The sequence below is a fragment of the Heptranchias perlo genome, chromosome 11, assembly GCF_035084215.1.
Source record: "Heptranchias perlo isolate sHepPer1 chromosome 11, sHepPer1.hap1, whole genome shotgun sequence".
Classification (NCBI taxonomy): Eukaryota; Metazoa; Chordata; class Chondrichthyes; order Hexanchiformes; family Hexanchidae; genus Heptranchias; species Heptranchias perlo.
Genome location: NC_090335.1, coordinates 7,727,229 through 7,798,357, shown reverse-complemented (window position 1 = coordinate 7,798,357; position 71,129 = coordinate 7,727,229). Strand labels below are relative to the sequence as shown.

Here is a 71,129-nt window from a genome sequence, read left to right as displayed (position 1 = left end):
CTCCAAGTTCTTCAGCCACGAGGAGATGTCCTTAACCCTAGCAGGCAACTCAGACTATGGGGCTCCCGGCCGTGGCTGCAGAGAACAGTATCTATTCCCTTGACTATAGTGTCTCCTAACACTACCACATTCCTTTTTTCTCCCCCCACTTGAATGGCCCCATGTATCATGGTGCCGTGGTCAATTTGCCCATCCTCCCTACAGTCGTAGTTCTCATCCATAGTAGCAGGTACTCGTACCTGTTGGACAAGGGCAAAGGCTGAGGCTCCTCCACCACTGCATCTGGGGTCCCCCTACCTGCCTGACTCGCAGTCACATCCTCCTGTTCCTGACCACTAACCAAATCTAAACTACTACTTAACCTAAGGGTGTAAGTGCCTCCTGGCTCAAAGTATCCAGGTAACTCTCCCCTCCCTGATGTATCGCAATATTTGCACCTCAGACTCCAGCTCAACAACTCAGCTGAAGTTCCTCGAGTTGCAGACACACACTGCAGATGTGGTTGCCTGGGATCATGCTGCTCTCCATAAACTCCCACATGCTGCAGTTATGACACACCACCTGCACTGCTATCTCTATCTAACCTTATTTATTTATTTACTTAATTAAATTTTTTATGTAATTAACTCACTTGGTTTATTTTTAGTTATTTTTTTAAACTAATTAATTTATCTAGCTTAAGTTATTACTTTCATAAAGTATCAGCAAGTTATAAGTTCCTAGTTTAAACCACTCCTCTTGTTTAGAGAGCAAAAAAAATATCACTCACCAACCAGTCACCAACCTGCTGTCCTCTGATGTCACCCTTTCAAATTTCTACCTGTGTTTGAGTTGGTCTCAGTTTTGTGTGCTCTGCTTTTGGTCACTGCTCCCACTCCTTCTAAGAACATAAGAACATAAGAAATAGGAGCAGGAGTAGGCCAATCGGCCCCTCGAGCCTGCTCCGCCATTCAATAAGATCATGGCTGATCTGATCCTAACCTCAAATCTAAATTCATGTCCAATTTCCTGCCCGCTCCCCGCAACCCCTAATTCCCTTTACTTCGAGGAAACTGTCGATTTCCGTTTTAAATTTATTTAATGATGTAGCTTCCACAGCTTCCTGGGGCAGCAAATTCCACAGACCTACTACCCTCTGAGTGAAGAAGTTTCTCCTCATCTCAGTTTTGAAAGAGCAGCCCCTTATTCTAAGATTATGCCCCCTAGTTCTAGTTTCACCCATCCTTGGGAACATCCTTACCGCATCCACCCGATCAAGACCCTTCACAATCTTATATGTTTCAATAAGATCGCCTCTCATTCTTCTGAACTCCAATGAGTAGAGTCCCAATCTACTCAACCTCTCCTCATGTGTCCACCCCCTCATCCCCGGGATTAACCGAGTGAACCTTCTTTGTACTGCCTCAAGAGCAAGTATGTCTTTTCTTAAGTATGGAGACCAAAACAGTATTCCAGGTGCGGTCTCACCAATACCTTATATAACTGCAGCAATACCTCCCTGTTTTTATATTCTATCCCCCGAGCAATAAAAGCCAACATTCCATTGGCCTTCTTGATCACCTGCTGCACCTGCATACTAACTTTTTGATCTTCTTGCACTAGGACCCCCAGATCCCTTTGTACTGCAGTACTTTCCAGTTTCTCGCCTTTAAGATAATAACTTGCTCTCTGATTTTTCCTGCCAAAGTGCATAACCTCACATTTTCCAATATTGCATTGCATCTGCCAAATCTCCGCCCACTCACCCAGCCTGTCTATATCCCCCTGTAGGTTTTTTATGTCCTCCTCACTCTCCACTTTCCCTCCCATCTTTGTATCATCTGCAAACTTTGATATGTTACACTTGGTCCCCTCCTCCAAATCGTTAATATAGATTGTAAAGAGTTGGGGACCCAGCACCGACCCCTGCGGAACACCACTGGCTACTGGTTGCCAGTCCGAGAATGAACCGTTTATCCCAACTCTCTGCTTCCTGTTAGATAACCAATCCTCCACCCATGCCAGAATATTACCCCCAATCCAGTGATTCTTTATCTTGAGCAATAATCTTTTATGTGGCACCTTGTCGAATGCCTTCTGGAAGTCTAAATACATTACGTCCACTGGTTCCCCTTTATCCACCCTGCACGTTATGTCCTCAAAGAACTCAAGCAAATTTGTCAGACATGACTTCCCCTTCGTAAAGCCATGCTGACTTTGTCCTATTAAATTATGTTTATCCAAATGTTCCGCTACTGTCTCCTTGATAATAGATTCCAAAATTTTACCCACCACAGATGTTAGGCTAACTGGTCTATAATTTCCAGCCTTCTGCCTACTACCCTTTTTAAATAAGGGTGTTACATTAGCAGTTTTCCAATCTGCCGGGACCTTTGCCGAGTCCAGAGAATTTTGGAAAATTATTACCAAAGCATCCACAATCCCTACTGCCACTTCCGTCAAGACCCTAGGATGTAAGCCATCAGGTCCAGGGGATTTATCCGCTTTGAGTCCCATTATTTTACTGAGTACCAATTCCTTAGTGATTTTAATCGTATTTAGCTCCTCCCCCCCTTGAGCCCCCTGTTTGTCCAGTGTTGGGATATTCTTAGTGTCCTCTACCGTAAAGACTGAAACAAAATATTTGTTCAGCATTTTTGCCATTTCCATGTTTCCCACCATTAATTTCCCGGTCTCATCCTCTAAGGGACCTGCTCTTGGGCCTCCACTCCCACTCCTTTTATCCACAATAATCACTAAAAACACTAACCAATGAACTAAATACTTACTGACTTCACCTCGGCGCTCCTCCTTGTCTTACGACGTCACTTTTTGACTTGTTCTTGATTTTTGATTCCTCGCGCAGCTCCCTTTATGCTCCACTCAGTCTTAGTCTATAGCTCTTTGGTTTAAGTCACTTAGCACATCCTTCCACCTCTGCACCTAATTCCCAATTGAAAGTCCTCACTTTGTTAGCAATTCACTGCATTAGAGGTTCCCTCTAATAGATAAAGTGCCATGTAATTGACTTCTCTTAGCAAAATTATAAAGCCCGTGCGATTAAAGGGACAGTGGCAACGTGGATACAAAATTGGCTCAGGGACAAAAACCAGAGTGTGGTGGTGAACGGTTGTATTTCAGACTGGAGGGAAGTATACAGGAGGGAGATTAAAAAAAATGGGAGTCGGAGGCCCGAGTCAGAGATAAAAAGAGCAGGAGTCAGAGGCCCGAGTCGGAGAGAGAAAGAACGAGAGTTGGAGGCCCGAGTCGGAGAGAGAAAGAACGGGAGTCGGAGGCCCGAGTCGGAGATAGAAAGAATGGGAGTCGGAGGTCCCAGTCGGAGATAAAAAGAACGGGAGTTGGAGGTTCCAGTCGGAGATAGAAAGAGCGGGAGTCGGAGGCCTGAGTCGGAGTTAAAAAGAGCGGGAGTTGGAGGTCCCAGTCAGAGATAAAAAGAGCGGGAGTTGGAGGTCCCAGTCAGAGATAAAAAGAACGGGAGTCAGAGGTCCCAGTCGGAGATAAAAAGAGCGGGAGTCGGAGGTCCCAGTCAGAGATAAGAGTGGGAGTCGGAGGCACGAGTCGGAGATATGAAGAGCGGGAGTCGGAGGCCCGAGTCGGAGATATAAAGAGCGGGAGTTGGAGGTCCCAGTCAGAGAGAGAAAGAGCGGGAGTCAGAGGTCCTAGACCGAGATAGAAAGAGAGGAAGTCGGAGGTCCTAGTCCAAAATAGAAGGAGCGGGAGTCGGAGGTCCCAGTTCAAGATAGAAAGAGCGGGAGTCGGAGATCCTAGTCGGAGATAGAAAGAGCGGGAGTCAGACGTCCTAGTCGGAGATAGAAAGAGCGGGAGTCAGAGGTCCTAGTCCGAGATAGAAAGAGTGGGAGTCAGAGGTTCTAGTCCAAAATAGAAAGAGCGGGAGTCGGAGGTCCTAGTCCGAGATTGAAAGAGCGGGAGTCGGAGATCCGAGTCTGAGATAGAAAGAGCGGGAGTTGGAGGTCCTCGTCCGAGATAGAAAGAGCGGGAGTCGGAGGTCCTCGTCCGAGATAGAAAGAGCGGGAGTCAGAGGTCCTAGTCCGAGATAGAAAGAGTGGGAGTCAGAGGTTCTAGTCCAAAATAGAAAGAGCGGGAGTCGGAGGTCCTAGTCCGAGATTGAAAGAGCGGGAGTCGGAGATCCGAGTCTGAGATAGAAAGAGCGGGAGTTGGAGGTCCTCGTCCGAGATAGAAAGAGCGGGAGTCGGAGGTCCTCGTCCGAGATAGAAAGAGCGGGAGTTGGAGGTCCTCGTCCGAGATAGAAAGAGCGGGAGTCGGAGGTCCCAGTTTGAGATAGAAAGAGCGGGAGTTGGAGGTCCTTGTCCAAAATAGAAAGAGCTGGAGTCGGAGGTCCTAGTCTGAGATAGAGAGAGCGGGAGTCGGAGGTCCTCGTCCGAGATAGAAAGAGCGGGAGTCGGAGGTCCTTGTCCAAAATAGAAAGAGCTGGAGTCGGAGGTCCTAGTCTGAGATAGAAAGAGCGGGAGTTGGAGGTCCTTGTCCAAAATAGAAAGAGCTGGAGTCGGAGGTCCTAGTCTGAGATAGAGAGAGCGGGAGTCGGAGGTCCTCGTCCGAGATAGAAAGAGCGGGAGTTGGAGGTCCTTGTCCAAAATAGAAAGAGCTGGAGTCGGAGGTCCTAGTCTGAGATAGAAAGAGCGGGAGTTGGAGGTCCTCGTCCGAGATAGAAAGAGCGGGAGTTGGAGGTCCTCGTCCGAGATAGAAAGAGCGGGAGTCGGAGGTCCTCGTCCGAGATAGAAAGAGCGGGAGTCGGAGGTCCTAGTCTGAGATAGAAAGAGCGGGAGTTGGAGGTCCTTGTCCAAAATAGAAAGAGCTGGAGTCGGAGGTCCTAGTCTGAGATAGAGAGAGCGGGAGTCGGAGGTCCTCGTCCGAGATAGAAAGAGCGGGAGTCGGAGGTCCTTGTCCAAAATAGAAAGAGCTGGAGTCGGAGGTCCTAGTCTGAGATAGAAAGAGCGGGAGTTGGAGGTCCTCGTCCGAGATAGAAAGAGCGGGAGTTGGAGGTCCTCGTCCGAGATAGAAAGAGCGGGAGTCGGAGGTCCTAGTCTGAGATAGAAAGAGCGGGAGTCGGAGGTCCTCGTCCGAGATAGAAAGAGCGGGAGTCGGAGGTCCTAGTCTGAGATAGAAAGAGCGGGAGTCGGAGGTCCTAGTCTGAGATAGAAAGAGCGGGAGTCGGAGGTCCTCGTCCGAGATAGAAAGAGCGGGAGTTGGAGGTCCTCGTCCGAGATAGAAAGAGCGGGAGTCAGAGGTCCTTGTCCGAGATAGAAAGAGCGGGAGTCGGAGGTCCAAGTCCGAGATAGAAAGAGCGGGAGTCGGAGGTCCTAGTCTGAGATAGAAAGAGCGGGAGTTGGAGGTCCTAGTCTGAGATAGAAAGAGCGGGAGTCGGAGGTCCTAGTCTGAGATAGAAAGAACGGGAGTCGGAGGTCCTAGTCTGAGATAGAAAGAGCGGGAGTCGGAGGTCCTAGTCCGAGATAGAAAGAGCGGGAGTCGGAGGTCCTAGTCAAAAATATAAAGAGCGGGAGTCGGAGGTCCAAGTTCGAGATAGAAAGAGCGGGAGTCGGAGGTCCCAGTCCAAAATAGAAAGAGCGGGAGTCGGAGGTCCTAGTCCGAGATAGAGAGAGCGGGAGTCGGAGGTCCTAGTCCAAAATAGAAAGAGCGGGAGTCGGAGGTCCAAGTCCGAGATAGAAAGAGCGGGAGTCGGAGGTCCTAGTCCGAGATAGAGAGAGCGGGAGTCGGAGGTCCTAGTCCAAAATAGAAAGAGCGGGAGTCGGAGGTCGTATTCGGAGATAGAGAGAGCGGGAGTCGGAGGTCCTCGTCAGAGATAGAAAGAGCGGGAGTTGGAGGTCCTAGTCCGAGATTGAAAGAGCTGGAGTCGGAGGTCCTAGTCCGAGATAGAGAGAGCGGGAGTCGGAGGTCCTCGTCGGAGATAGAAAGAGCGGAAGTCGGAGGTCCTAGTCCGAGATAGAAAGAGTGGGAGTCGGAGGTCCTAGTCCGAGATTGAAAGAGCGGGAGTCGGAGGTCCTAGTCGGAGATAGAAAGAGCGGGAGTCGGAGGTCCTCGTCAGAGATAGAAAGAGCGGGAGTCGCAGGTCGTATTCGGAGATAGAGAGAGCGGGAGTCGGAGGTGCTATTCGGAGATAGAGAGAGCGGGAGTACTCGGTGTAATCCAAAACAAAAAAGAATCAATGAGTGACATCACAGGACAGCAGATAGGTGATTACCTTTTTTCTCTCTAAGTTGGGGCAGTGGTTGAACTAAGAGCTGGGAAACTATAACTTGCTATTACTTTATTTAATGAATAACTTAAACTAGATAAATTAATTAGTTTATAAAACTAATAATAATCAAGTGAATAAAAACTTTTAACTAATTAAATATATAAAACAAGATTTGAAAGGGATGGCAGGGTAGGTGGTGTGTCGTAACTGCAGCATGTGGGAGTTGGTGGAGCCCAACAAGATCCTGATCAACCACATCTGCAGTAAGTGTCTGCAACTCGAGGAACTTCAGCTCAGAGTTGTTTGACTGGAGTCCGAGCTGCAGAAATTGCGATGCATCAGGGAGGGGGAGAGTTATCAGGAGGCTGTCACCCCCCACCCTTAGGTTAAGTTGTAGTTTAGAGTTGGTCAGTAATCAGGGACAGGAGGAGGTGACTGCGAGTCAGGCAGGTATGGGGACCCAGAATCCAGTGAAGGAGGGGCCTCAGCCCTTGACCTTGTCCAACAGGTACGAGGTACCTGCCACCTGTGTGGATGAGAACAAAGACTGCAGGAAGCATGGGCAAACTGACCGTGGTACAAGAGGCCATTCACGCGAGGGGAGTGAAAAGGAATGTGGTAGTGGTAGGGGATAGTATAGTCAGGGGGATAGACACTTTTCTCTGCAGCCACGACCAGGAGTCTCGAAGGCTGTGTTGCCTGCCCGGTGACAGGGTTAAGGATATCTCCTCGCGGCTGGAGAAGAACTTGGAGCACGAGGGGGAGGATCCAGTTGTCGTGATCCACGTAGGAACCAACGACATAAATAGAACCAGGAATGAGGTTCTGCTGAGGATGTTTGAGGAGCTAAATTAATAAGCAGAACCTCAAAGGTAATAATCTCTGGATTACTACCTGAGCCATGCGCAAATTGGCATAGGGACAAACAGATCAGACAATTAAATGTGAGGCTCAAAGAGTGGTGTGTGAGACAATGGTTTTGATTCATGGGGCAATGGCACCAGTACTGGGGAAAGAGGGAGCTGTTCCGTTGGAAAGGGCTGCACTTAAACCGGTCTGGGACCAGTGTCCTGGCGAATCAAATAACTAGGGCATTTGAGACAGTTTCCAAGAACAATACACTGTGGAACCAAGCAGGGAACAGGCTACTTTAGATTATGTCTTGTGTAATGAGACAAGGTTATTTAGTAATCTCATAATAAGGGATCCTCTGGGGAAGAGTGATCATAATATGATAGAATTTCACATTAACTTTGAGAGTGATGTACTTAAGTCCAAAACTAGAGTCTTAAACTTAAATAGAGCCAATTACATAGGTATGCGGGGCAAGTTGGCTAAGGTAGATTTGGAAATTAGATTAAAAGGTATGACGGTAGATCAGTTTTGATAAATATTTCATAATTTTAATGAATATACATTCCATTGAGAAATAAAAACTCCACGGGAAAAGTCATCCATCTGTGGCTAACTAAAGAAGTTCAGGATAGTATTAGATTAAAAGAAGAGGCTTATAATGTTGCCAAGAAGAATAGTAAGCCTCAAAATTGGGAAAGTTTTAGAAGCCAGCAAAGGATAACTAAAAATTTGATAAAGAGGGAGAAAATAGAATATGAGAGTAAACTAACAAGAAATATAAAAACAGATTGTAAGAGCTTCTACAAGTATGTAAAAAGGAAGAGATTAGCAAAAGTAAACATGGGTCCCTTAGAGGCTGAGACTGGAGAAATTATAATGGGGAATAAGGAAATGGCAGAGACCTAAACAAATATTTTATATCTGTCTTCACAGTAAAAGACACAAAAAACATCCCAGAAATAGTGGGGAACCAAGTTTCTAATGAGAATGAGGAACTTAAAGTAATTAATATTAATAAAGAAAAAGTGCTGGAGAAATTAATGGGATTAAAAGCTGACAAATCCCCTGGACCTGATGGCTTACATTCTTGGGTTCCAAAAGAGGTGGCTGTAGAGATAGTGGATGCATTGGTTGTGATCTCTCAAAATTCCCTAGATTCTAGAATGGTCCCAGTGAATTGGAAGGTAGCAAATGTAGCCCGCTATTCAAGAAAGGAAGAAGAGAGAAAACAGGGAACTACAGGCCAGTTAGCCTGACATCAGTGATCGGGAAAATGCTGGAATCCATTATTAAGGAAGTAGTAACAGGGCACTTAGAAAATCATAATATGATTAGGCAGAGTCAACATGGTTTTATGAAAGAGAAATCATGTTTGACAAAACTATTAGAGTTTTTTGAGGATGTAACTAGCAGGGTAGATAAAGGGGAACCAGTGGATGTAGTATATTTGGATTTTTAAAAGGCACTTGATAAAGTGCCACATGTAAGGTCATTACACAAGATAAGGGCTCATGGGGTTGGGGGTAATATATTAGTATGAATAGAGGATTGGTTAAAAGACAGAAAACAGAGACTAGGAATAAACGGGTCATTTTCAGGTTGGCAGGCTGTAACTAGTGGGATGCCACAAGAATCAGTGCTGGGACCTCAGCTATTTACAATCTATATTAATGACTTAGATGAAGGGACCAAGTGTAATGTATCCAAGTTTGCTGATGATACAAAGCTAGGTGAGAAAGTAAGCTGTGAGGAGGACACAAAGAGTCTGCAAAGCGATATAGACAGGTTAAGTGAGTAGGCGAGAAGGTGGCAGATGGAGTATAATGTGGGGAAATGTGAGGTTATTCGCTTTGGTAGGAAGAATAGAAAAACAGGATATTTTTAAAATGTTGACAAACTATTAAATATTGGTGTTCAGAGAGTGTTGGGCGCCCTTGTACATGAAACACAGAAAATTAACATGCAGGTACAGGAAGCAATTAGGGAGGCAAATGGTATGTTAGCCTTTATTACAAGAGTAAGGATGTCTTGCTGCAACTGTACAGGGCTTTAGTGAGACCACACCTGGAGTACTGTGTACAGTTTTGGTCTCCTTACCTAAGGAAGGATATACTTGCTTTAGAGGCGCTGCAACAAAGGTTCACAAGATTGATTCCTGGGATGAGAGGTTAGTCATATGAGGAGAGATTGAGTAGAATGGGCCTATACTCTCTGGAGTTTAGAAGAATAAGAGGTGATCACATAGAAACATATAAGATTCTGAGGGGGCTTGACAGGGTAGATGCTGAGAGGGTGTTTCCACTGGCTGGAGAGTCTAGAACTAGGGGGCATCGTCTCAGGATAAGAGGTCGGCCATTTAAGACTGAGATGAGGAGGAGTTTCTTCACTCAGGGTTGTGAATCTTTGGAATTCTCTATCCCAGAGGGCTGTGGATGTTCAGTCATTGAGTATATTCAAGGCTGAGATTGATAGATTTTTGGACTCTAGGGGAAACAAGGGATATGGGGATCGGGCGGGAAAGTGGAGTTGAGGTTGAAGATTAGCCAAGATCTGATTGAATGGCAGAGCAGGCTCGAGGGACCATATGACCTACGCCTGCTCCTATTTCTTATGTTCTTATGAAGCATGTTTGGGTGTTTTCACATAGTCAGCACAGTGGGATGGTTTACAACCAGGAGATAAGGACAGAGATTCTGATGTGCAGAAAAATACAGCTGAATAGTATAAAGATAGGGTTTGCTACTTCGCAAAAGTTCGAGCTCTCGAGAGGACATTTGGAAGCCCATTGCCCAGGGAACCCACAGATGTCGGACTTGATCAATTTGAGTCTGGGAAAGTAAACCCAGGTTATATTGATTGCTTGTCATTCAGTGTAATCTGAAGACAGTTGTATTACAACTATAATACTGTGTGAGTCAATCTATTAAAGTTTGTTATTTTATAACCACTCGGGCTTGTATCACACGGCAGTTATTGTTCAACAAATAACAACCCATTGAAGTGACAGTAATGGGAAATTCTGCTAACAAATGGGGCCCCTGGGTGGGCCGGTGTTTCAAAGGTTTCAGGTAGCTAATGATAAGAGATTGACTGAGTAATTCGGACAAGGCGGGTAGGAGGAATAAATAGTTGGAAGCTGAGGAAAGGTAGCCAACCCCTCAAGCCTGTGAGATGAAACGGGAAGGAGGAATAGGTGGTTGTGACCGAGTGACCTAAAGGTAGCCACCCCTCAAGCCTGTAAGAGAATAAACCATGGTGAGTGCACCGGATGGTTTATATTCAACAATCCACATATACGTGGAAAAGTCATTCAGGTCATGCATACCATTGAGAGAAGAGGAAAGAAATTGTGCGGGAGGACGAGGAGTTAAAATGAGTCCTTTCACAGCAGAGAGAGGCTGTAAAGGAATTATGTAAAAATCTGATGCAAAGTATATCCTGGAGAGCATAAGAACTTGTACTGTATTAGTTAAAATCTGTCAGACTTTGTGTGAGGCGGAGACTAAGATGAAGAAACTGGTAAAGGTGAAGAAAATTAAAGAGAAGAATTGGAAATCGGGAGTCTTGTTGTTGAGTTAGTGAGGTTGAGAGAGGAAGGTGAAATTCGGAAGGGTAGGTTGAAAGATCAGGAAGAAAGAAGAAGAAAAAGAAAGATGGAGGGACTTTCACCACACCAGGCTTGAGGACACAGACTGTGAGCTTGAGACTTTCAGTCGGTACAGAATGGAGTTAAGTCACAAACATCAGAAATTAAAATATGATTGAAGTATAAAAAGGGTAATCTATGATGGAATCAAAAAGGAGAAAGGGAGAATGTCACAAGGTACAGAATGTGTTCTTTTGTCTTTAGTGTACTGTCTCTTTAATAAGCCTGTCCTCACTGTGAGTGCTTTCTTTTCACTGTTGCGGTCTACGGCCCCTTTTTAATACTTGTTTTGTGTTTTCCTCTTTTGTGTAATGTTACAAAGATTTTGATTAGCTGTGAAAGCAGTTATTTCCAGTATTTTTACAGTTTTTGGAAAGGCGTGCCTGAAGAACGAACGAAGTGAAAGATGATGTAATTTACTGGGTTTTAGTAAGCATGTGCTTTATTGATAATTTTATTTGTTCTGTCTTGTGATATTGTTGAATTAAAATTGGAGTTATTGAAGTTAACTAAACTATTAAATTGTGGAAACTAGACTTTTATTGTGGCCACAGTGAAATTCTAGTTCTTTTAAATTTAAATGTGAGTGTCTGAAATTCCAGACTTGAGATAATCACGAAGGAAATTGTTATTTTGAATTTGTTAAATGCTCAATGTGTTGAGTATTGGTGAGTGTGAATTGATCCGATTGAAGTTGTGTTGAGTATTGGTGAGTGTGTATTGATGTTTAAGGAGTTAATGTTGTGTGCCATTCTAATTAAAGAATGATATCTTGTTGTCTAGTACAGGACATCAATTTTGAAAATTTTTATATAATCATCTTGGTTGTACTGGAATGTATTAGCTGTTATCAAACTGACAGCATCCCTTTAATCTTGTGATTGGCTGTGGTCAGAAAAAAGCGACTGAGAAAAGAAAAAAATTACCCTTTGGATCTCGTATCTCTATGAGAAGATTTGGGAAATGTCGTGTCATTGGATTATCCAAGAGTTAATAAATTTTGGACACCTCTTAAATAAATGCTAAATGGTTTAACAACAATTGGAATTTAATCTGCAATGATTGTGGATAAAAAGGCCAGGCACAAGTATTCGTCGTTAAAAAAAAAACTGACCTGAACGAACTGAAATGCTATCTCCCGACACAAAAGGTTTTTATTAAATTTACATGAAAGCTACGTTGATGTACACTGCCTGAGTCTGATGGTATCTGGCCTCATTGTTTTTTCTCTGCGAAGAAGTTAAGTCCTTCCAAATACACCGACATCTGTTTTTAATTCACCAAGCAACAACCTTTGCATTTATTTAAAATAATTGGCATAATTTAATTGGCTATTTCCCCACGGTGACACAATGAAGTCAAGCATTGACAAATTAACACCTTGAGCTCTCAAGAAGAGCCACAATGGATTTTCTGTGTTTCATTTTAAACAGAGAATATGGTTTTCGTGATGGCATGCGTGTTGATGGTGCAGGATTACCAAGAGTAGTCCTTTGACATAAATGTGGTTTCACAAAGTCACAGAGCAACCATTACTGGAAAAGTGTTGGTGCAGGAAGTGATCCAGTGGTGTTAAGAATTTAAGATCTTATCCACAGACATCGGCAGATATCAAATCTCACAGCATGGTGATGTTTTGGATGAAGGCTTATGACTTGGATTTTGAAAATTCAGAATTACATAGAGAAGGAAAAGCAATCATCAGCCTTGATCAAATATCTTCTATACTTAACGAAGAATATACCAAGTTGCTTTTCCCTTTTTGAAAACGTCTTGATTTGTTTTGCTTTAACCCATTTATTTTCTGAGGCAGAGTGCGTATAGGGTGGGGGGTGGGGTGAGGGGGAGGGGGCTGGGGGAGATATATCCAAAAGTAATTGCAAACACTTCTGTGTCTACTGTAAAATCACAAAGCCTGGACATAATTGGTATCTGAAATTGGAATTGATAAGATAAATTGATCGATGTTGTGGACTCGAGAAGGTAAAATTTACCTGTAGTTTAAGGGGATAATCAAATTCTATTTTAAAATAAAAGGAGTCCAGTCTAAATGGTTCCTGTCCAATGCTGTGAATCGAGGAAGAAAGTATTTTGAGGGGGGAAATAAAATTGTACGTTGACAAGTCCTGTCAGTCCAACAATAATGTGTCTGGATTTGGGATAATTCTGAAATGATGGAATGGGCTCAGGCACAATGTAGTGGATCGTTGGGTAAAAGGAAGACATGTGTTAAAGGGGCAGTATTTGCCTGGAAAGTGGAGGTGACATTGTTCCCTGAGTATTGGGATGGCGCACAGCTTGGTAGAAGCATCACATTGGTTTGTGCTACTGGAAAGCAAGTGATGGAGCGAGAAGGGTGCTGGACAGGAACTGCCTAGATTATTTGATAAGTTAAGAGTAAAGCTATTTGACTGTCACGGAATGTGGCAGCGTTTACGGAAGATGCTTTGGCATTTGTTTCATAGCTAAAAGTGACCTCACTGCAGAATGGACTTGAACCCACAATCACTGGCTTAGGAGGCCAATGCCTTATCCATTAGGCTACTTCGAGCTCTATATGATAAGAGCTTGGTGCTTGCAACTTGCCCCTTTGTCTCTATCTATTCACTGCCAAATTTGATGCCTTTTTATGGGCCATCCCTTTCTTTTCATACACAATCACTTGTATCAATTTGAAAGATCCCAGCAATGACGAGACAGGATCTGACTTGCTTTTGCACGTTAGCAATTGGTACAGTTGAATGCTGGGCAAACAGCTAATTGCATGTGAAAAGCAAGTTGCTTTGCAGATGTTTCCTTCAGCATGCTGCCCTTCAATTTGACAAGCACCGCTATGTTGATTAGGCTTCTATTGCTGGATATATGCTCTGACTTACAATGGACCTTGATATTTGGTAACAACTGTTAGCAGGCTGAGGACACCTTCAGAGATTCACGAGTGCTCGTAAGGGTTCAAAAATACAAGGCAATGATGTCAAATCATCGTCAAATACATTATTATGTTACTTCCACATCATGAAGGTGAATCCGGGTCTCAAGAAATCTGTGTAACTGAAGCTTGATTATTTTCGATTTGCTTACTGTACCTGTTCACTACCTCCCCTGGCTGAGATGAGCTAACCTCAGCTCACAGCAAGTTTTGAGCCTGGCAACCATCTGCTCTGTGCAGCTTAATACCTCAGCATACTTTGCATTTGCTGCAGAGTATTATTGTAATGTGGTTGCCCAGGTAACATTTGAAACTATCATTTTCCAGCTTGGAGGAAGAGTGTGCTCTGTATTTGGCCATTGAATCTGATAACATGTGTTGTGGGAAAATCACCACTCGGAGTCAGACTTAAAGATTCAACATGCAGTTTATTGGACAAAGTACTTTGGGAGAAGAACTGGACACTCCGCAGTGTACGCAGCCACCTTCTCAACTTCAAAATCGTTGTCACGCTTTTTTATACCTTTCAAATACAGACTTTCAGCAGCTATTACATTATTAGTCTTGATTAGTTGCACATTAGCCAATTAGGCCCCCACAGCAACAATTGACCTCCAATCACATTAAAACAACTGTTACCAATTTAAGACAGTATGGTCTTTGTCTATCCAGTCTGGTTCTGTAGTTTTTATCAGCTCATTGTGAAATGTCTTTGTAACTCCAGACTGTAAGTCAGTTTTCTAAACTCACAAGCTCAGCATTTTTTAATGTCTTCTCACACAGTCCATCTTGAGCAGAATCCATTTTGTTTAGTAGAGTCCATTTTGTTTAGTAGTCATATGTTATGTTTAAGCTTTTAATTATGGTTAGTCTGGTCCGCGCAAAGCGCATTTCAGTGTGGTCTTGGGGCAGTGACCGCAGCCACGCACACACTATTCGCCTAAGGTCATCTTTGCCTTTAACCCAACAGCTTAAATTTTACTTTAACAGTCCCCCCTTTTGGTCGTGATTATGGCTTAATAATCATTTAGACCAATACCGATAGAGTCCATGCAACATTGGTCCGGCATTTAATACACAGCCTTTTCGGGTATTTATCTTCCGTGATGTTCCGTGCGTATGCCTAACCCGTAACTCTCAGGTTACATGTTACAGATAGTCCTTTCTCTCATTGTCACCGTCTTCCCTGGTGTCTTCGGGTGCCCCCATTAGATGTTCTTCGTCAGTGACCACGCTGGCCCCTGGCATAATCCGAGCCATCATGACTTTACAGCAGACATTAAAACATCCGACAACCAAGCAACAAGCAATTATTATTACGACGAGAATAATTAGTCCGTGCATTAAATAAGACCCCCAGGATCCTCCCAATAACCATTCGAGCCAACCAATCCCCTTCCTTGGGCCTTGTCTAAATTCTTTGAGCTGTTCTTTTATGTCGTCAACGGCTTGGGTGATATTGTAGGATTCATCTGTAACATGTTATACAGATATCTCCTATTATGGTGCATGCTCCTCCCTGCTGGGCTAATATGTAATCTACGGCATAGCGGGTTTGCTGCGAGTACAAACTTAATTCAGCCAGTTCTCGATTAACGGCACTCAGTCCTTTCGCTGTGCTGTTTCCCAAAATGGTTAGTCCACAGATCAAATAGTTTCTATTCTTTGCGCTAATCACTCCTGTTGATCCCCCCCAGAGACAGGGCTCCCAGAAACCCGTAGCCGATCGATGGTCCCAGTGTGACCGGGTACCTCCAGTCGGCACAGAACTCCTGGCTGGGACCGTGAGTGGTCCTATTGCACCTACTGCAAAGAGGATCGGGAGGGTTGGCGTTGCCGTCGTGAAGGTGCCGTCAAGGAGGAACACAAATCCCTTCTTGGCTCGGTAACATTTAACATCCTGGTTACCGATCTGAACGAACTGTATATACCGCCAGTTGCTCGATTCACTTGACTTACCGCCCGCTCCTACCAATTGGTAAGTATCAAACGGGTATGTCCATGTGGCTGAGCTGACATGAGTCCCATTACACTGACCACAAATGAATTGCCTCCCCGCGGTTACGTTCAGGCATCTTTGCTCGTTACAGGTGCAAGCAAACTGATCTCCGTCTACTTGACAGTGCTGACGGGCACATTGCGTCTGCACACAGGAAGCATTCTCGGGGGCCAAGGCATATGCACACCCCCATCTGTGTCCCGAGAAGCAGAGCGGGTAGCTTGTGTCATCCGAGCATACCCTCCCTTTTACTCCCTGGACCCCCCTGCACGCAGGATCTGTGGAGTTTATTAGTTCCACGCATCTCCCCTGTATACTCCTCCTATATTGGCCTGTGCGTCCCTCACAGGGTGCGTCTGAAGTATCTACCGTATATAAGTCATAGGGGGTCCACCCAGGGGTGGCCACAAACAGGGCCTCTACGGATTGGGCTAACGGGTAACACACGGTTCGATTTCCGTGTAGATGTACAAGGATCTTGAAAAATAAGTTATCTTTCAATCCTGTTAATTTTACGACCGCGACCACATAGAGTGACATAATTATACACATATAGTTAGACATGTTAATTATGTTTTGCTTATTACTCTATATTAACAACTTCCCAAAGGCTATATCACCAACCCGAACGCTTTAGTTAGTCTTGCTTGTAGTTATCACCTGTTGTAAAATAAAAAGTACATTTATTCAATGTTTATTCATTGGTTTCTTTGTATAATTTTAATTGTGTCCAATGTTTCCATACACCTTTCCCTCTTATGTCCAGACAGGCACAGGTGTCTCCACTGATTATGACCTCATATGGGCCATTCCATTTTGGTGCAAACCCCGGTTTTCCAGGTAATCTTTTTACCATGACGCGACGTCCCGCCGTTGGGACGTTAGGGAGCGTTTCAAGCTCTCTCTGTGCGTCTCTTTCTTCCTGATTGTCTCTTACTAATTTACGCATCCCTTTTAGCTGGGCGCTTAGTTCCAAAACATACTGTTTAATTTTGTCTTTTAGTGGGCCTACATCGGCCCCACCTGTTATGATGTTTTCCGGTAATTGCATTGCCCTTCCTGTCATTAGCTCATAAGGGGTCAATCCGGTTGTCCGGTTTGTCGTGGCTCTTAACTTCATTAATACAATAGGTAATACTTCTGTCCACGTTTTCCCTGATGTTTGCATGGCCTTGGCCAGGGTATTCTTAAGGGTTCGGTTCATACGTTCTACCATTCCGGAACTTTGCGGATGGTAAGGGATGTGGAATTTTTGTTTTATTCCCATCAGCTGGCATACTGTTTTTACCTCTTTTCCGGTGAAGTGTGTCCCTTGATCCGAATTAATTTGTATGGGTATTCCCCATCTAGGGATTACCTCTTCCGCTAATATTCTAGCCGCTGTGGTAGCAGTACAATTTCTGGTAGGGAACACTTCTACCCACCTGGTAAACTGGTCTATGATAACCAAACAATAGATTTTACCGTGGGATTGTGGTAGTGGCCCTGTGAAATCTATTTGTAGATGTTCCCAGGGTCCCTTTGGTCGGGGTTGGTGTCCCATCTTAATCTTTATGGGTCGACCAGGGTTGTGTTGCGCGCATGTCACACAGCGGTGACAATGTCGGGCTATGTCCCTCCCCATTCCTTTCCACCACCATTCCTTTCCAATACTAGTTGCCATAGTCCCCCTTCCCGCATGTAAGAGTCCATGGTGTAATTCCAAGAGGGTGTTTTGTATACATTCCGGCGCCATTACCTTGTCATTACGTCTCCAAACGTTATCAGTCCCTCTGCTTGCTCCCTGTGTTTCCCACCTACCCTTTTCCTCTTCCGAGGTATCCTCATGTAGGTCCTGAATATTTATTTTGTCTTCTGTCTGGCCTGTTACTGCCATTGGCAGCTCGCCAACTGCCTCCTGCTCTAACGCTAGCTGCGCTGCTCTGTCTGCGGTCGGGGCTCTCCCTGGTTCTTTCTGATGTGCCTTGACTTTTATTACTGCCGCTTCTCGGGGTTTTTCACTGGCTTTTAGCAATGCCTTAATTCTTTGTTGGTGTTTAATAGGGGTTCCCCCCGTGGTCAAAAACCCCCTCCTACCCCATGCCGTCATATAATCATGTACTACTCCGAACGCGTACCTACTATCGGTATACATATTTACCGCCTTTTCTTCAGACAATTCCAGTGCCTCTGTGAGTGCCACTAGTTCCGCCACCTGCGCGGACAAGCCCCCGTCAATTCTTCCCGCCCTTACCGTTTCCAATCTATCATTTACTACCGCCCATCCTGTCCGGGGTGATCTTTCCACGTATTTACGTGAGCCATCTACAAAAAAGGTTTCTTCAGCCGTTGCTAAAGGTACATCCTTTATCTCACCCTCTTCTGTATTCATATCTACATCTCCACAGCTATGTGGTTCGCCTGTTTCCAAAATTCCTTCTGCTGGGTTATCTCCTGTATCTCTTACTATTATGACTGATTTGCTGGGAGGTAGGAGGACGGCTTCCCATTTGGCCCTTCTCATGTTCGAGACGGACCTTAATTTCCCTGTATTTAGCATTTCCACCAAGGTATGTTTGGTGTGGAGGATTATATTTCCTGTCATTACTATCGGTTCGCTAACCTTTACTGCCCATGCGGCGCAATCTAAGGCAGCTATACACCTTGGCAGTCCGGTTACTACCGGCCCTTCTGCTGTCGAATAGTAACCTATGGGTCTCCGTTTATCGCCGTGATCTTGCGTTACTACTGCAGAGTAGAACCCCCCTTCATTGTTACTGTGTATGTGGAAATCTTTATTGGAATCTGGTAGTCCCAGTCCGGGGGCTGTTACCAGTTCTGCTTTCAACTTATCATAGGCCTCGTCTTGTTCAGGTCCCCATTCTATGGAGTTTAGAGCTGGCTTTCCCCCTTTAACTAGCCTCTGTATAGGCTCTGCCAATTTTGCGAATTCCGGGATAAAGCTTCGGCTATAATTAAACAGTCCCAGTACCTTCCTGACTCCTCTTACGGTGACTGGCCACGGCATTTGTTGCACTGCCTTCTTTCGGTCTGTGGGCATTTCTTTAAGACCTTGTGAGATTAAGTGTCCCAGGTACAGGACTTGTGCTTTCCCGATTTGCGCCTTTTTGGGGCTCACCTTTAACCCTGCGGCTTTTAGTTAATTCAACACTAGATATAGTGCTCCCTGATGTCCCGGTTTGGATTCTGAGGCTATTAATATATCATCCACGTATTGTAGAATCGTGCTACCCTTTTCAGAATGTCACTCATTACTCGATGGAAGATGGCGGGGCTATTATGGAATCCCTGTGGTAGGCGAGTCCAAGTATATTGTTTGTCTCCCACTGTGAATGCGAATTTTTCCTGGAACTTGGGATCCAAGGGTAGGGACCAGAATCCATTGGCTATATCTAATATGGTGAAGATTTTATGCTTCGGCGACAATCCATTCAGGATTGTCGAGGGGCTTGCTACAATGGGGTGCAACTTGGGCGTGACTTTATTAAGGGCAGTATAGTCTATTGTGAGTCTATAACTTCCGTCGGGTTTGCTCACTGGCCAGGTGGGGGAGTTAGTGGTACTCGTAGTTTCCCTCAGGATTCCTTTCTCCACTAACCCTTTTACTATTTCTACTACCGCTGCCTTTGCTTCCGGTTTTATCGGGTACTGTCGGTGGGGCTTATGCTCCGGTCCGGGCACCTTTATCGGGTCAGTTTTGGTTAGGCCGGTGTCTAATTTTGTTTCGGCCCATACTCCGGGGACGGAGGCACAGATGGCTCCAAACCCTTTGTTTCTAGTCGCTAATCCCTGGAGGTGGCCGTGGCCACCTTAATGGTCTCGAGGTGGCTCGTGAGTCTCCCCATTCCAGTTTTCCGGCCATCCTGCTTTGGCCAGATTAGCTCTCCCTTCCCGCAGTCGATCAAAATTTCGTACTCTTTCATTAAATCATTCCCCATTATTATACCTTCGTTATTTTTACATACATAGAATCTCATAGGTATATACAAATTATTTATTTCTACTAACGTTGTCTCGCTCAGGTAGGCGGGTGTTTTGTTCCCTCCTATCCCTGTTAGATAAATCATCCTACTTGTAGTGGGTAAGGGAAGGTCGGTGACAGATATGGATGCTCCTGTGTCCACCAGCATCTCACATTGCCTGCCCCCTACCAGTGCAGACACATAGATCCTTCCCTCTTTCTTACCCTTATTGATGGGGGCTGCCGGCCGTCAGTCTTGCTGACCTCGGAGGTTCCTTGGTCCCTCCGGTTCTGTTGTGAATATGGGTCGGGGCGGGAGTCTCCCATGTTTGTTCCAACATATTGCTTCCATGTGTCCATCTTTGTTACAATAATTACAATGTTTCCTGTTTCCAAATCTGTTTCCCTTCATCGGGACCCGGCACTCCCTTACAACGTGCCCTGGTTGGCCACAATTGTAACAGATCGGGTTGGGCTTGGTTCCGCTCCCGCTACCGTAGGCGGCTACTCTCTCCTGCTTTATCTTTGTCTGAGATTTCTCCTCTCCCCTTCCTTGTATGCCGCTAACCCATTCTACCAGTTCATCATAATCCTGGGACAGGATCACTCCCATTTTTAAGATGGCTTGGTGAGTGCTAGAGAGCCCATCCTTGAAAGCCTGGATGAAGGCTCGATCCCCACGGCCCGGGTTTTCTTGCCCTGAACATTCCTGATATATTTGGAACAATCGTTCCCCATATTCAGAGGCCCCTTCTGCCCTCCGTTGTTTGGTTGTTGTGATTTTACTCTAATTGGTAGGGGCGTTCCCCAAAACCCTCTGTACTTCTGTTTTAAACAAGATGAAGGTTGCCTGTTGGGCGTCCAATTCTGCCGTTAGGGCTACCGCATGTGTCCAATGCCCCCCATTATAGTCTACTGCGGCGAGGGCGGCGGGCCCTCCGGCTACCTGCCTCCATTTGTCTGCTGGACATGCGGCCCTGACTAGTTGGTGTATATCCCTTAAGTGCAGCTGGTGTACTACCCAGGCCGTATCTCGTTCTGCCCAAAATTTTGTATTCGTGCTCCTGGGTTGTAGTTTACCCAGGGAGGCCATTATCTGTTGCCTTTCTCCCGGGGTGAATGGTTTGTACTGTGCTGTTGGCCGCGCGTTTGTTCCCCCTCGTGTTATTGGCGCTAAGTTATGTTCTGGCGTTCTCTCTTCTTCTGGAGGGGCTGTCGCTTCCTCATAAGGGGGCAGAGGGACATTTTCCCCTTCCCATTGAGTCCCTTCTAATAATTGATTCCTTTTTTCTAATCCCCTTATCCTAGTTTCTAATTCCCTAATTTTTTCCTTATCTTCGCTCCACTTTCTAGTGGAGGTGCCTACTTGTCCTATTAGTCCAGCTAGTTGGTGGACTAGCAATACCCCTGCCTTTTTTGTTCTGTCTTTCTTCTCCCCATCTACCCACTTTCTCTGTTGTTCTAAGGTCTGAGAAACATCCCAGCCATCCTTTTGCATCTGCTTAATCAACGAGTGTCTGTCTGTCATATATTTATCAATAAGGGAACCCGCAGGTCCCCATCTAGTTTCCCCACTTGTCATCTTTACTTGCTCTCTCTTCTCACCGGATTTTACTTTTAAGTCCCAGCCCAAACTCCGGATTTTACTTTTAACTTTTACTTTTAAGTCCCGGCCCAAACTCTGGATTTTACTTTTAACTCCCAGTCTCTCTCACCAGATTTTACTTTTAAGTCCCGGCCCAAACTCCGGATTTTACTTTTAACTCCCGGTCTCTTCTCACTGGATTTTACTTTTAAGTCCCGGCCCAAACTCCGGATTTTACTTTTAACTCCCGGTCTCTTCTCACCGGATTTTACTTTTAACTTTTACTTTTACTCACAGCCACGATTACCGTTTTGGTAATGTGTTTCCTCCACCGGAGCCCGGCTCTAGGTCAGGGTGATCAGGTCCTTAACGCATTCTTAAAACTTCAGACAGTACACATCGTGAATTAACTTATGCTCTAATTATCTCTGCGTTTGTTCGCCACTACAGAGTTTGATACCGGATGCCCCTGACTACTTGTGCTTCACAATCCCAAGCGCCCTTGGTCTCTACGCCCACTTCATGGTCCTGACCTTCGCGTGGGGGATCTCCCCTCTTAACAACCGGTCTAAGGCTGCGCGTCTGAGACAGGCACTCCCTTGTCCTTAGTCGATCAGCACAAGTAATCAGTTCCTGTTTTTACCCAACAGTCCCATAACTTCCCCTAACTTTCCCCTATTTTTAACTACATTGTTGGCTCAGTCTGACTTCCACAGTTCAATAATCTCTACTCCAGTTCACCGATCAAGGCCAACCGATCAACTCACCAGCAGTGAGATCCTGCCGACTACGCCAATTTGTTGTGGGAAAATCACCACTCGGAGTCAGACTTAAAGATTCAACATGCAGTTTATTGGACAAAGTACTTTGGGAGAAGAACTGGACGCTCCGCAGTGCACGCAGCCACCTTCTCAACTTCAAAATGGTTGTCGCACTTTTTTATACCTTTCAAGTACAGACTTTCAGCAGCTATTACATTATTAGTCTTGATTAGTTGCACATTAGCCAATTAGGCCCCCACAGCAACAATTGACCTCCAATCACATTAAAACAACTGTTATAAATTTAAGACAGTATGGTCTTTGTCTATCCAGTCTGGTTCTGTAGTTTTTATCAGCTCGTTGTGAAATGTCTTTGTAACTCCAGACTGTAAGTCAGTTTTCTAAACTCACAAGCTCAGCATTTTTTAATGTCTTCTCACACAGTCCATCTTGAGCAGAATCCATTTTGTTTAGTGGAGTCCATTTTGTTTAGTAGTCATATGTTATGTTTAAGCTTTTAATTATGGTTAGTCTGGTCCGCGCAAAGCGCATTTCAGTGTGGTCTTGGGGCAGTGACCGTAGCCACGCACACACTATTCGCCGAAGGTCATCTTTGCCTTTAACCCAACAGCTTAAATTTTACTTTAACACATGAATCGTACATGTAATGTAATTGGGTGTTGATATTTCAAAGTAGCAACTGTGCCTGGGGTGTTGGGCAAAATGAAGAGAGGCGTCAAAGGCGCAGTATTTGCCTAGGAAGTGCAGGTGACATTGTTCCCTGAGTGTTGGGAGGCATACAGCTTGGTAGAAGCATTGCATTGGTTTGTGCCACTGGAAAGCAAGTGACAGAGTGAGAAGGGTGCTGGACAGGAACTACCTGGATTGGTTGGTAAGTTAAAAGGAAAGCTCCCTGACTGTCACAGAATGCAGCAATGTTCAGAGAAGGTGTTTTGGCTTTTGTTTCAGTGCAAAAAACTGCTCCACCCCAGATGGGACTTGAACCCACAATCCCTGACTTAGGAGGTCAGTGCCTTATCCATTAGGCCACTGGGGTGAGATGTATGAGGAGCTTGGTGCTGGCAACTTGCCCCTTTGTCTCTATCTATTCACTGCCAAATTTGATGCATTTTTATGGGCCGTCCCTTTCTTTTCATCCACAATCACATTGTATCAGTTCCAAAGGTCCCAGCAATGACGTGACAGGATCTGACTTGCTTTTGTGTGTCAGCAATTGGTACAGTTGAGTGTTGGGTAAAATGTTGATTTTATGTGAAAAGTAGCTTTGCAGATGTTGCCTTGCCCCTCCTGGGTAAAAGTTTCATCAATTCATCTCTCTGTGTTTCAGCAATGAGGAGGAAGAGCTGGTTTTCACAGAATGAAGTTGGTTTAAAACCAAACTCATCCCAGATGGGACTTGAACCCACAATCCCTGGTTTAGGAGGCCAGTGCCTTATCCATTAGGCCACTGGGGCTGCACACTATGGGTGTTTGGTGCTTGTGACCTGCCCCTTTGTCTCCATGGATTCACTTCCAAACTTGAGGCATAATGTTGAACTTGTATCGAACCTCAGTTCGACCACACTTGGAGGACTGAGAACAGTCCTGGTCTCCATATTATATAAAGGATATATTGAGAGTAGACTGATGGGGCGGTAATTGGCCGGATTGGATTTGTCCTGCTTTTTGTGGGCAATTTTCCACATTGTCAGGTAGATGCCAGTGATGTAGCTAATTACATTCGATGTAATTCTATGTAATGTAGGAAATGTGGCAGCTAATTTACACACAGCAAGATCCCACAAACAGCAATGAGAGAAATAAACAGGTGATCTGTCTTTTTTGGGATTTTGGTTGAGGGATAAATATTGTCCCGGACACTGGGGAGAACTCCCCTGCTCTTCTTAGAAATAGTTCCATGGGTTCTTTTACATCCACCTGAGAGGGCAGACGGGCCATCAGTTTAACGTCTCATGCAAAAGACGGCACCTCCGACAATGCAGCACTCCCCCAGCATTGCACTGGAGTGTCAGCCTGAAGTGGGACTTGAACCCACAACCTTCTGACTGAAACTTTGAGCCAAGGCTGATACATAAAAGTTTACCTGATCGGTGTTCCCAGAGACTTGAGCATATAATCTGGGCTGACACTTTAGTGCAGTACTGAGGGAGAGCTGTGCTGTATTTCAGGTCAGGTGTTCTTGAAAAATGACATGATATTATTTTGGAGTTCTCCCCGGTGTCCTGGCCAATATTCAACCTTCAACCAACATCACTAAAATAGATTATCGGGTCATTATCTAATTGTTGCTTGTGGGATCTTGCTGTGCAAATTGGATGCTGCATTTCCAACATGACAACAGTGACGACACTTCAAAATTACTTCATTGGCTGTAAAGCATTTTGGGACGTCCTGAGGTCAAGAAAGGTGCTATATAAATGCAAGTTCTTTTAAAAGGCGTTTCCTCAAAGTCCTGTTTCTCGGAACAAGGTGGAGATTAATTTGTAGAAGAGTTAGTTATCCTATAATATAAATCAGGGTCTATGTGATCTCCTGGACTAGTTTTGATCACCAAAAGGGGTCAGAGAGGAATTTTCCAGATTTTATTTCCCAAATTGTCCTCCATTTATAATCTGTTTTTTCACCTCTCCCAGGGGATTACACGGCTCTGGGTGGGTGGGGAGTATCTGTATCGAGATGCATAGGGCAGCACAACTTTATGGGACAGGCTAGATAGACCAGTTGGTCTTTTCCTGTCTGTCACTTTCATTTGCTCGAGTGATTCCCAAACTCATTGCCTTCCCCATTAGGCCACTGGGGTCACAGCTCCTACCACAGCCTTTGTGCAATTGGTCATTGCTCTACGCTCTCATAACATTCTACCTGTTCTTGTCGCCACTCACTTTGTTTTTATCAATAAAAAAATCTGCCAATTCCACACACTTCAGCAATGATTGGTAGCAGTTGTGAACACTTTTGATTTCCTAAAACAGTCCTGGCAAGTGTGGAAGAGAGTTCTGGTCCCTGAATGGTGGGTTGACATCCGGTGGGGTACTCGTGTCTGATGGGAGCAGAGTAACGACCCCCCCCATCATATCTATCTGGTGGTCCTGGTAAGGAGTTGCGAGTCAGGGTAACAACTGTTCATGTTAGAATGGACTCTGACACTGAAAAAACCCAGAGCATGACCTGCTGGATGGAAAGCAGTGCAAGAAATGGGTTTCCTCTTGTACTGTTAGGCATGGAAGAGGAGGAGAAGAAGAAGACAGTGTTTGGTAAAATGAGGAAAGGAGGTAAAGGGACATGATTTGCCTGGAAAATGCAGGTGACATTGTTCCCTGAGTATTGGGATGGCGCACAGCTTGGTAGAAGCATCGCATTGGTTTGTGCCACTGGAAAGCAAGTGACAGAGTGAGAAGGGTGCTGGACAGGAACTACCTGGATTGGTTGGTAAGTTTAAAGGAAAGCTCCCTGACTGTCACGGAATGCAGCAATGTTCAGAGAAGGTGTTTTGGCTTTTGTTTCAGAGCAAAAAACTGCTCCACCTCAGATGGGACTTGAACCCACAATCCCTGGCTTAGGAGGCCAGTGCCTTATCCATTAGGCCACTGGGTCTGTGTGTAATTGGAGCTTGGTGCGTGCAACTTGTCCCTATATATTCACTGCCAAATTTGATGCCTTTTTATGGGCCATCCCTTTCTTTTCACACACAATTACATTGTATCAGTTCCAAAGATACCAGCAATGACGTGACAGGATCTGACTTGCTTTTGTGTGTCAGCAATTGGTACAGTTGAGTGTTGGGCAAAAAGTTGATTTCATGTGAAAAGCAAGTGGTTTTGTCGATGTTTCCTTGCCCCTCCTGGGGAAAAGTTCCATCAATTTACAGGACTTCCTGTGACTGAGCTCTTGATCTCTCTGTGTTTCAGCAATGAGGACAAAGCTGGTTTTCTCAGAATGTACTTGGTTTAAAATTGAGCTCACCCCAGATAGGACTTGAACCCACAATCCCTGGCTTAGAAGGCCAGTGCCTTATCCATTAGGCCACTGGGGCTGCACACTATTGGTGTTTGGTGCTTGTGACCTGCCCCTTTGTCTCTATGGATTCACTTCCAAACTTGAGGCCTTTTTATTCACAATCACATTGTGTCAATTCCAAAGATCCCAGCAATGATGTGACAGGATCTGATTTGCTCTTGTGTGTTGGACATTGGAGTATTTTGAATTGGAGCAATGTGATTTGCCCCATGGCTCTCGGACTAAATATGACGATTAGTGAAGAGGAGGGCCCCACTATTACAAATCGTCCAATCAAATTAAAATGTCTGCAACTAAAAATAAAATTAACCAATGATCTGGTTCCTTTCGTTAGTGACACAGTTGCTGTCCTGCGTCGCCCACGAAGGCTTCAAGTGTATTGGTGGAGCCCACGCGATCCCTCTCCAAGGTCACCCGGGTGTGTTGAAGGCCGTGGAACAGCGGCCAGCAGTCAGAACAATCCTCCATGTGGATGCTTCCAGTGGTTGGTGGTTTTAGCCTGGCCCAGGAACATCTCCACCAGGGGTTCATCTGATCCGCTCACCCCCCGCCTCTCTCCCCCACCCTGTGCACTGGGTGCCCGAAGACAAGGACTTCAAGGTAACTAAAACTTGAGGCACGGCCCCTTTAAATAGTGAAACAGGGGTTGCAACCTCCGGTACTGTAAATAAAGATAATGTATATCTTCATCCAACCCACAAAATGGACAAGTGGCCGGGTATCTGTGAAATGGCCGAGGAGAATGTTCATGCAACCCACTCCACCCCAGGTCTCCAATGGTGCAGAGGAGGAACCCCAAATACAGGGCTTTCCTGAGGGGACACTCGCCTCTGCCGGCCAGCAGGATATTACCCGAGGGCATGTCGGGACGGAAGGCGAGGGAGAGTATGCAGCAGTGACCTATTCAGGAAATCCCTCCACTCAGAGCAGAATGGGCCCAAGGGAATCTGCGAGAGATGCCTCAATTTGAGAGACCGAGTTTCCAGAGGGAGGTTGGGTGCCTCGCGCCAATGAGCAGCTCCGTCCAAATATGGGTGAGATTCACCGGAATCGCTCCATATGGCTGAGCCTCCTCGACACACTCAACTGAGTCAGGGTCAATTGTGGATTTTAGCCCCTGGATGGCTTTGGCTGCAGGCCAGATGTAATTGTCAGCTCATCGGCTGCTGGAATCCTCATCCATGGCCTCGTCACCTCGAATCTTGCCTCCTAAAAACCTCTCCTGTCCGGCCTCCCATCTTAGACCCTCCGTAAATTGAAGCTCCTCCTAAACACTTTTGCCCGTATCCTAACTCACAACAAGTCCTGTTCTCCCATCACCCCTGTGCACACTGACCTACATTGGCTCCCGGTCCAGCAACACCTCGATTTTAAAATTCTCATCCATGTTTTCAAATCCCTCCATGACCTCACCCCTCCCTATCTCTGTTACCTGTAACCTCCTACCACCCTCTGAGATCTCTGTGCTCCTCCAATCCCTGCCTCTTTCACATCCCCAATTTTAATCACTCCACCGTTGGCGGCTGTGCTTCAGCTGCCTCGGCCCCAAGCTCTGGAATTCCCTCCCTAAACCTCTCTGCCTCTCCACCTCTCTCTCCTCCTTTAAGACGCTCCTTAAAACCTACCACTTTGATCAAGCTTTTGATCACCTGTTCTAATATCTCCTTTTGTGGCTCGGTGTCAATTTTTGTCTAATTCCACTCCTGTGACGCACTTTGGGACATTTTACTACAGTAAGGATGCGATATAAATACAAGGTGTTTTTGTTGTTGATGTTGGAGCAGGTAATAACTCTGACGGTATCCAGCCTGCTGACCCACTGCCCAGTACATCCCAGACTCTGTTTACCTTCGCAGCAAGGGCTCTCCTCTCCACCACCTTTGTGTCACTGAAACTGATCCCATGTGGATGGGTTTATGGAAGAGTAGCTCAGACAGAATGGCCAATACCTCAGACTGGGCCGAAATCCTGCTGGATCTCTTAGCAACTCCCTGGATAAGACAGGCAGCTCCTGGAAGGACGTACGTATTCCTTGCAGTTTTATGAAAAAGAGCTGCCTGTCATAATTTAGGCTGTGCGTCTGGCAGAAAAAGATTGTCACCAGCGCACAGCACTTTGGATGAACTTCCATGTGCAGCACCTGAAGGTGGAAAGTTCCAAGCTGGGTGTGGCTGCACGTGAGTCTCAGAACCAGAGCAGAGACCCAGTGTCTCCTACTGAGTTTCCACTGAATCTTGGTGACAAATTCAAGGGGGAGGGACCAAAGTGAGAAACTGGAATCAAAAGATAGTGGTCACCTGTTGGTTTATGACCAATGCACTTCTCCCAATTGATTGTTGTGAAGGATGCAAATACAAATATACAACATCTTTGAAGGTGGCAGGACAAGTGGATAAGGCTGTTAAAAAAGCATTGGTGATCCTTGGCTTTATAAATAGAGGCACAGAGTACAAAAGCCAGGAATTTATGCTAAATCTTTATAAATTACTGGTTAGGTCTCAGCTGGAGTATTGTGTTCAATTCTGGGCACCACACTTTAGGAAGGATGTCAAGGCCTTGGAGAGGGTGCAGAGGAGATTTACTGGAATGGTACCAGGGATGAGGGACTTCAGTTATGGGGAGAGACTGGAGAAGCTGGGATTGTTCTCCTTAGAACAGAGAAGTTTAAAGGGAGATTTAATCGAGGTGTTCAAAATAATGAAGGATTTTGATAGAGTGGATAGGGAGAAATTATTTCCACTGGCAAGAGGGTCGGTAACCAGAGGACACAGAGTGAAGATAATTGGCAAAATCTCCAGGGGGGAAATGAGGAGAATTTTTTCACTCAGTGAGTTGTTGTGATCTGGAATGCACGGCCTGAAGGGGCGGTGGAGGCAGATTCAATAGTAACTTTCAAAAGGGAATTGGATAAATACTTGAAAAGGAGAAATTTGCAGGGCCACAGGGAACAAGCAGGGGAGTGGGACTAATTGGAGAGCTCTTTCAAAGAGCCGGCACAGGCACGATGGGCCGAATGGCCTCCTCTTGCGTTGAATGATCCGATGACATGGCAGAGTTCACCCGCTGGCACTCGCACACCCTCCGCAAGGCAATGGGATCCCTCACCGTGAGGAGGACATCATTGGAGGTAGAGGAATCTCTCATGGTCTCCTCTCTGGTTTCTGGGCCAGACAGGGAGCAGCAGCCTGGGCCCCCCCAAATCACCCCGTCCTTTGGGCAGTGTGACTCAAGCATCAGTCACATGGGGATAAATCTTTGCCTGACGCAAAGCCCGGAGACAGGGAAAGAGACCGTCTCCTTCACCACCACCACTGCCCAACCCAGCCAAGGGGGGAAATCTATTTACATCTACGACCAGGTCAAGCACATCCTGGGAGAGGTCAACCAGGGCCAAGGTAGGAACATCTTGACTTCAACACTTTTAAGTCTATAGACTCAACCACTCTGGGTTCATAGACTCAAAACCCTAAGTGCAGAGATGTCAACACTTTAAGAGCACTAAGGACGATTTACCAAGGAAACAGACAAATCCTTAATTTCTCACTGAGGAACTCCCTGGGGTTTACCACTCAGTCTACGAGTGAATTTTTTAATATTCATTCATGGGATGTGGGCGTTGCTGGCGAGGCCGGCATTTATTGCCCATCCCTAATTGCCCTTGAGAAGGTGGTGGTGAACTGCCTTCGTGAACCGCTGCAGTCCATGTGGTGAAGGTTCTCCCACAGTGCTGTCAGGTAGAGAGTTCCAGGATTTTGACCCAGCAACGATGGAGGAACAGTGATATATTTCCAAGTCAGGATGGTGTGTGACTTGGAGGGGAACGTGCAGGTGGTGTTGTTCCCATGTGCCTGCTGAACTGGCCCTTCTAAGTGGAAGAGGTCGCGGGCTTAGGAGGTGCTGTCGAAGAAGGGTTGGCGAGTTCCTGCAGTGCATCCTGTAGATGGTACACACTGCGGCCACGGAGCGCCAGCGGTAGAGGGAGTGAATGTTTAGGGTGGTGGATGGGGTGCCAATCAAGCGGGCTGCCTTGTCCTGGATGGGTGTTGAGCTTCTTGAGTGTTGTTGGAGCTGTACTCATCCAGGCAAGTGGTGAGTATTCCATCACAATCCCGACTTGTGCCTTGTAGATGGTGGAAAGGCTTTGGGGAGTCAGGAGGTGAGTCACTCGCCGCAGAATACCCAGCCTCTGACCTGCTCTTGTAGCCACAGTATTTATGTGGCTGGTCCAGTTAAGTTTCTGGTCAATGGTGACCCCCAGGATGTTGATGGTGGGGAACTTGGCAATGGTAATGCCGTTGAATGTCAAGGGGAGGTGGTTGGACACTCTCTTGTTGGAGATGGTCATTGCCTGGCACTTGTCTGGCGTGAATTTCCTATTTTATTTGTTACTTATCAGCCCAAGACAGGATGTTGGTCAGGTCTTGCTGCGTGCAGATACGGACTACTTCATTATCTGAGGGGTTGCAAATGGAACTGAGAACTGTGCAATCATCAGCAAACATCCTCGTTTCTGACCTTATGATGGAGGGAAGGTCATTGATGAAGCAGCTGAAGATGGTTGGGCCTCGGACACTGCCCTGAGGAACTCCTGCAGCAATGTCCTGTGACTGAGATGATTGGCCTCCAACAACCACTACCATCTTCCTTTGTGCTAGGTATGACTCCAGCCACTGGAGAGTTTTCCCCCTGATTCCCATTGACTTCAATTTTATTAGGGCTCCTTGGTGCCACACTCGGCAAATGCTGCCCTGATGTCAAAGGCAGTCACTCTCACCACACCTCTGGAATTCAGCTCATTTGTCCATGTTTGGACCAAGGCTGTAATGAGGTCTAGAGCCGAGTGGTCCTGGCGGAACCCAAACTGAGCATCGGTGAGCATGTTATTGGTGAATAAGTGCCGCTTGATAGCACTGTCGACGACACCTTCCATCACTTCGCTGATGATTGAGAGTAGATTGATTGGGCAGTAATTGGCCGGATTGTATTTGTCCTGCTTTTTGTGCACAGGACATACCTGGGCAATTTTCCACATTGTCAGGTAGATGCCAGTGTTGCAGCTGTACTGGAACAGTTTGGCTAGAGGCGCAGCTAGTTCTGGTGCACAAGGCTTCAGCACTACAGCCGGGTTGTTGTCGGGGCCCATAGCCTTTGGTGTATCCAGTGCACTCAGCCCTTTCTTGATATCACTTGGAGTGAATCGAATTGGCTGAAGACTGGCTTCGGCGATGGTGGGGATTTCGGGAGGAGGCCGAGATGGATCATCCACTCAGCATTTCTGGCTGAAGATGGTTGCAAACGCTTCAGCCTTGTCTTTTGCATTCAAGTGCTGGACTCCGCCATCATTGAGGATGGGGATGTTTACAGAGCCTCCTCCTCCCATTGGTTGTTTAATTGTCCACCACCATTTATGACTCGATGTGACAGGACTGCAGAGCTTTAGATCTGATCCATTGGTTGTGGGGGAAACGCTTAGCTCTGTCTATAGCATGTTGCTTCTGCTGTTTAACATGCATGTCGTCCTGAGTTGTAGCTTCACCAGGATGGCACCTCATTTTTTGGTGCACCTGGTGCTGCTCCTGGCATGCTCTTCTGCACTCCTCATTGAGCCAGGGTTGATCCCCTGGCTTGTTAGTAATGGTAGAGTGAGGAATATGCCGGGCCATGAGGTTACAGATTGTGCTGGAATACAATTCTGCTGCTGCTGATGGCCCACAGCGCCTCATGGATGCCCAGTTTTGAGCTGCTAGATCTGTTCTGAATCTATCCCATTTAGCACGGTGGTAGTGTCACACAACACATTGGATGGTGTCATCAGTGCGAAGACAGGACTTCGTCTCCACGAGGACTGTGCGGTGGTCACTCCTACCACTACTGTCGTGGTCAGATAGATTGGTGAGGACGAGGTCAAGTCAGTTTATCCCCTCGTCTTGTTTCGCTCACCACCTGCTGCTGGTCCAGTGTGGCAGCTGTGTCCTTCAGGACCTGGCCAGCAGTGGTGCTACCGAGCCACCCTTGGTGATAGACATTGAAGTCCCTCCACCCAGAGTACATTCTGTGCCCTTGCTGCTTCTCAATATGGAGGAGGACTGATTCATCAGCTGAGGGAGGGCGATAGGTGGTAATCACCACAGCAGGAGATTCCCTTGCCCCTGTTTGACCTGATGCCATTAGATTTCAGGGGAATTCGGAGTCAATCTTCTGGACTCCCAGGGCCACTCCCTCCTGACTGTGTATCACTGCATCGCTACCTCTGATTGATCTGTCCTGCCGGTGGAACAGGGCGTACCCAGGGATGGTGATGGAAGAGTCTGGGACGTTGCCTGAAAGGTATGATTCTGTGAGTGTGGCTATTGCTTGACCAGTTTGTGGGACAGCTCTCCCACTTTTGGCACAAGCCCCCTGCTGTTCAGTGAGGAGGAACTTTGCAGGGTCGACTGGGCTTGGTTTGCATTTGTTGTGTCTCGTTACCTCGCAGTCCGTTCAGTTTTATTCTTATTTCAACTTTTTTTTAAGTGAAATTTTACAACTGAGTGGCTTGTTCGGCCATTTCAGAGGGCAATTAAGAATCAACCACATTGCTGTGGATCTGGAGTCACATGTCGGCCAGACCAGGTAAGGAAAGCAAGTTTCCTTGGGTTTTTATGACAAACCAGTAGTTTCATGGCCACCATTACTACTAGTAGTACTTTAATTCCAGATTTTATTAATTTAATTAATTGAATTTAAATTCCCCAGCTGCCGTGGTGGGATTTGAACTCATAACTCCAGATTATTCGTCCAGGTCTCTGGATTACAAGTCCAGTAACATCACCACCATGCTACCGTACCAATTAGCGCACGAACATCGTCAACATTTGCCCACCGAACTGCCTTCCATCACCCAGTTCCTATTGAACATGAGTTCACCTTCCCAACACCCAGTTAGGATGCCCACAAGTTACTGAGTGAATCAATTAACCCTATCTTGCCATATCGTCACAGGAGTCAGACAAGTCTTGCACGAACAATTGTTTATTAACTTCAAATCATGATTAGCAATACTCAAACATTGAGATGCAAATAATTAGTAGATAGGATTATTAACAAAATGAATAGCAGGCACTTCAGTGATATTACAATAATTCAGCATTAACTGGGTCGCTGCTTATCAAATAGTCGTTGAGATCAGTGCCTGAGATTCATATAAATTGGTGAAATTAATTGAGGAGTAAACTCCTTAGTTAGCTGGCAAGTTAACGGCATGAGATAGCTAGTCTATTGGATAGATGATAGTGTGTGTGCTGGTGGTTAGCAATGTTTCCAGAACTTGTATGAATTGTATTGATCAGCTGCTTGGTTAAACTGGTCGTCTTCACTTGGGACAATGGTATTGGCTTGTGGAATGTTGAGGTGATCAGCCTCCTTGTGTTGAGGTGTTCTCCGTTCCTCATGGATCCTCTGTCCTTTGGGCAAATCCACCTTACGCAGTGATAGCAGTATCCGGACTAGGTGGAGAAGAGAGAGGAGTGAGGGAGGTGAGAGAAGGTGAAAGTGGAGAACAGAAACTGAAGTTGAAGAGAGAGAGAGAGAGAGAGAGAGAGATGAATGGAAGGGAGAGAGTGAAACGGACAGCAAGGAGGTGAAAGAGAGACACAGAAGCAGAGAGAAAGATATGCAAAGTGAGGAGGGAGAACGATGAAACGAGAGAAAAATTAGGCAAAGATGGAGGAGAGGGAGAGAGCAAGAAACAGAAATGGAGGAAGGTGAGGTGGCGATGGAAGTGAAGGTGAGTGTTGACCGGAAGTCACCGGTTAACGGTTTTGGCTTAGTACACAGAGGAAGAGTCAATTCTCTCTTAATTCTCAATTCACTTTATTAACGTTATTAGATCATGTACATACCGCTTATACGTCTGGTTAGATATAGGCATGCAGTTTACAGCAGGTTATACAGTTTTATACTCAAACTAGGATTTAAACGCACACCCACTAGGTTTCCCTGACTAACACACCCTGAGTATTAAGATTTAAACGCACACCCACTAGGTTTCTCTGACTAACACATCCCTGAGTGGTCACAGAATAGAAAGGATATTATATTACCCGGAAAGGAGAGATAACGCTGGCCAGGCGATTCGCTCTCTCTCTCTCGACGTCGTCTCTACGTCCCTGACGTAGGGTCCCTATTTCCACGATGGTGAGTCTCCCTCACAAACACACTCTGGCACCAAGCCTGCAATTCTTCAGTTTTAACCCCAAGCCTGTCTTTTCAAATGATGCTGTCTTCTCCGGTTGGCTCAAAATTCCTTAAGTGGTCAGTGTCATCACCTGATTGGCTCTGTTCCAAGGGGCTAGGTAGCATCACCTCATTACCCCTTTTCTAAATAAGGCCTGGTGTCTCATCAAAGCTCCTTTGTCCCTCCAAGAAGCGGAACGAATTCAAACCGGTTCTGGCCAGTTCAGACCAGTGACTGAACTCCAGGTCACCTCAGTTCAAAAGTCAGTCAGCGATCGGGAGAGGGAGGGGGCAGCGATCGGGAGAGGGAGAGGGACAGCGATCGGGAGAGGGAGGGGGGCAGCGATCGGGAGAGGGAGGGGGACAGCGATCGGGAGAGGGAGAGGGACAGCGATCGGGAGAGGGAGAGGGACAGCGATCGGGAGAGGGAGGGGGACAGTGATCGGGAGAGGGAGAGGCAGCAATCGGGAATGAGGTGGCGCGATCAGCGATCTGGAGAGGGAGGGGGACTGAGATGGGGGGGTGGGGTTCGAGAGGGGTGCGGGCGGTAGTGGTTTTACTTTGGTGCCGAGACGACCCCTCCTGCATCTCCTGGTTCCACATTCAGGGAATTATATTTTAAAATTGACTTTTTTGATGGCGGCCCTTTAAGGACCCCTGGTTAGGCCGCACTTAGACCAGGTTTTCCTGAATACAACCGGCGGGAACAGTGCAAATGGGGGGAATGGTTAAGAAGGGGAAAGTTCAGACTGTGTTTCCGACATGTTCCCCCACATCTGAACTTGTCTGAATTCAGGCAGGGGAGGTTTCCTGCCCCAGAGGAAAGAGAGGCAGGAGTGGGGGGGCTAATTTAAATGGGCATTTTAACTGTGGGCCCGACTAAGGCTCGCACACTTGAACCTGCGAATGAAAGCTGGTTTCATGAAAAATCCGGGCCATCGGAAGTCCAGGTAAGTCCAGTTTATTTTTACCTTTTATGGTTCCTTGTGAGGGCAGGGGAGGAGATGGGGAGATTGAGGGGGGGTGATGGGGAGAGGGAGAGGAGGTGATGAGGAGACGGGGGTGCGATGGGGAGAGTGATTGAGGGAGAGGGCGAGGGGGCTAGTGGCTGAGAGATGGAGAGGGCGAAGTGGGGGAGTGACGGAGTGTGGCAGGGGACAGGAGGGAGAGGGAGAGAGAGGGCTAGGGGAGTGATTGAGGGAAGGAGGGAGAGAGAGGCGTGCTTGTGCCGGGGATGCTGATGAGGCCTGGGGTCCAATTTCCATCAATCTTCGGGCCTCTCGGTTCGGGCCTGTGCTGGTCGGCCCAGACCAAAATCTAACCCACAGATTTCACGCCACAGCCTGAAAGCTGTGAGAACGACATAGAAATTACAACACAGAAACTGGGCGTTGGCCCCAACCAGTCGGTGCTGGTCTTGATCCCCCACACGAGCAGTATCCTAATCCCATGTGTCCGCCCTATCCCTTCGTTCCCCTTTCCATCAATCACCTGTCTAACCTGTTCTTAAATGTTGACACCATCCCTGCTGCAATCACTGTCTCCAGTAGTGTATCCACCATAACTCACAGCCTCACAGCCCTCTGTGCAAAAACCTTTCTACTGCTCTCTGTCCTCAATCTCTTCCATTTAATCCTGTATCTAGATTCACCATTACCTCTTGCCTTAAACCCACTATTCCATGAACTTTTTCTGTAACCTTATCTACTTGAGGTGCTGCTTTTAATGTCTTGTGCAGTTGAAGCAGATATTGCTGGCACCTTTTGTATTTGGTTATTTTAAAAGCTGTTTTCCTGACCCAGGATGCAGTGATCAACCTGAAGTCTGTCCAAGAACTCGCCAAAGACCTGGGCTTTGAATGGACCATTGTGGCTTCCGAGCTGGGATTCACAAGGGCGGAGATCGGCCGTTTTCACACGGCCTCTGTTCAGAAAAAGGTGCAAGCAAAGAAAATGTTTTGAGAGCTGGTTTGTCGAAAGCTCCATCACTAAAAATGAATAGTCTTGAGGAGTGGGATCTCACTAATGTTTCTGAACCAGCATTTAATGCAATGACCCTCTCACCATTCTGATATTGTACGCAGCTCTCCAAACCGGCAGACAATGGGCCGTCTCCCAATGTACATGGTGACTGGGTGAGGTGCTGAGTGCGTAGTGACAGGCATGGAGGAGAAACACTTGCATTTCTATAGCACCTTTCATGGCCTCGAGACATCCCACAGCACTTCAGTGAAGTACGTTTCAAGTGTAGTCATTTCAAAGTGAAGTTGTAACGACACCAAATAAGGGGGTAGAGTTAATACTGAGGAGGATGGGAGAAAATACAAGAAGACATCAATAAACTTGCAGAATGGGCGTGTAATTGGCAAATGAATTTCCATATACATTAAGTGTGAGGTGGTACATTTTGGTAGGAAGAATAAAGAGGCCACATACTCCTTGGAAAAGAAGAGTCTAAATGGGGTCGAGGAGCAGAGGGATCTGGGGGTACAGATACACAAATCACTAAAAGTAGCAACGCAGGTTAATAAGGTCATAAAAAGGCAAATCCAGCATTAGGGTTCATTTCTAGAGGGATAGTATTGAAAAGCAGAGAAATTATGTTGAACTTGTAGCGAACCTTAGTTCGACCACACTTGGAGTACTGAGAACAGTCCTGGTCTCCATATTATACAAAGGATATATTGAGAATAGACTGCTGGGGCAGTAATTGGCCGGATTGGATTTGTCCTGCTTTTTGTGGACAGGACATACCTGGGCAATTTTCCACATTGTCAGGTAGATGCCAGTGATGTCGCGAATTACATTCGATGTAATTCTATGTAATGTAGGAAATGTGGCAGCTAATTTACACACAGCAAGATCCCACAAACAGCAATGAGAGAAATAAACAGGTGATCTGTTTTTTTTGTGATTTTGGTTGAGGGATAAATATTGTCCCGGACACTGGGGAGAACTCCCCTGCTCTTCTTAGAAATAGTTCCATGGGTTCTTTTACATCCACCTGAGAGGGCAGACGGGGCCATCAGTTTAACGTCTCATGCAAAAGACGGCACCTCCGACAATGCAGCACTCCCCCAGCATTGCACTGGAGTGTCAGCCTGAAGTGGGACTTGAACCCACAACCTTCTGACTGAAACTTTGAGCCAAGGCTGATACATAAAAGTTTACCTGATCGGTGTTCCCAGAGACTTGAGCATATAATCTGGGCTGACACTTTAGTGCAGTACTGAGGGAGAGCTGTGCTGTATTTCAGGTCAGGTGTTCTTGAAAAATGACATGATATTATTTTGGAGTTCTCCCCGGTGTCCTGGCCAATATTCAACCAGGGTCTATGTGATCTCCTGGACTAGTTTTGATCACCTAAAGGGGTCAGAGAGGAATTTTCCAGATTTTATTTCCCAAATTTACTACATTTTTAATCTGTTTTTTCACCTCTCCCAGGGGATTACACGGCTCTGGGTGGGTGGGGAGTATCTGTATCGAGATGCATAGGGCAGCACAACTTTATGGGACAGGCAAGATAGACCAGTTGGTCTTTTCCTGTCTGTCACTTTCATTTGCTCGAGTGACTCCCAAACTCATTGCCTTTCCCATTAGGCCACTGGGGTCACAGCTCCTACCACAGCCTTTGTGCAATTGGTCATTGCTCTACGCTCTCATAACATTCTACCTGTTCTTGTCGCCACTCACTTTGTTTTTATCAATAAATATATCTGCCAATTCCACACACTTCAGCAATGATTGGCAGCAGTTGTGAACACTTTTGTTTTCCTAAAACAGTCCTGGCAAGTGTAGACGAGAGTTCCGGTCCCTGAATGGTGGGTTGACATCCGGTGGGGTACTCGTGTCTGATGGGAGCAGAGTAACGACCCCCCCCATCATATCTATCTGGTGGTCCTGGTAAGGAGTTGCGAGTCAGGGTCACAACTGTTCATGTTAGAATGGACTCTGACACTGAAAAAACCCAGAGCATGACCTGCTGGATGGAAAGCAGTGCAAGAAATGGGTTTCCTCTTGTACTGTTAGGCATGGAAGAGGAGGAGAAGAAAAAGACAGTGTTCGGCAAAATGAGGAAAGCAGGTGAAGGGACATAATTTGCCTGGAAAATGCAGGTGACATTGTTCCCTGAGTATTGGGATGGCGCACAGCTTGGTAGAAGCATCGCATTGGTTTGTGCCACTGGAAAGCAAGTGACAGAGTGAGAAGGGTGCTGGACAGGAACTCCCTGGATTGGTTGGTAAGTTAAAAGGAAAGCTCCCTGACTGTCACGGAATGGAGCAATGTTCAGAGAAGGTGTTTTGGCTTTTGCTTCAGAGCCAAAAACTACTTCACCCCAGATGGGACTTGAACCCATAATCCCTGGCTTAGGAGGCCAGTGCTTTATCCATTAGGCCACTGGGGTTGTCTGCAATAGATGTTTGGTGCTTCCAATTGCCCCTTTGTCTCTATCTATTCACTGCCAAATTTGATCCTTTTTATGGGCCATCCCTTTCTTTTCAGACACAATCACATTGTATCAGTTCCAAAGATCCCAGCAATGACGTGACAGGATCTGACTTGCTTTTGTGTGTCAGCAATTGGTGCAGTTGAGTGTTGGGCAAAATGTTGATTTTCAGTGGCTTTGTCGATGTTTCCTTGCCCCTGCTGGGTATAAGTTTCATCAAATTTACAGGACACCTTCTCACCCAGGAGGGTATAAGTTTCAACAATTGATGAGGATGAAGAGCTGTTTTTCACAGAATGCAGTTCGTTTAAAATCAACTGCACCCCAGATGGGACTTAAACCCACAATCCCTGGCTTAGGAGGCCAGTGCCTTATCCATTAGGCCACTGGGGCTGCACACTTTTGGTGTTTGGTTCTTGTGACCTGCCTCTTTGTCTCTATGGATTCACTTCCAAACTTGAGGCCTTTTTATTCACGCGCCCGGTGAAATCAGTCAGGTCTCCGCGCGATCGCAGCCCAATTGGATCCACTGACCTGGTCTTCTGGGTTTCCCACTGCTGATCTGCGCGTCGGGCGGGCTGCGCATGCGCAGTAAGATCTGTCAGCTGGAGGAGCTCTATTCAAAGGGGCAGTCCTCCACTGACAGATGCTGCAACAAACAGAAAAAATCACAGCATGGAGCAGCCCAGGGGGAAGGCTGCTCCCAGTTTAATGATGCCTCACTCCAGGTATCAATACATGGCGTGAGGAGGAGGGGGAGGACAGAGATCTTTCCCCCGGCGGGCAGGAGGAAGCGGCCTGCCTCTGCCACCAGGAAGGCCTGGCTCGAGGTGGCAGAGGAGGTCACCAGCACCACCAACATATCGCCCACCTGCATACAGTGCAGGAGGCGCTCCAATGACCTCAGTAGGTCAGCCAAAGTGAGTACACTTACTCTTTCCCCTACACTCCATCTGCCACATCACCGCCCCCACCCCACATCTCCTTCTGCACTGCCAAGATCTGAGATCTCTGCGCTCCTCCAATCCCTGCCTCTTTCACATCCCCGATTTTAATCACTCCACCGTTGGCGGCTGTGCCTTCAGCTGCCTCGGCCCCAAGCTCTGGAATTCCCTCCCTAAACCTCTCTGCCTCTCTACCTCTCTCTCCTCCTTTAAGACGCTCCTTAAAACCTACCACTTTGATCAAGCTTTTGATCACCTGTTCTAATATCTCCTTTTGTGGCTCGGTGTCAATTTTTGTCTAATTGCACTCCTGTGAAGCGCTTTGGGACATTTTACTACAGTAAAGATGCAATATAAATACAAGGTGTTTTTGTTGTTGATGTTGGAACAGGTAATAACTCTGACGGTATCCAGCCTGCTGACCCACTGCCCAGTACATCCCAGACTCTGTTTCCCTTCGCAGCAAGGGCTCTCCTCTCCACCACCTTTGTGTCACTGAAACTGATCATGTGTAGATTGGTTTATGGAAGAGTAGCTCAGACAGAATGGCCAATACCTCAGACTGGGCAGAAATCCTGCTGGATCTCTTAGCAACTCCCTGGATAAGACAGGCAGCTCCTGGAAGGACGTACGTATTCCTTGCAGTTTTATGAAAAAGAGCTGCCTGTCATAATTTAGGCTGTGCGTCTGGCAGAAAAAGATTGTCACCAGCGCACAGCACTTTGGATGAACTTCCATGTGCAGCACCTGAAGGTGGAAAGTTCCAAGCTGTGTGTGGCTGCACGTGAGTCTCAGAACCAGAGCAGAGATCCAGTGTCTCCTACTGAGTTTCCACTGAATCTTGGTGACAAATTCAGGGGGGAGGGATCAAAGTGAGAAACTGGAATCAAAAGATAGTGGTCACCTGTTGGTGGGAACAAGTCACTGACCCACTCTGCCCGTCACACGGGGAGACCGAAACCATGGAGGCAAAACTAATCGCTTGGGAAAAATCTCATTTTTTAAAACTTTAATAAATGATTTAGTGGAATTCAATACAATTACAAGGCATGTCAAACTGGTTACCAGGGCAATATGGGTCAGAGGTGAGAGGGCAAACAGCACGAAATGATCGAATCCAAATGTCACAGATTGCTGTGTAAATCGCTGATCAGAAATCGAAGTCAGTCCCTGAACGTGTCCTTTCCGATGAAAGCTCGTTATTCTCTAGACCAGATCAATAATTTTACGACACACCAGACCCAAGTGTTCACACCAAATTCACTCATTTTGAGATCACACCTCAAGACGATGAATGGGAGCTTGTCTCCTCCACCTGAGCCCAGATTTTCTGATCACGTGATTTGAAACACTGGTGGTAACCAGGGTTATTCCCGCTGTTAACCTCGGTTCTGCCTCTCAGTACAGAGCTTGCTCTATGGGTGCTTACACACACATGGACAGCTACTCTCCCAATTTCAAATGAATTGATAGTCCATGAGGGGTAGGACTGCCTCCTCTCCGACATGGACTCCCGTTCCTGTGAGCACTAAAGAATGTGAAAGTGACATTCTTTTTGGCTTATTTTAAACATTGGTGCCCCTTAATCAGCTTGAGTGATGATTTAATCATTCTGTGCTGATCAAGTATTGCTGGGTTTAATTCGATGGGGACTGAAGGTGTGGAGCTCGTGTTGTACAGCTCCCGGACACAGACATACGTCAATTTAAGTGTCCTCCCATTTTCCAATATCTTTGTTAAAGATGGGAGCAGTGAAAAGAAGGAACTTCCATTGATATGATGCCTTTTACAACCTCAGGACGTCCCAAAGCGATTCACAACTAATGAAGTACTTTTGAGGTGTCGACTGCGGGAACCTCAAAAAGAACGAACTTCCATTTATATCGTGCCTTTCATGGCCTCAAGACATCTCAAAGTGCTTCAAATGATATACTTTTGAAGTGTCGTCCATAAACAGCAATGAGATAAATGACCAGACAGTCTGTTTTTGGTGGTGTTGTATGAGGGATAAATGTTGACCAGGACACTGGGAGAACTCCCCTGCTCTTCACCTGAGAGGGCAGACTGGGTCTCGGTTTAGTGTCTCATTCTGAAGGATGAAAGTGTTAGACCAGCTTCTGTGCTCAAGTCTCTGGGGCTGGAAACCTCAACCTTCTGACTCAGAGGTGAGAGTGCTACCACTGAGACATGGATTCATTGTCCTGGTCACAGAAGGAATGGGAAAATGAGAAGGCAGAGGAATGGTGCAGATACTTTATATTGAAACTAGAATAACAGCAAAAGTGCACACTTGTTTTTGTTAGTTGATAAAATTATGAAATGATGAAGAATAACCTGTTTATAAGAAAAAGACTCTGATCTGTTTCAAAACTTTGTTTCTTGCAAATTTGTTTAGGAATGAAAAATCATGGAGCAAAATGAAGAAAACAAAGATGCTGCAGGATGCTTTGGAGAGGGCTGGGCGGAAGGACTTGGCAGATAAACTGCGATGTCTGCACTGGGGGCACCAGAAACTCAGTAGCCGTGTGGAGCTGCCCTCAGCCTTCCCATTCCTCATCACAGTTCACAAGACCATCAATAACAGGGAGGGCCTGCAGAAGATCAATCAGCTCAGCCAGAAATAGTAAGGAAAGGCAATTGCTCTCGTGTCTTCTGACTACCGTGCTTTCTAAAATACAGAGTGACGTTTGTAAACTGAAAGTGTTACTTCTATCGTATAAATCTGTGGAGATGTGAGAGGCCTAATAAAAATGGCAAACATTTCAGTGGTTCTGCATTTTTCCTCCACAACTTCAGAACGTATCTGATTCTTTTTCCTTCTGAAGGTCCAAATACCATTCCTCAGGGCACCATACACTTACTGTCTGGCTCCTACTAACAGCCAACCAGAGCGGGTACCTGAGATTGTGTGAGAGGATCCTGCAGTGGGTCAGTGTCCAACTCCCCCAATCTTCTCTCTCTGGACAAGTCTCAAGCCTCTTCTTGGTGCATTCCCCAGCTGGAATCAGGAACTCTGCTGTCGAGGTATGTGTCCTGCCAGCCCATAGCACAGAACATTGAGGCCTAACACATATCGGAGCAATACTGTGCCTTTAGACCTTGGTCAGGCCTCAGTTCGGATACTGTGTCCAGTTTTGGTGGTCTCACAAGGTGGGGGATATTGAAGCTTTGGAAAGGATGCAGAAGAGGACTTCAAGATTAATTCCCATTTTAGAACAGTTCTCCCACCCAGATAGGGTCAACAAGCTGGGTCTCTATATTTAGTGAAGTGTAGACTCAGGGGTGATTTGATCGAGGTTTATAAGTGTGGACCAATGATTTCAACTGAATAGTTTAGGGAGGACCAGGGGTCCTGTTTACCAGTTATTTAAGGCAGATCGAGATTTGATGTTGGTCGTTTCTTCCTTTCCCAGAGGAGAGTGGACCAGTGGGACAGGTTACCGGCTGGTCTGGAGAACACTGATTGGCTGTATTTATGATGTCAGCTGTGGCTCAGCCAGTAGCACTCTTATCACTCAGTTAGAAGGTCATGTGTTCAAGTCCCACTCCAGAGACTTGAGGACAGAGTCCAGGCTGACACTTCAGTGCAGTACTGAGGGAGAGCTGTGCTGTATTTCACGTCAGCTGTTTGTGAAAGATCACATGATATTATTTTGGAGTTCTCCCCGGTGTCGGGGCCAATATTCATCCCTCAACCAACATCACTAAAACAGATTATCTGGTTATTATCTCATTGCTGTTTTTGGGATCTTGCTGTGCGCAAACTGGCTGCTGTGTTTCCTCCATTAGAACAGTGACTACACTTTAAAACTACTCCATTGGCTGGAAAGCGCTTTGGGACGTCCTGAGGTTGTGAAAGTATTGACATCTGGTGGGATACTCGTGTCTGATGGGAGCAGTGCAATGACCCCCTAATCATATCTATCTGGTGGTCCTGGTACGGTCAGGGTAAGAACTGTGGAAGGGACTCTGACATTGGAAAAAACCCAGAGCATGACCTGCTGGATGGAAAGTGGTGCAAGAAATGGGTTTCCTCTTGTACTGTTAGGCATGGAAAAGGAGGAGAAGAAGAAGACAGTGTTTGGAAAAATGAGGAAAGGAGGTAAAGGGACATTATTTGCCTGGAAAGTGCAGGTGACATTGTTCCCTGAGTATTGGGATGGCGCACAGCTTGGTAGAAGCATCGCATTGGTTTGTGCCACTGGAAAGCAAGTGACAGAGTGAGAAGGGTGCTGGACAGGAACTCCCTGGATTGGTTGGTAAGTTAAAAGGAAAGCTCCCTGACTGTCACGGAATGGAGCAATGTTCAGAGAAAGTGTTTTGGCTTTTGTTTCAGAGCCAAAAACTGCTCCACCCCAGATGGGACTTGAACCCACAATCCCTGGCTTAGGAGGCCAGTGCCTTATCCATTAGGCCACTGGGGCTGTATATAATAAAGGCTTGTAGTTTGCAATCTATTCACTGCTAAATTTGATGCCTTTTTCTGGGCCATCCCTTTCTTTTCATCCACAATCACATTGTATCAGTTCCAAAGATCCCAGCAATGACGTGACAGGATCTGACTTGCTTTGATGTGTCAGCAATTGGTCCAGTTGAGTGTTGGGCATAATGTTGATTTTCTGTGAAAAGCAAATGGTTTTGTTGATGTTTCCTTGCCCCTCCTGGGTACAAGTTTCACCAATTCACAGGACACCTCCTGTGATTTAGCCCTTTGGTCTCTCTGCATTTCAGCAATGAGGACAAAGAGCTGGTTTTCACAGAATGTATTTGGTTTAAAACTGAGCTCACCCCAGATGGGACTTAAACCCACAATCCCTGGCTTAGGAGGCCAGTGCCTTATCCATTAGGCCACTGGGGCTGCACACTATTGGTGTTTGGTGCTTGTGACCTGCCCCTTTGTCTCCATGGATTCACTTCCAAACTTGTTCCTTTTTATTCACAATCACATTGTGTCAATTCCAAAGATCCCAGCAATGATGTGACAGGATCTGATTTGCTCTTGTGTGTTGGACATTGGAGTATCTTGAATTGGAGCAATGTGATTTGCCCCATGGCTCTCGGACTAAATATGACGATTAGTGAAGAGGAGGTCCCCACTATTACAAATCGTCCAATCAAACTAAAATCTATACAACTAAAAATAAATGAACCAATGATCTGGTTCCTTTCGTTAGTGACACAGTTGCTGTCCTGCGTCACGCACGAAGGCTTCAAGTGTATTGGTGGAGCCCACGCGATCCCTCTCCAAGGTCACCCGGGTGTGTTGAAGGCCGTGGAACAGCGGCCAACAGTCAGAACAATCCTCCATGTGGATGCTTCCAGTGGATGGTGGTTTTAGCCTGGCCCAGGAACATCCCCACCAGGGGTTCATCTGATCCGCTCACCCCCCGCCTCTCGCCCCCACCCTGTGCACTGGGTGCCCGAAGACAAGGACTTCAAGGTAACTAAAACTTTAGGTGCGTCCCCTTTAAATAGTGAAACAGGGGTTGCAGCCTCCGGGACTGTAAATAATGATAATGTATCTCTTCATCCAACCCACAAAATGGACAAGTGGCCGGGTATCTGAAATGGCCGAGGAGAATGTTCATGCAACCCTCTCCACCCCAGGCCTCCAATGGTGCAGAGGAGGAACCCCAAATACAGGGCTTTCCTGAGGGGACACTCGCCTCTGCTGGCCAGCAGGATATTACCCGAGGGCATGTCGGGACGGAAGGCGAGGGAGAGTATGCAGCAGTGACCTATTCAGGAAATCCCTCCACTCAGAGCAGAATGGGCCCAAGGGAATCTACGAGAGATGCCTCAATTTGGGAGACCGAGTTTCCCGAGGGAGGTGGGGTGCCTCGCGCCAATGAGCAGCTCCGTCCGAATATGGGTGAGATTCACCGGAATCGCTCCATATGGCTGAGCCTCCTCGACACACTCAACTGAGTCAGGGTCAATTGTGGATTTTATCTACTGGATGGCTTTGGCTACAGGCCAGATGTAATTGTCAGCTCATCGGCTGCTGGAATCCTCATCCTTGGCCTCGTCACCTCCAATCTTGCCTACTAAAATCCTCTCCTGTCCGGCCTCCCATCTTCCACCCGCCGTAAACTGAAGCTCCTCCTAAACCCTGTTGCCCGTATCCAAACTCACACCAAGTCCTGTTCTCCCATTACCCCTGTGCGCACTGACCTACATTGGCTCCCGGTCTGGCAACACCTCGATTTTAAAATTCTCATCCATGTTTTTAAATCCCTCCATGCCATCGCCCCTCCCTATCTCTGTTACCTGTAACCTCCTACCACCCTCTGAGATCTCTGTGCTCCTCCAATCCCTGCCTCTTTCACATCCCCGATTTAAATCGCTCCACCGTTGGTGGCTGTGCCTTCAGCTGCCTCGGCCCCAAGCTCTGGAATTCCCTCCCTAAACCTCTCTGCCTCTCCACCTCTCTCTCCTCCTTTAAGACGCTCCTTAAAACCTACCACTCTGATCAAGCTTTTGATCACCTGTTCTAATATCTCCTTTTGTGGCTCAGTGTCTATTTTTGTCCAATTCCACTCCTGTGAAGTGCTTTGGGACATTTTACTACAGTAAGGATGCGATATAAATACAAGGTGTTTTTGTTGTTGACGTTGGAGCAGGTAATAACTCTGACGGTATCCAGCCTGCTGACCCACTGCCCAGTACATCCCAGACTCTGTTTACCTTCGCAGCAAGGGCTCTCCTCTCCACCACCTTTGTATCACTGAAACTGATCATGTGAAGATGGGTTTATGGAAGAGTAGCTCAGACATAATGGCCAATACCTCAGACTGGGCAGAAATCCTGCTGGATCTCAGCAACTCCCTGGATAAGACAGGCAGCTCCTGGAAGGACGTACGTATTCCTTGCAGTTTTATGAAAAAGAGCTGCCTGTCATAATTTAGGCTGTGCGTCTGGCAGAAAAAGATTGTCACCAGCGCACAGCACTTTGGATGAACTTCCATGTGCAGCACCTGAAGGTGGAAAGTTCCAAGCTGGGTGTGGCTGCACGTGAGTCTCAGAACCAGAGCAGAGACCCAGTGTCTCCTCCTGAGTTTCCACTGAATCTTGGTGACAAATTCAGGGGGGAGGGATCAAAGTGAGAAACTGGAATCAAAAGATAGTGGTCACCTGTTGGTTTATGACCAATGCACTTCTCCCAATTGATTGTTGTGAAGGATGCAAATACAAATATACAACATCTTTGAAGGTGGCAGGACAAGTGGATAAGGCTGTTAAAAAAACATAGGGGATCCTTGGCTTTATAAATAGAGGCATAGAGTAGAAAAGCAAGGAATTGATGCTAAATCTTTATAAATTACTGGTTAGGTCTCAGCTGGAGTATTGTGTTCAGTTCTGGGCACCACACTTCAGGAAGGATGTCAAGGCCTTCGAGAGGGTGCAGAGGAGATTTACTGGAATGGTACCAGGGATGAGGGACTTCAGTTATGGGGAGAGACTGGAGAAGCTGGGATTGTTCTCCTTAGAACAGAGAAGTTTATAGGGAGATTTAATCGAGGTGGTCAAAATAATGAAGGATTTTGATCGAGTGGATCGGGAGAAATTATTTCCACTGGCAGGAGGGTCGGTAACCAGAGGACACAGAGTTAAGATAATTGGCAAAATCTCCAGGGGGGAAATGAGGATAATTTTTTTACTAAGTGAGTTGTTGTGATCTGGAATGCACGGCCTGAAAGGGCGGTGGAAGCAGATTCAATAGTAACTTTCAAAAGGGAATTGGATAAATACTTGAAAAGGAGAAATTTGCAGGGCCACAGGGAACGAGCAGGGGAGTGGGACTAATTGGAGAGCTCTTTCAAAGAGCCGGCACAGGCACGATGGGCTGAATGGCCTCCTCCTGTGCTGTATGATTCTATGACACGGCAGAGTTCACCTGCTTACACTCACACACCCTCCGCAAGGCAATGGGATCCCTCACCGTTCGGAGTACATCATCGGAGGTTGAGGAATCTCTCATGGTCTCCTCTCTGGGTTCTGGGCCAGACAGAGAGCAGCAGCCTGGGCCCCCCCAAATCACCCCGTCCTTTGGGCAGTGTGACTCAAGCATCAGTCACGGGGGATAAATCCATGCTTGACGCAAAGCCCGGAGACAGGGAAAGGGACCGTTCCCTTCACCACCACCACAGCCCAACCCAGCCAAGGGGGGAAATCTATTTACATCCGCGACCAGGTCAAGCACATCCTGGGAGAGGTGAACCAGGGCCAAGGTAGGAACATCTTGACTTCAACACTTTTAAGTCTATAGACTCAACCACTCTGGGTTCATAGTCTCAAAACCCTAAATGCAGAGATGTCAACACTTTAAGAGCACGAAGGACGATTTACCAAGGAAACAGACAAATCGTTAATTTCTCACGAAGGAACCCCCTGGGGTTTACCACTCAGTCTACGAGTGAATTTTTTAATATTCATTCATGGGATGTGGGCGTCGCTGGCGAGGCCGGCATTTATTGCCCATCCCTAATTGCCCTTGAGAAGGTGGTGGTGAGCCACCTTCTTGAACCGCTGCAGTCCGTGTGGTGAAGGTTCTCCCACAGTGCTGTCAGGTAGAGAGTTCCTGGATTTTGACCCAGCAACGATGAAGGAACGGCGATATATTTCCAAGTCGGGACGGTGTGTGACTTGGAGGGGAACGTGCAGGTGGTGTTGTTCCCATGTGCCTGCTGCAATTGCCCTTCTAAGTGGTAGAGGTCGCGGGCTTAGGAGGTGCTGTCGAGTAAGCCTTGGCGAATTGCTGCAGTGCATCCTGTAGATGGTACACACTGCGGCCACGGTGCGCCAGTGGTGGAGGGGGTGAATGTTTAGGGTGGTGGATGGGGTGCCAATCAAGCGGGCTGCTTTATCTTGGATGGTGTCGAGCTTTTTGAGTGTTGTTGGAGCTGCACTCATCCAGGCAAGTGGTGAGTATTCCATCACACTCCTGACTTGTGCCTTGTAGATGGTGGAAAGGCTTTGGGGAGTCAGGAGGTGAGTCACTTGCCACAGAATACCCAGCCTCTGACCTGCTCTTGTAGCCACAGTATTTATGTGGCTGGTCCAGTTAAGTTTCTGGTCAATGGTGACCCCCAGGATGTTGATGGTGGGGGACTTGGCAATGGTAATGCTGTTGAATGTCAAGGGGAGGTGGTTCGACTCTCTCTTGTTGGAGATGGTCATTGCCTGGCACTTGTCTGGTGTGAATTTCCTATTTTATTTGTTACTTATCAGCCCAAGCCTGGATGTTGTCCAGGTCTTGCTGCATGCAGGCTCGGACTACTTCATTATCTGAGGGTTGTGAATGGAACTGAACACTGTGCAATCATCAGCGAACATCCCCATTTCTGACCTTATGATGGAGGGAAGGTCATTGATGAAGCAGCTGAAGATGGTTGGGCCTAGGACACTGCCCTGAGGAACTCCTGCAGCAATGTCCTGTGACTGAGATGATTGGCCTCCAACAACCACTACCATCTTCCTTTGTGCTTGGTATGACTCCAGCCACTGGAGAGTTTTCCCCCTGATTCCCATTGACTTCAATTTTACTAGGGCTCCTTGGTGCCACACTCGGCAAATGCTGCCCTGATGTCAAGGGCAGTCACTCTCACCTCACCTCTGGAATTCAGCTCTTTTGTCCGTGTTTGGACCAAGTCTGTAATGAGGTCTAGAGCCGAGTGGTCCTGGCGGAACCCAAACTGAGCATCAGTGAGCAGGTTATTGGTGAGTAAGTGCTGCTTGATAGCACTGTCGACGACACCTTCCATCACTTTGCTGATGATTGAGAGTAGACTGATGGAGCGGTAATTGGCCGGATTGGATTTGTCCTGCTTTTTGTGGACAGGACATACCTGGGCAATTTTCCACATTGTCGGGTAGATGCCAGTGTTGTAGCTGTACTGGAACAGTTTGGCTAGAGGCACAGCTAGTTCTGGAGCACAAGTCTTCAGCACTACAGCCGGGATGTTGTCGGGTCCAATAACCTTTGCTGTATCCAGTGCACTCAGCCGTTTCTTGATATCACTTGGAGTGAATCGAATTGGCTGAAGACTGGCTTCTGTGATGGTGGGGATATTGGGAGGAGGCCGAGATGGATCATCCACTCAGCATTTCTGGCTGAAGATGGTTGCAAACCCTTCAGCCTTGTCTTTTGCATTCAAGTGCTGAACTCCGCCATCAATGAGGATGGGGATGTTCACAGAGCCTCCTCCTCCCATTAGTTGTTTAATTGTCCACCACCATTCACGACAGGATGTGACAGGTCTGCAGAGCTTTAGATCTGATCCATTGGTTGTGGGGGAAACGCTTAACTCTGTCTATAGCATGTTGCTGCTGCTGTTTAGCATGCATGTCGTCCTGAGTTGTAGCTTCACCAGGTTGGCACCTCATTTTTAGGTACGCCTGGTGCTGCTCCTGGCATGCTCTTCTACACTCCTCATTGAACCAGGGTTGATCCCCTGGTTTGTTAGTAATGGTAGAGTGAGGAATATGCCAGGCCATGAGGTTACAGATTGTGCTGGAATACAATTCTGCTGCTGCTGATGGCCCACAGCGCCTCATGGATGCCCAGTTTTGAGCTGCTAGATCTGTTCTGAATCTATCCCATTTAGCACGGTGTAAGTGTCACACAACACGTTGGATGGTGCCCTCAGTGCGAGGACGGGACTTCGTCTGCACGAGGACTGTGCGGTGGTCGTGGACAGATGCATTTGGGACAGGTAGATTGGTGAGGACGAGGTCAAGTCAGTTTTTCCCCTCGTTTTGGTTCGCTCACCACCTGTCGCAGGCCCAGTGTGGCAGCTGTGTCCTTCAGGACCCGGCCAGCAGTGGTGCTACCGAGCCACCCTTGGTGATGGACATTAAAGTCCCTCCACCCAGAGTACATTCTGTGCCCTTGCTGCTTCTCAATATGGAGGAGGACTGATTCATCAGCTGAGGGAGGACGATAGGTGGTAATCACCACAGCAGGAGGTTCCCTTGCCCCTGTTTGACCTGATGCCATAAGATTTCAGGGGAATTCGGAGTCAATCTTCTGGACTCCCAGGGCCACTCCCTCCTGATTGTATATCACTGCATCGCTCCCTCTGGTCGATCTGTCCTGCCGGTGGAACAGGGCGTACCCAGGGATGGTGATGGAAGAGTCTGGGATGTTGCCTGAAAGGTATGATTCTGTGACCAGTTTGTGGGACAGCTGTCACCAATTTTGGTACAAGCCCCCCGCTGTTCAGTGAGGAGGAACTTTGCAGGGTCGACTGGGCTTGGTTTGCTTTTGTTGTGTCTCAGTGCCGAGTAGTCCGTTCAGTTTTATTCTTATTTCAACTTTTTTTTAAAAAGTGAGATTTTACAACTGAGTGGCTTGTTCGGCCATTTCAGAATCAACCACGTTGCTGTGGATCTGGAGTCACATATAGGCCAGGTAAGGACAGCAGGTTTCCTTGGGTTTTTACGACAATCCAGTAGTTTCATAGCCACCATTACGAATACTTTAATACCAGATTTTATTTAATTGATTGAATTTAAATACCCCAGCTGCCGTGGTGGGATTTAAACTCATACCTCCAGATTATTCATCTAGGTTCTATGGACGACTGGTACCAGTAACACAACCACCATGCTACCATAACCGTTAGTACAAGAATGCTGGCAACGTTTGCCCCACCGAACTGCCTTCCATCACCCAGTTCCTATTGAACATGAGTTCACCTTCCCAACACCCAGTTAGGATGCCCACAAGTTACTGAGTGAATGAATTAACCCTTTCTTGCCATATCGTCACAGAAGTCAGACAAGTCTTGCACTAACAATTGTTTATTAACTTCAAATCATGATTAGCAATACTCAAACATTGAGATGCCAATAATTAGTAGATAGGATTATTAACAAAATGAATAGCAGGCACTTCAGTGATATTACAATAATTCAGCATTAACTGGGTCGCTGCTTATCAAATAGTCGTTGAGATCAGTGCCTGAGATTGATGTAAATTGGTGAAATTAATTTCGGACTAAACGCCTTAGTTAGCTGGCAAGTTAACAGCATTAGATAGCTAGTCTATTGGATAGATGATAGTGTGTGTGCTGGTGGTTAGCAATGTTTCCAGAACTTGTATGAATTGTATTGATCAGCTGCTTGGTTAAACTGGTCGACTTCACTTGGGACAATGGTATTGGCTTGTGGGATGTTGAGGTGATCAGCCTCCTTGTGTTGAGGTGTTCTCCGTTCCTCATGGATCCTCTGTCCTTTGGGCAAATCCACCTTACGCAGTGATAGCAGTATCCGGACTAGGTGGAGAAGAGAGAGGAGTGAGGGAGGTGAGAGAAGGTGAAAGTGGAGAACAGAAACTGAAGTTGATGAGAGAGAGAGAGAGATGAATGGAAGGGAGAGAGTGAAACAGACGGCAAGGAGGTTAAAGAGAGACACAGAAGAAGAGAGGAAGATACGCAAAGTGAGGGGGGAGAACGATGAAACTGGAGAAAATGAGGCAAAGATGGAGGAGAGGGAGAGAGCAAGAAACAGAAATGGAGGAAGAGAGAAAAATGAATGTGAGGGAGATGAGGGGGTGATGGAAGTGAAGGTGAGGGTCCAGCATTGAGGAGAGAGATATGAAAGGAGTGAGAGCGAAATAGAAGAAAAGGAGAGAGCAATAATAAGTGGAGGAGGAGAAAGAGAAATAGAAGTGAAAAAGAAAGTGAGAAACAGAATTGGAGGAGGAGAGAGAAAAACAGAAGTGAAGGAGGAGAAAATAAAAAAGAGAATGGTGGAGAGAGAAACATAAGTGACGGAGGAAAAAGTGAGAAACAGAATGGGGCAGGAAAGAGAGAAAGTGAGAAATAGAATGTTGGAGGAGAAGAAAGTGGGAAATAGAAGTGGAAGAGGAGAAAGAGAAAGGGAAATGGGAGAGAAGAGGGAAACATAATGGTTGAGGAGAAGAAGGTGGGAACAGCTGTGGAGAAGATGGTGAGAAACAAGTGGAGAAGAGAGAGAAACAAAGCAGTGAAGCAGAGTGAGACTTTACTACACCCAATATCCTCAGCTAGAGGAGGGAGAAAGACTGAGGGGGAGTTGGTGGGATGACATCACTTGCCAGAAATATCGACAGTCCTGCCTGACATGCCCCCGTGCCTGGATCGTGCATTGTCAGGGTGACATCCTGGTGGAGAGAGGAACATAGGAACAGGAGGAGGCCATTCAGCCCCTCGAGCCTACTCCGGCATTCAATTAGATCTTGGATGATCTGCATCTTAACTCCATCTGCCCGCCTTAGTTCCCTAACCCTCAATACCCTCACCCAACAAAAATCGATCAATCTCAGTTTTGAAATTTTCAATTGACCCTCAGCCTGAACAGCTTTTTTGGGGGAGTGAGTTCCAGATTTCCACCACCCTTTGTGTGAAGGCGGGATCAGCGATCGGGAGTGGGAGGGGGACAGAGATCGGGAGAGGGAGGGGGACAGCGATCGGGAGAGGGAGGTGGACTGAGAACCGGGGTGAGGGGGGTCGAGTAGGGGAGCGGGCGGCGGTGGTTGTACTTTGGTGCCCAGACGACCCCTCCTGCAGCTCCTGGATCCACATTGAGGTAAATATATTTAAAAATTGACCATTTTGATGGTGGCCCTTTAAGGACCCCTGGTTAGGCCGCACTTAGACCAGATTTTCCTGAATCCTGCCGGTAGGAACAGTACGAATGGGGGGGATGGTTCAGATGGGGAGAGTTCAGACTGTGTTTCCGACGTGTTCCCTCACATCTTAACTTGGCTAAATTCAGGCACGGGAAGTTTGCCTGCCCCAGAGGAAAGAGAGGCGGGAGAGGGGGGCTGGTCGGGCCAGACCAAAATCTAACCCACAGATTTCATGCCACAGCCTGAAAGCTGTGAGAATGACATAGAAATTACAACACAGAAACAGGGCGTTGGCCTCAACCAGTCGGTGCTGGTCTTGATCCCCCACACGAACAGTATCCTAATCCCATGTGTCCACCCTATCCCTTCGTTCCCTTTTCCATCAATGACCTGTCTAACCTGTTCTTAAATGTTGACACCATCCCTGCTGCAATCACTGTCTCCAGTAGTGTATCCACCATAACCCACAGCCTCACAGCCCTCTGTGCAAAAACCTTTCTACTGCTCTCTGTCCTCAATCTCTTCCATTTAATCCTGTATCTAGATTCACCATTACCTCTTGCCTTAAACCCGCTATTCCATGAACTTTTTCTGTAACCTTATCTACTTGAGGTGCTGCTTTTAATGTCTTGTGCAGTTGAAGCAGATATTGCTGGCACCTTTTGTATTGGGTTATTTTAAAAGCTGTTTTCCTGACCCAGGATGCAGTGATCAACCTGAAGTCTGTCCAAGAACTCGCCAAAGACCTGGGCTTTGAATGGACCATTGTGGCTTCCGAGCTGGGATTCACAAGGGCAGAGATCGGCCATTTTCACACGGCCTCTGTTCAGAAAAAGGTGCAAGCAAAGAAAATGTTAGAGAGCTGGTATGTCGAAAGCTCCATCACTAAAAATGAATAGTCTTAAGGAGTGGGATCTCACTAATGTTTCTGTGCTAGCATTTAATGCAATGACCCTCTCACCGTTCTGATATTGTCCGCAGCTCTCCAAACCGGCAGACAATGGGCCGTCTCCCAATGTACATGGTGACTGGGTGAGGTGCTGAGTGCGTCGTGACAGGCATGGAGGAGAAACACTTGCATTTATATAGCACCTTTCATGGCCTCGAGACATCCCACAGCACTTCAGTGAAGTACGTTTCAAGTGTAGTCACTTCAAAGTGAAGTTGTAACGACACCAAATAAGGGGGTAGAGTTAATACTGAGGAGGATGGGAGAAAATACAAGAAGACATCAATAAACTTGCAGAATGGGCGTGTAATTGGCAAATGAATTTCCATATACATTAAGTGTGAGGTGGTACATTTTGGGAGGAAGAATAAAGAGGCCACCTACTCCTTGGAAAATCAGAGTCTAAATGGGGTCGAGGAGCAGAGGGATCTGGGGGTACAGATACACAAATCAGTAAAAGTAGCAACACAGGTTAATAAGGCCATAAAAAAGGCAAATCAAGCACTAGGGTTCATTTCTAGAGGGATAGAATTGAAAAGCTGAGAAGTTATGTTGAACTTGTATCGAACCTTAGTTAGACCACACTTGGAGTACTGAGAACAGTCCTGGTCTCCATATTATATAAAGGATATCTTGAGAATAGACTGATGGGGCAGTAATTGGCCGGATTGGATTTGTCCTGCTTTTTGTGGACAGGACATACCTGGGCAATTTTCCACATTGTCAGGTAGATGCCAGTGATGCAGCTAATTACATTCGATGTAATTCTATGTAATGTAGGAAATGTGGCAGCTAATTTACACACAGCAAGATCCCACAAACAGCAATGAGAGAAATAAACAGGTGATCTGTTTTTTTTGGGATTTTGGTTGAGGGATCAATATTGTCCCGGACACTGGGGAGAACTCCCCTGCTCTTCTTCGAAATAGTTCCATGGGTTCTTTTACATCCACCTGAGAGGGCAGACGGGGCATCAGTTTAACATCTCATCCAAAAGGCAGCACCTTCGACAATGCAGCACTCCCCCAGCATTGCACTGGAGTGTCAGCCTGAAGTGGGACTTGAACCTACAACCTTCTGACTCAATCTTTGAGCCAAGGCTGATACATGAAGGTTGGTCTGATCGGTGCTCCCAGAGACTTGAGCATATAATCTGGGCTGACACTTTACTAAAGTGCTGAGGGAGAGCTGTGCTGTATTTCAGGTCAGGTGTTTTGCAAAAATCACATGATATTATTTTGGAGTTCTCCCCAGTGTCCTGGGGCCGATATTCAACCTTCAACCAACATCACTAAAACAGATTATATGATCATTATCTCATTGCTGTTCGTGGGATCTTGCTGTCTGTGAATTGTCTGCTGCGTTTCCTACATTACAACAGTGACTACACTTCAAAATTACTTCATTGGTCTAAAAAAGCGTTTTGGGACGTCCTGAGGTCATGAAAGGTGCGATATAAATGCAAGTTCTTTTAAAAGACATTTTAAAGTCCTGTTTCCAGGACCAAGACGGAGATTACGTTGTAGAAGAGGAAGCTATCCCATAATATAAATCAGGGTCCATGTGATCTCCTGGACTAGTTTTGATCACCTAAAGGGGTCAGAGAGGAATTTACAGATTTTATTTCTCTAATTGTCCTCCATTTTTAATCTATTTTTTTCACCTCTCCCAGGGGATTACACGGCTCTGGGTGGGTGGGGAGTATCTGTATCGAGATGCATCGGGCAACACAACTTTATGGGACAGGCTAGATAGACCAGTTGGTCTTTTCCTGTCTGTCACTTTCATTTGCTCGAGTGATTCCCAAACTCATTGCCTTCCCCATTAGGCCATTGGGTCACAGCTACTACCACAGCCTTTGTGCAATTGGTCATTGCTCTACGCTCTCATAACATTCTACCTGTTCTTGTCGCCACTCACTTTGTTTTTATCAATAAATATATCTGCCAATTCCACACACTTCAGCAATGATTGGCAGCAGTTGTGAACACTTTTGATTTCCTCAAACAGTCCTGGCAAGTGTAGACGAGAGTTCCGGTCCCTGAATGGTGGGTTGACATCCGGTGGGGTACTCGTGTCTGATGGGAGCAGAGTAACGACCCCCCCCATCATATCTATCTGGTGGTCCTGGTAAGGAGTTGCGAGTCAGGGTAACAACTGTTCATGTTAGAATGGACTCTGACACGGGAAATACCCAGAGCATGACGGGCTGGATGGAAAGCAGTGCAAGAAATGGGTTTCCTCTTGTACTGTTAGGCATGGAAGAGGAGGAGAAGAAGAAGACAGTGTTTGGAAAAATGAGGAAAGGAGGTAAAGGGACATTATTTGCCTGGAAAGTGCAGGTGACATTGTTCCCTGAGTATTGGGATGGCGCACAGCTTGGGAGAAGCATCGCATTGGTTTGTTCCACTGGAAAGCAAGTGACAGAGTGAGAAGGGTGCTGGACAGGGACTCCCTGGATTGGTTGGTAAGTTAAAAGAAAAGCTCCCTGACTGTCACGGAATGGAGCAATGTTCAGAGAAGGTGTTTTGGCTTTTGCTTCAGAGCCAAAAACTGCTTCACCCCAGATGGGACTTGAACCCACAATCCCTGGCTTAGGAGGCCAGTGCCTTATCCATTAGGCCACTGGGGTTGTGTGTAACAAGAGCTTGGTGGTTGCAACTTGCCCCTTTGTCTCTATCTATTCACTGCCAAATTTGATGCCTTTTTATGGGCCGTCCCATTCTTTTCACACACAATCACATTGTATCAGTTCCAAAGATCCCAGCAATGATGTGACAGGATCTGACTTGCTTTTGTGCGTCAGCAATTGGTACAGTTGAGCGCTGGGCAAAAAGTTGATTTTATGTGAAAAGCAAGTGGCTTTGTCGCTGTTTCTTTGCCCCTTCTGGGAATAAGTTTCATCCATTGACTGGACACCTCCTTGTGATTCAGCTCTTTGATCTCTTTGCATTTCAGCAATGAGGACAAAGAGCTGGTTTTCATAGAATGAAGTTGGCTTAAAATTAACCTCACCCCAGATGGGACTTGAACCCACAATCCCTGGCTTAGGAGGTCAGTGCCTTATCCATTAGGCCACTGGGGCTGCACACTATTGGTGTTTGGTGCTTGTGACCTGCTCCTTTGTCTCTATGGATTCACTTCCAAACTTGAGGCCTTTTTATTCACAATCACATTGTGTCAATTCCAAAGATCCCAGCAATGATGTGACAGGATCTGATTTGCTCTTGTGTGTTGGTCATTGGAGTATTTTGAATTGGAGCAATGTGATTTGCCCCATGGCTCTCGGACTAAATATGATGATTAGTGAAGAGGAGGGCCCCACTATTACAAATCTTCCAATCAAATTAAAATGTCTACAACTAAAAATAAAATTAACCAATGATCTGGTTCCTTTCGTTAGTGACACAGTTGCTGTCCTGCGTTGCCCACGAAGGCTTCAAGTGTATTGGTGGAGCCCACGCGACCCCTCTCCAAGGTCACCCGGGTGTGTTGAAGGCCGTGGAACAGCGGCCAGCAGTCAGAACAATCCTCCATGTGGATGCTTCCAGTGGATGGTGGTTTTAGCCTGGCCCAGGAACATCCCCACCAGGGGTTCATCTGATCCGCTCACCCCCCGCCTCTCTCCCCCACCCTGTGCACTGGGTGCCCGAAGACAAGGACTTCAAGGTAACTGAAACTTGAGGCGTGGCCCCTTTAAATAGTGGAACAGGGGTTGCAGCCTCCGGTACTCTAAGTAATGATAATGTATATCTTCATCCAACCCACAAAATGGACAAGTGGCCGGGTATCTGTGAAATGGCCGAGGAGAATGTTCATGCAACCCTCTCCACCCCAGGTCTCCAATGGAGCAGAGAAGGAACCCCAAATACAGGGCTTTCCTGAGAGGACACTCGCCTCTGCCGGTGAGCAGGATATTACCCGAGGGCATGTCGGGACGGAAGGCGAGGGAGAGTATGCAGCAGTGACCTGTTCAGGAAATCCCTCCACTCAGAGCAGAATGGGGCCAAGGGAATCTCCGAGAGATGCCTCAATTTGGAAGGCCGATGTTTCCAAGGGAGGCTTTGGAGCCTCACACCAATGAGCAGCTCCGTCCGAATATGGGTGAAATTCACCGGAATCGCTCCATATGGCTGAGCCTCCTCGACACACTCAACTGAGTCAGGGTCAATTGTGGATTTTATCCCCTCGATGGATTTGGCTACAGGCCAGATGTAATTGTCAGCTCATCGGCTGCTGAAATCTTCATCCATGGCCTCCTCACGTCTAATCTTGACTATTCCATTGCTCCCCTGGCCGGCCTCCCATCTTCCACCCTCCGTAAACTTTAGCTCATCCAAAACTCTGCTGACCGTATCCTAACTCACATCAAGTCCCGTTCTCCCATCACCCCCGTGCGCACTGACCTCCATTGGCTCCCATTCCGGCATCGACTCAATTTTAAAATTCTCATCCTTGTGTACAAATCCCTCCATGACCTCGCCCCTCCCTCTCTCTGCAACCTGTAACCTCCTACCACCCTCTGAGATCTCTGAGCTCCTCCAATCCCTGCCTCTTTCACATCCCCGATTTTAATCGCTCCACCGTTGGTGGCTGTGCCTTCAGCTGCCTCGGCCCCAAGCTCTGGAATTCCCACCCTAAACCTCTCTGCCTCTCCACCTCTCTCTCCTCCTTTAAGACGCTTCTTAAAACCTACCACTTTGATCAAGCTTATGATCACCTGTTCTAATATCTCCTTTTGTGGCTCGGTGTCAATTTTTGTCCAATTACTCTCCTGTGATTTACCAGAATGGTACCAGGGATGAGGGACTTCAGTTATGTGGAGAGACTGGAGAAGCTGGGATTGTTCTCCTTAGAACAGAGAAGTTTAAAGGGAGATTTAATCGAGGTGTTCAAAATGATGAAGGATTTTGATCGAGTGGATAGGGAGAAATTATTTCCGCTGGCAGGAGGGTCGGTAACCAGAGGACACAGAGTGAAGATAATTGGCAAAATCTCCGGGGGGGAAATGAGGAGAATTTTTTTTCCCAGTGAGTTGTTGTGATCTGGAATGCACGGCCTGAATGGACGGTGGAAGCAGATTCAATGGTAACTTTCAAAAGGGAATTGGACTTCTACTTGAAAAGGAGAAATTTGCCAGGCAACGGGGAACGAGCAGGGGAGTGGGACTAATTGGAGGGCTCTTGCAAAGAGCAGGCACATACTCGATGGGCCAAATGGCCTCCTCCTGCTCTGTCCAGGGAAGGTTATGCCTTACAAATTTGATTGAATTATTTGAGGAAGTGACAAGGAGGATTGATGAGGGGAGTGCAGTGGATGTTGTCTCCATGGATTTTAGTTCGTCATTTGACAAGGTCCCACCTGGCAGACTGGTCAGAAAGGTAAAAGCCCATGGGATACAGGGAAAGGTGGCGAATTGGATCCAAAATTGGCTCAGTAACAGGAAACAAAGGGTAAATGTCGATGGATGTCTTTGTGAATGGAAATCCGTTTCCAGTGTTGTGCCACAGGGCTCAGTGTTGGGTCTCTTGCTGTTTGTGGTATATATTAATGATTTGAACTTGAATGTAGGGGGCACGATTGGCAAATTTGCAGACGGCCCAAAAATTGGCCGTGTCGTTGATGGTGAAGAGGATAGCTGTAGACTCCAAGAAGATATCAATGGGTTGGTGGAGTGGGCGGAAAAGTGGCAAACGCAACCAGCACGGAGTGCGGCAGGCACAGAGTGAGACAGCTGAGAGTTTGGTGAGTGTGGGAGTTCGGTGAAGTGGGGGAAGGAGGTGCTGCTTTGCCTTGCTTTTCCTAACATTTTCTGCAGAGCGGCGGCGGACCTGAGCAGCAGAAGACTTAGAGTGGGGAATAAAATCAGCAGCAGACCTGCAACAAGAGACAACTACTGTGCGACGTCACAGGTGAGGCAGGAGAGTCCGAGAGGTGAGCACAGTATAAAGGGAGAGACCGAGAGTGGGAGGAGAGTCCGAGATGTGAGCACAGTATAAAAGGAGAGACCAAGAGTGGGAGGAGAGTCTGAGAGGTGAACGTAGTGTAAAAGGAGAGTCCGAGAGGTGAGCCCAGTGTAAAAGGAGAGTCCCAAGAGCGGGAGGAGAGTCTGAGAGGTGAACGCAGTGTAAATCTAAGGCAAGTCATGACAGCAGAGCTCGCACCCGTGATATGCTCCTCCTGCACTATGTGGGAAGTCATGGACACTACCAGTGTCCCTGGTGACCATGTGTGCAGGAAGTGTGTCCAGCTGCAGCTACTGTCTAACCGCATTTCGGAGCTGGAGCTGTGGGTGGATTCACTGTGGAGTATCCGTGATGCTGAGACTATCGTGGATAGCACGTTCAGTGAGGTGGTCACACCACAGGTAAAGATTACGCAGGCAGAAAGGAAATGGGTGACCACCAGGCAGAGTAAAAGGACTGGGCAGGTAGAGCAGGAGTCCCCTGGGGCCATCTCCCTCTCAAACAGATATACCGCTTTGGATACTGTTGGGGGAGATGGCTTATCAGGGGAAAGCAGCAAGAGCCAAGTTTGTGGCACCACGGGTGGCTCTGCTGCACAGGAGGGGAGGAAGAAGAGTGGCAGGGCTCTAGTGATAGGGGATTCAATTGTAAGGGGATCAGATAGGCGTTTCTGTGGCCGCAAACGTGACTCCAGGATGGTATGTTGCCTCCCTGGTGCCAGGGTCAAGGATGTCACGGAGCGGCTGCAGGACATTCTGGAGTGGGAGGGTGAACAGCCAGTAGTCGTGGTCCATATCGGTATGCTTCTTTGCAATAGTCCGTTCTGTTCTGTATGACGATGGCTCCTTCTTTGTCCGCTGGTTTGATGACGTGGAGCACAGTGGAGAGGATCTCCAAGAAGATCGCGCATATCGACACAGACATCAAGTTTTTACAGAGCTGCAAGAAAGCAGACAAGATCCCGAAAGGACTACAGATCACGAACCCACTCAATTCGACGCACAACTCAGATTACGCTGAGAGACTCTGCCGTCGTACCTCTCGCACACTCTGCAACCATCTCGTACACCAACTCTACAGCAGACGCCGCAACCTCGAAACCAAGATAGAGTCCATACTCTCAACCTGTACTCAGGACACAGCAGACCAGCTACGAGACACCGCCAAACAGACGAGGCAACGGAACTACGCTGCCTACATGAAAACCAAGAGCAGGAAGCTTGAGAAACTCGGCATCACCACCAGCATCGACCAAGCCTCCCCCGGTACCACGGTTACAACCACAGGGAGGTCTATCGTCAATTTGTCCGACCACACTCTTCAACCAGACGAAATCGAAGTTCTCAGCCGAGGGCTCAATTTCTGCCCCACCACCAAAATGGACCCAATCGGTCTCGCGGCGGACACAGAGGAATTCATCAGGAGAATGAGGCTCCGGGAATTCTTCCACAAATCCCGATATTTCAGCAGCGAACCCAGTGAGACAATCAACGATCCGGAACAGCAGACAGAGGGATCCGCGGTACAGCAACCGAAGAAGAAAGAGTCAAACTGGACTCCTCCGGAGGGTCACTGCCCTCAGCTTGACATGTATGCTCAAGATGTCAGGAGATGCGTCAATGCCAGATTCATCAGCCGCACTCACAAGACAGTCCAGAATGTCACCCGAGCACAACGCAACGCCATCAACGCTCTCAAGACCAACCGCAACATCGTCATCAAACCAACGGACAAAGGAGGAGCCATCGTCATACAGAACAGAACGGACTATTGCAAAGAAGCAGACCGACAACTGGACAACCAGGAACACTACAGACGGTTACCCGCAGATCCGACCAAAGATCACACCCACCAGCTCAACAAACTGATCAAGACCTTCGATCCAGACCTTCAAAGCATCCGACGCACTCTCATCCCACGTACTCCCCGCGTGGGAGACTTCTACTGCCACCCAAAGATACACAAAGCCAACACACCCGGACGTCCTATCGTATCAGGCAACGGAACCCTGTGTGAGAACCTCTCTGGATACGTCGAGGGCATCCTGAAACCCATCGTACAGGGAACCCCCAGCTTCTGTCGCGACACTACAGACTTCCTACAAAAACTCAGCACCCACGGACCAGTTGAACCAGGAACACTTCTCACCACGATGGACGTCTCAGCACTCGACACCAGTATCCCCCACGATGATGGCATCGCTGCAAGAGCCGCAGTACTCAACACCAACAACAGCCAATCTCCGGACGCCATCCTACAACTCATCCGCTTCATCCTGGATCACAATGTCTTCACCTTCGATAACCAGTTCTTTACCCAAACACACAGAACAGCCATGGAGATCAAATTCGCACCCCAGTACGCCAACATTTTCATGCACAAGTTCGAGCACGACTTCTTCACTGCACAGGACCTCCAACCAACGCTATACACCAGATACATCGACGACATTTTCTTCCTATGGACCCACGGCAAAGAATCACTGAAGAGATTACACGATAACATCAACAAGTTCCATCCCACCATCAAACTCACCATGGACTACTCCTCAGAATCAGCTTCTTTCTTGGACACACGAGTCTCCATCAAAGACGGGCACCTCAGCACCTCACTCTACCGCAAGCCCACGATGCTCCACTTTTCCAGCTTCCACCCTAACCACATCAAAGAGGCCATCCCCTATGGACAGGCCCTGCGAGTACACAGGATCTGCTCAGACGAGGAGGAACGCGATGGACACCTACAGACGCTGAAAGACGCCCTCATAAGAACGGGATATGACGCTCAACTCGTCGATCGACAGTTCCGACGGGCCACAGCGAAAAATCGCATAGACCTCCTCAGAAGACAAACACAGGACGCAACCTACAGAGTACCCTTCATCGTCCAGTACTTCCCCGGAGCGGAGAAACTACGCCATGACGACGAACACCTCGCTAAGGCCATCCCCACGCCTCCACTACTCGACTTCAAACAGCCACCCAACCTCAAACAGACCATCGTTCACAGCAAATTACCCAGCTTTCAGGAGAACAGCATCCACGACACCAAACAACCCTGCCAGGGCAACCTCTGCAAGACATGCCAGATCATCGACACAGATACCACCATCACACGAGAGGACACCACCCACCAGGTACATGGTTCATACTCCTGTGACTTGGCCAATGTTGTCTACCTCATACGTTGCAGGAAAGGATGCCCCAGAGCATGGTACATTGGCGAGACCATGCAGACACTGCGACAACGGATGAACGGACACCGCACAACAATCGCCAGACAGGAGGGTTCCCTCCCAATCGGGGAACACTTCAGCAGTCAAGGACATTCAGCCACCGATCTTCGGGTAAACGTTCTCCAAGGTGGCCTTCGAGACACTCGATAACGCAAAAATATATCTGCCAATTCCACACACTTCAGCAATGATTGGCAGCAGTTGTGAACACTTTTGATTCCCTAAAACAGTCCTGGCAAGTGTAGACGAGAGTTCTGGTCCCTGAATGGTGGGCTGACATCCGGTGGGGTACTCGTGTCTGATGGGAGCAGAGTAACGACCCCCCCCATCATATCGATCTGGTGGTCCTGGTAAGGAGTTGCGAGTCAGGGTAACAACTGTTCATGTTAGAATGGACTCTGACACGGGAAAAACCGAGAGCATGACCGGCTGGATGGAAAGCAGTGCAAGAAATGGGTTTCCTCTTGCACTGTTAGGCATGGAAGAGGAGGAGAAGAAGAAGACAGTGTTCGGCAAAATGAGACAAAGGGACATTGTTTGCCTGGAAAGTGCAGGTGACATTGTTCCCTGAGTGTGTAAGATTGGGACGAGCTTCGTGGGAAACTGGGCGACATGGACATGTTGGGCTGAAGGGCCTGTTTCCATGTTGTATCTTCTATGATTCTATGATTCTCAAAATTCACCCCAGATGGGACTTGAACCCACAATCCCTGGCTTAGGAGGCCAGTGCCTTATCCATTAGGCCACTGGGGCGCTGTGCAAGAGGACCTTGGTGCTTGCAACTTGTCCCTTTGTCCCAGTCTGTCCACTTCAAATTTGATGCCTTTTTATGGGCCATCCCTTTCTTTTCACACACAATCACATTGTATCAGTTCCAAAGATCCCAGCAATGACGTGACAGGATCTGACTTGCTTTTGTGTGTCAGCAATTGGTACAGTTGAGTGTTGGGCAAAATGTCGATTTTATGTGAAAAGCAAGTGGTTTTGTCGATGTTTCCTTGCCCCTCCTCGGAATAAGTTTCACCTCGTGTGATTGAGCTCTTTGATATTCAGCAATGAGGACAAAGAGCTGGTTTTCACAGAATGCAGTTGGTTTAAAAACCAAACTCACCCCAGGTGGGACTTGAACCCACAATCTCTGGCTTAGGAGGCCAGTGCCTTATCCATTAGGCCACTGGGGCTGCACACTATCAGCGTTTGGTGCTTGTGACCTGCTCCTTTGTCTCTATGGATTCACTTCCAAACTTGAGGCCTTTTCATTCACAATCACATTGTGTCAATTCCAAAGATCCCAGCAATGATGTGACAGGATCTGATTTGCTCTTGTGTGTTGGTCATTGGAGTATTTTGAATTGGAGCAATGTGATTTGCCCCATGGCTCTCGGACTGAATATGACGATTAGTGAAGAGGAGGGCCCCACTATTACAAATCGTCCAATCAAATTAAAATGTCTGCAACTAAAAATAAAATTAACCAATGATCTGGTTCCTTTCATTAGTGACACAGTTGCTGTCCTGTGTCGCCCACGAAGGCTTCAAGTGTATTGGTGGAGCCCACGCGATCCCTCTCCAAGGTCACCCGGGTGTGTTGAAGGCCGTGGAACAGCGGCCAGCAGTCAGAACAATCCTGCATGTGGATGCTTCCAGTGGATGGTGGTTTTAGCCTGGCCCAGGAACATCCCCACCAGGGGTTCATCTGATCCGCTCACCCCCCGCCTCTCTCCCCCACCCTGTTCACTGGGTGCCCGAAGACAAGGACTTCAAGGTAACTAAAACTTGAGGTGCGGCCCCTTTAAATAGTGAAACAGGGGTTGCAACCTCCGGTACTGTAAATAAAGATAATGTATATCTTCATCCAACCCACAAAATGGACAAGTGGCCGGGTATCAGTAAAATGGCCGAGGAGAATGTTCATGCAACCCTCTCCACCCCAGATCTCCAATGGTGCAGAGGAGGAACCCCAAATACAGGGCTTCCCTGAGGGGACACTCGCCTCTGCCGGCCAGCAGGATATTACCCGAGGGCATGTCGGGACGGAAGGCGAGGGAGAGTATGCAGCAGTGACCTTTTCAGGAAATCCCTCCACTCAGAGCAGAATGGGCACAAGGGAATCTCCGAGAGATGCCTCAATTTGGAAGGCCGATGTTTCCAAGGGAGGCTTTGGAGCCTCACACCGATGAGCACCTCCGCCCGAATATGGGTGAAATTCACCGGAATCGCTCCATATGGCTGAGCCTCCTCGACACACTCAACTGAGTCAGGGTCAATTGTGGATTTTAGCCCCTGGATGACTTTGGCTACAGGCCAGATGAAATTGTCAGCTCATCGGCTGCTGAAATCCTCATCCATGGCCTTGTCACCTCCAATTTTGACTATTCCATTGCTCTCCTGGCCGGCCTCCCATCTTCCACCCTCCGTAAACTGAAGCTCATCCAAAACTCTGCTGACCGTATCCAAACTCACACCAAGTCCCGTTCTCCCATCACCCCCGTGCGCACTGACCTACATTGGCTCCCGGTCCAGCAACACCTCGATTTTAAAGTTCTCATCCATGTGTACAAATCCCTCCATGTCCTCGCCCCTCCCTATATCTGTAACCTGTAACCTCCTACCACCCTCTGAGATCTCTGTGCTCCTCCAATCCCTGCCTCTTTCACATCCCCGATTTTAATCACTCCACCGTTGGTGGCCGTGCCTTCAGCTGCCTGGACTCCAAGCTCTGGAATTCCCACCCTAAACCTCTCTGCCTCTCCACCTCTCTCTCCTCCTTTAAGACGCTCCTTAAAACCTACCACTCTGATCAAGCTTTTGATCACCTGTTCTAATATCTCCTTTTGTGTCTTGGTGTCAATTTTTGTCTAATTCCACTCCTGTGAAGCGCTTTGGGACATTTTACTACAGTAAGGATGCGATATAAATACAAGGTGTTTTTGTTGTTGATGTTGGAGCAGGTAATAACTCTGACGGTATCCAGCACAGAGAATCCTTGACTTTACAAACAGAGGCATTGAGTAGAACAGCAAGGAATTTACACTGAACCTTTATAAATTACTGGTTAGATCTCAGCTGGAGTATTGTGTTCAATTCTGGGCACCACACTTTAGGAAGGATGTCAAGGCCTTAGAGAGGGTGCAGATGAGATTTACTGGAATGGTACCAGGGATGGGGGACTTCAGTTATGTGGAGAGACTGGAGAAGCTGGGATTGTTCTCCTTAGAACAGAGAAGTTTAAAGGGAGATTTAATCGAGGTGTTCAAAATCATGAAGGATTTTGATAGAGTGGATAGGGAGAAATTATTTCCACTGGCAGGAGGGTCGGTAACCAGAGGACACAGAGTTAAGATAATTGGCAAAATCTCCAGGGGGGAAATGAGGAGAAATCTTTTGCTCAGTGAGTTGTTGTGATCTGGAATGCACGGCCTGAAAGGGCGGTGGAAGCAGATTCAATAGTAACTTTCAAAAGGGAATTGGATAATATTTGAAAAGGAGAAATTTTGCAGGGCCACAGGGAACGAGCAGGGGAGTGGGACTAATTGGAGAGCTCTTTCAAAGAGCCGGCACAGGCACGATGGGCTGAATGGCCTCCTCCTGCGTTGAATGATTCTATGACACGGCAGAGTTCACCCGCTGGTACTCGCACACCCTCCGCAAGGCAATGTGATCCTTCACCGTGAGGATGACATCATCGGAGGTAGAGGAATCTCTCACGGGCTCCTCTCTGGGTTCCAGGCCAGACAGGGAACAGCAGCCTGGGACCCCCCACCCCGCCCCTCCTTTTGCAGTGTGACTCAAGCATCAGGCACGTGGAGATAAAACCATGCCTGACACAAAGCCCGGAGACAGGGATAGGGACCGTTCCCTTCACCACCACCACTGCCCAACCCAGCCAAGGGGGGAAACCTATTTCCATCCGCCAGGTCAAGCACATCCTGGGAGAGGTCAACCAGGGCCAAGGTAGGAACATCTTGAATTCAACACTTTTAAGTGTACAGACTCAAGCACTCTGGGTTCATAGTCTGAAAACCCTAAGTGCAGAGATGTCAACACTTTAAGAGCACTAAGGACGATTTACCAAGGAAACAGACAAATCCTTAATTTCTCACTGAGGAACTCCCTGGGGTTTACCACTCAGTCTACGAGTGAATTTTTTTATATTCATTCATGGGATGTGGGTGTCGCTGGCGAGGCTGGCATTTATTGCCCATCCCTAATTGCCCTTGAGAAGGTGGTGGTGAGCCGCCTTCTTGAACCGCTGCAGTCCGTGTGGTGAAGGTTGTCACACAGTGCTGTTAGGAAGGGAGTTCCAGGATTTTGACCCAGCGACGATGAAGGAACGGCGATATATTTCCAAGTCAGGATGGTGTGTGACTTGGAGGGGAACGTGCAGGTGGTGTTGTTCCCATGTGCCTGCTGCTCTTGTCCTTCTAGGTGGTAGAGGTCGCGGGCGTAGGAGGTGCTGTTGAAGAAGCCTTGGCGAGTTTCTGCAGTGCATCCTGTGGATGGTACACACTGCAGCCACAGTGCGCCGGTGGTGAAGGGAGTGAATGTTTAGGGTGGTGGGTGGGGTGCCAATCAAGCGGGCTGCTTTGTCCTGGATGGTGTTGAGCTTCTTGAGTGTTGTTGGAGCTGTACTCATCCAGGCAAGTGGAGAGTATTCCATCACACTCCTGACTTGTGCCTTGTAGATTGTGGAATGGCTTTGGGGAGTTAGGAGGTGAGTCACTCGCCACAGAATACCCAGCCTCCAACCTGCTCTTGTAGCCACAGTATTTATGTGGCTGGTCCAGTTAAGTTTCTGGTCAATGGTGACCCTCAGGATGTTGATGGTGGGGGACTTGGCAATGGTAATGCCGTTGAATGTCAAAGGTAGGTGGTTAGACTCTCTCTTGTTGGAGATGGTCATTGCCTGGCACTTGTCTGGCGTGAATTTCCTATTTTGTTTGTTACTTATCAGCCCAAGACAGGATGTTGTCCAAGTTTTGCTGCATGCAGACACGGACTACTTCATTATCTGAGGGGTTGCAAATGGAACTGAACACTGTGCAATCATCAGCAAACATCCTCGTTTCTGACCTTATGATGGAGGGAAGGTCATTGATGAAGCAGCTGAAGATGGTTGGGCCTAGGACACTGCCCTGAGGAACTCCTGCAGCAATGTCCTGTGACGAGAGATGATTGGCCTCCAACAACCACTACCATCTTCCTTTGTGCTAGGTATGACTCCAGCCACTGGAGAGTTTTCCCCCTGATTCCCATTGACTTCAATTTTACTAGGGCTCCTTGGTGCCACACTCAGCAAATGCTGCCTTGATGTTAAGGGCAGTCACTTTCACCTCATATCACCTCTGGAATTCAGCTCTTTTGTCCATGTTTGGACCAAGGCTGTAATGAGGTCTGGAGCCGAGTGGTCCTTGGCGGAACCCAAATTGAGCATCGGTGAGCAGGTGCCGCTTGATAGCGCTGTCAACGACACCTTCCATCACTTTGCTGATGATTGAGAGTGGACTGATGGGGAGGTAATTGGATTTCTCCTGCGTTTTGTGGACAGGACATACCTGGGCAATTTTCCACATTGTTGGGTTGATGCCAGTGTTGTCGCTGTACTGGAACAGCTTGGCTAGAGGCGCGGCTAGTTCTGGAGCACAAGACTTCAGTACCACAGCCGGGGTATTGTCAGGGCCCAGTAGCCTTTGCTGCATCCAGTGCACTCAGCCGTTTCTTCATATCACGTGGAGTGAATCGAATTGGCTGAAGTCTGGTTTCTGTGATGGTGGGGATATCGGGAGGAGGCCAAGATGGATCATCCACTTCTGGCTGAAGATGGTTTCAAACGCTTCAACCTTGTCTTTTGCAGTTATGTGCTGGACTCTGTCATCATTGAGGATGGGGATGTTTACAGAGCCTCCTCCTCCCGTTAGTTGTTTAATTGTCAACCATCATTCATGACTGGAAGTGGCAGGACTGCAGAGCTTTGATCTGATCCGTTGGTTGTGGCATCTCTTCGCTCTGTCTATAGCATGTTGCTTCTGCTGTTTACCATGCATGTCGTCCTGAGTTGTTGCTTCACCAGGTTGGCACCTCATTTTTTGGTACACCTGTTGCTGCTCCTGGCATGCTCTTCTACACTCCTCATTGAACCAGGGTTGATCCCCTGGCTTGTTGGTAATGGTAGAGTGAGGAATATGCCGGGCCATAAGGTTACAGATTGTGCTGGAATACAATTCTGCTATTGCTGATGGCCCACAGCGCCTCATGGATGCCCAGATTTGAGCTGCTAGATCTGTTCTGAATCTATCCCATTTAGCACGGTGTAAGTGTCACACAACACGTCGGATGGTGTCCTCAGTGCGAGGACGGGACTTCGTCTCCAACGAGGACTGTGTGGTGGTCACTCCTACCGATACTGTCATGGGACAGATAGATTGGTGAGGACGAGGTCAAGTAAGCTTTTTCCCCTCGTTTTGGTTCGCTCACCACCTGCCGCAGGCCCAGAGTGGCAGCTGTGTCCTTCAGGACCTGGCCAGCAGTGGTGCTACCGAGCCACCCTTGGTGATGGACATTGAAGTCCCTCCACCCAGAGTACATTCTGTGCCCTTTGTGCTTCTCAATATAGAGGAAGGACTGATTCATCAGCTGAGGGAGGGCGATAGGTGGTAATCACCACAGCAGGAGGTTCCACTGAGCCCATGTTTGACCTGATGCCATTAGATTTCAGGGGAATTCGGAGTCAATCTTCTGGACTCCCAGGGCCACTCCCTCCTGATTGTATATCACTGCATCGCTCCCTCTGGTCGATCTGTCCTGCCGGTGGAACAAGGCGTACCCAGGGATGGTGATGGAAGAGTCTGGGACGTTGCCTGAAAGGTATGATTCTGTGAGTGTGGCTGTTGCTTGACCAGTTTGTGGGACAGCTCTCCCACTTTTGGCACAAGCCCCCTGCTGTTCAGTGAGGAGGAACTTTGCAGGGTCGACTGGGCTTGGTTTGCTTTTGTTGTGTCTCGTTACCGAGCAGTCCATTCAGTTTTATTCTTATTTCAACTTTTTTTTAAGTGAAATTTTACAACTGAGTGGCTTGTTCGGCCATTTCAGAGGGCAATTAAGAATCAACCACATTGCTGTGGATCTGGAGTCACATGTCAGCCAGACCCGGTAAGGACAGCAAGCTTCCTTGGGTTTTTATGACAATCCAGTAGTTTCATGGCCACCATTACTACTCGTAGTACTTTAATTCCAGATTTTATTTAATTAATTCAATTTAAATTCCCCAGCTGCCGTGGTGGGATTTGAATTCATAACTCCAGATTATTCGTCCAGGTCTCTGGATCACTAGTCCAGTAACATAACCAACATGTTACCGTACCCATTAGCGCACGAATGACGTCAACGTTTGCCCCACCGAACTGCCTTCCATCACCCAGTTCCTATTGAACATGAGTTCACCTTCCCAACACCCAGTTGGGATGCCCACAAGTTACTGAGTGAATGAATTAACCCTTTCTTGCCATATCGTCACAGAAGTCAGACAAGTCTTTCACTTACAATTGTTTATTAACTTCAAATCATGATTAGCAATACTCAAACATTGAGATGCAAACAATTAGCAGATAGGATTATTAACAAAATGAATAGCAGGCACTTCAGTGATATTACAATAATTCAGCATCAACTGGGTCGCTGCTTATCAAATAGTCGTTGAGATCAGTGCCTGAGATTCATATAAATTGGTGAAATTAATTTAGGAGTAAACTCCT

The 71,129-nt window shown here is 47.3% G+C and overlaps 10 non-coding genes across 10 annotated transcripts; all 10 read right to left on the bottom strand.

Moving 5' to 3' along the window:
* Positions 1-22,955: 22,955 nt before the first annotated feature.
* On the bottom strand, positions 22,956-23,028 carry trnar-ccu (transfer RNA arginine (anticodon CCU)). Its single transcript has one exon. It is a non-coding gene; the product is annotated as a tRNA-Arg (tRNA).
* A 2,924-nt stretch (positions 23,029-25,952) lies between these two features.
* On the bottom strand, positions 25,953-26,025 carry trnar-ucu (transfer RNA arginine (anticodon UCU)). Its single transcript has one exon. It is a non-coding gene; the product is annotated as a tRNA-Arg (tRNA).
* Positions 26,026-38,554: 12,529 nt separating this feature from the next.
* trnar-ccu (transfer RNA arginine (anticodon CCU)) lies at positions 38,555-38,627 on the bottom strand. Its single transcript has one exon. It is a non-coding gene; the product is annotated as a tRNA-Arg (tRNA).
* Positions 38,628-38,989: 362 nt separating this feature from the next.
* On the bottom strand, positions 38,990-39,062 carry trnar-ccu (transfer RNA arginine (anticodon CCU)). Its single transcript has one exon. It is a non-coding gene; the product is annotated as a tRNA-Arg (tRNA).
* Positions 39,063-43,964: 4,902 nt separating this feature from the next.
* trnar-ccu (transfer RNA arginine (anticodon CCU)) lies at positions 43,965-44,037 on the bottom strand. The gene has a single exon. It is a non-coding gene; the product is annotated as a tRNA-Arg (tRNA).
* Positions 44,038-44,398: 361 nt separating this feature from the next.
* trnar-ccu (transfer RNA arginine (anticodon CCU)) lies at positions 44,399-44,471 on the bottom strand. Its single transcript has one exon. It is a non-coding gene; the product is annotated as a tRNA-Arg (tRNA).
* Positions 44,472-56,736: 12,265 nt separating this feature from the next.
* On the bottom strand, positions 56,737-56,809 carry trnar-ccu (transfer RNA arginine (anticodon CCU)). The gene has a single exon. It is a non-coding gene; the product is annotated as a tRNA-Arg (tRNA).
* A 380-nt stretch (positions 56,810-57,189) lies between these two features.
* Positions 57,190-57,262, bottom strand: trnar-ccu (transfer RNA arginine (anticodon CCU)). The gene has a single exon. It is a non-coding gene; the product is annotated as a tRNA-Arg (tRNA).
* Positions 57,263-64,058: 6,796 nt separating this feature from the next.
* On the bottom strand, positions 64,059-64,131 carry trnar-ccu (transfer RNA arginine (anticodon CCU)). The gene has a single exon. It is a non-coding gene; the product is annotated as a tRNA-Arg (tRNA).
* A 355-nt stretch (positions 64,132-64,486) lies between these two features.
* trnar-ccu (transfer RNA arginine (anticodon CCU)) lies at positions 64,487-64,559 on the bottom strand. Its single transcript has one exon. It is a non-coding gene; the product is annotated as a tRNA-Arg (tRNA).
* Positions 64,560-71,129: the final 6,570 nt, after the last annotated feature.